Source organism: Aptenodytes patagonicus, chromosome 1, assembly GCF_965638725.1.
Source record: "Aptenodytes patagonicus chromosome 1, bAptPat1.pri.cur, whole genome shotgun sequence".
Classification (NCBI taxonomy): domain Eukaryota; kingdom Metazoa; phylum Chordata; class Aves; order Sphenisciformes; family Spheniscidae; genus Aptenodytes; species Aptenodytes patagonicus.
This window is the reverse complement of record NC_134949.1, coordinates 101,370,265-101,442,353: the sequence shown is the minus strand read 5'-3', so window position 1 is coordinate 101,442,353 and position 72,089 is coordinate 101,370,265.

Below are 72,089 nucleotides of genomic sequence, written 5' to 3'. Positions count from 1 at the left end.
TTTTTAAAGGGGAGAATAAGCTTTGCTCCATCCCTCCATGAGGGCCTCCAGCAGTCATTCAAGGGGCAACTGTCCTCAACATAACTCCCTGAAGAGGTTTTCCTTTCTCCCCAGTAATACGTATATGGGCTTTTTTTCCTTATTCTTTAGGTTCTTACAAACACCCCATTGACTAACAGTAACATAGAGTCTTTCTTGCAGGCAAGGAAGGAAAGGGTATTCATGGCATTGCACTCATCACTGCACTGCTGAAGCTTACTCACTCTCTTGAGGCTCTTATTTAAATACTAAGGAAGTTTAAGGGATCTTCTGTTTGACATTTGAAGGCGCACCACCACCTTGTCACGTGGCCTGATGGCACTGTGCGTGAGCTATTACTTCAAAGACATTTTCAATTTTCTCCCACTCTAGTTCAATCCCATTAATTTGTATTCATGAATTTATTTTGAAGCCACATGTGTATTACTTTCCACTTGTAGTCATACAATTTCATTTGCTCTCTTTGAGACCACTTAAATAGCAGATCCAAATCCGTTTTGAATTTTACCTGCTGTTCAGCAGTGACCTCAATTTTTGATTTTGTGGCATCAGCAAATTCAATTAGTTTATTTCCCACATCTAAGTCATCGACGTTGGCTGGAAACAGAAGAGGTCAGAGCACTGACCTCTGTGGAAATCTTGCTGCCAGCCAAATGTGCCTTCCCCGGTTTCTGTTGTGTAATTAGGTTTTACTCATTTTTATCAACTATCTCTAATGTCTGAACTTCACATGCATTGAACAGGAACCTGCCAACTAAAGCTGTCTCTTTTTTGAGCTGCCAAGAATATAATTTCATGAAAGTCAAAATTATCAATGTTCATATTTGCTAGACTAAGAAAAAAAAAGGAGAAACCGAACAAAGCAAACTAGATGGAGGATTTGTTTATAATTGGTATATCGCAAGGTGTCAGTACCAGTGTTGTGGTTTAACCTCAGTCGGCAACTGAGTACCACACAGCCACTTGCTCACTCCTCCCTGCCCCCCCCCCCCAGTGGGATGGGGGAGAGAATTGGAAGAGTAGAAGTGAGAAAAACTCGTGGGTTGAGATAAAAACAGTTTAATAATTGAAATAAAATAATAACAACAATAATAATAATGTCATAATAATAATAATAATACACAAAGCAAGTGATGCACAGTGCAATTGCTCACCACCCGCTGATCGATGCCCAGCCAGTCCCCAAGCAGCTGCCCCCCCGGCCAGCTTTCCCCAGTTTATGTACTGAGCATGACATCACATGGTATGGAATATCCCTGTGGCCAGTTTGGGTCAGCTGTCCTGGCTGTGCCCCCTCCCAGCTTCTTGTGCACCTCCAGCCTTCTCAGTCGGTAGAGCATGGGAAACTAAAACGTCCTTGACTAGCGTAAGCACTACCTAACAACAACTAAAACATCGGCACGTTACCAACTTTGTCCTGGTCCTAAATCCAACACACAGCACTGTACCAGCTACTAGGAAGGAAATTAACTCTATCCCTGTGGAAACCAGGACAACCAGAAAAGCAGAAAGGTCTATTAAGTAAGAGCTGACTGCTAGAAGAAGTTACATTCAAGAACACCACTTTAATTTTAAAGGACTTTTTCTACCCTCTCTGCTATAGCTTACGAAGTCTTGCCCTGATCCTCAGCTGTTAGGAAGTCACAAATTAACTCAGGTTGGAAGGGTTCTCTGGAAGTCACCTAGCCCAATGTCCCAGCTCAAAGCATGTCTATTTATAACAGGTTGTTCAAGGCTTTGTTCAGTCAGGTTTTGAATATCTCTAAAGATTGACTTCTCAAACTAATTTTGGTACCTGCTCTGGTGTCTGACCTCCCCCATGGTGAAAAATATCTTTTCTTATATTGAGCTGGAATTTCTCATATTCCAATTTGTGTCTTCTGCCACACGTCCTTCCACCACACGCCTCCAAGAAAAGTCTGGTGCCATCTTTGCTAAAAAACACACTCTTGCCAGCTCATCAACCACCTTAAGTCAGATCTACACATTACATTTACAGGCCAGTGGAGAAGTACACAATTGAAAGTCAGACAGAATGAAAAGACAGAGCTGTCTGTAAGAGTTTACCACAGCTATGCTTAAAAGCTATGTGAATGACTCTGCCTCCTACAAGACCCACCCCCACCCCCCTCCAGAGTGAGCACAACATGTGCAAGACTGGGGTTTCTTATGGAGCCAGGGCCCTAAGAGCTGATGGCCTCCTAGACCAACAGTCAAAAGACAAATGTTCTCATCATGACTGGCACATTAGAGATTTTCTTTTGTTACCTTTTGGCATCACACCATTTTTCCATTTTCCTTTTTTTTTTTTCCCCCTTCCATCAACTGAGTTTCTGCAGGTACAAAGCTTGAGAGCAGTCTCATGATTTCCACTTCTGTTGAATACATTACCTTTTATTTAAAATCAGGGCTGAAGGAACACTAAGTTGTAGGTTCATTTGGGCTTGATTCTTAATAGAACCTTTGCTAAAGCATTGAATCCTAAATAATTTTTAAGTTGGTCAATCCAGGGACAAGTCCTTTTCATTCTGAAATTCAAAAGTAAAACAGAGGCATTACACAAACTGTAGGAAAGATGGTCAGAGGTCCCAACATGCCATTAATGAAAGTCTAGCTGAAGATGGATTTGGAAAAACATCTTGTCTTATCCACTAAATTGTCCAACTAAAATTTTTCCTTTATGAAAAAATTAGTAGGCATCATCTCCTACAAGTCTGTGGAGCAAACCCAGACAAACTTGGCAACAAGATGATCAGTGATCAACCACCAGTTGATGACTTATATACTCCAACACTGCAAGTTCACTCTACATCCATTATAACAAAGCATTGCAAGTTGGGGCTTTTTCTACCGTCTGTTTATCAACATAAGGAAAATTTAAAGATGAATAGATCCTTTGCAAAACAGGGACCATTCAGCGTTGGACAGTTTCCAGTAAGCTGACCTTGCAGACTGAGTACCTTTAGTAGGTAAATGTAGCTCTAGGAAACACTAATTTTTAAACAAGCCTAATAATTGGAGATAATATTGGAAATTCTATTTCTGGTTAATCAAATTATAATAAAAAAAAATTGAGGCATAGATAACAATAAGCAATACTTTACGTTGACGTAGCTATGGAAAAGACATTTTTGAAGCTATTATGCAAAAGTCAAAACCCAGTCATCCTAGTTCCAATTGAAAAGTGAAACAAAACCAAACAGACTGACAAACAAAAGTGAAAAAAAAAAAAATAAATCAATAAAACCCAGCTAACACTTAGCTGGAATGAATCACATTCTCATTACTTTCTGGGTATCTCTAGATGACCATAGCAGTTGAAGAAAAGAAAAAGAAAAAAAGATCTGATACTCACTAAGTTTGACTACAAAGCGCTTGATTTTGATTTAAACACCCCACAGAATGCATGACTTTCTAAAACTGCAATTGCCATGAGTCAGGTATTTATTATTTCACCAAACCACAATTTCACCACCTAAAAAAAGGAAATATGGCTATCAGTACTTTGGACCAGTCTTTAAGTCTTCTAACTCCTGCATTTACAATGATCACTTGGGTTCTATCTCAAGATAAATCACCTGAATTTTCCAAGGACATTTTCTGAAACACATTGCTAAGTAGATAGGGCTGCAATTTTAAAAGAGCTTAGAAATTCTTCTAATTCCTTCCATGTGTAATGCAAGAGGCTTTCCGAATTGTGAACTGTAGGCAGGCATTTTGCTGAGTTCAGCTAAACAAAGGAGCAAAACAGGGCATCTGCATGCTAAGACCCTGGTCACTGCTCAAAGAATTTCATTTATTCCTAGCACTAGAGCCAAGGCTGATCACTCCCCAGTGAAAACTGCTACTTTACAAAATCTTTGTAGCAGTACATACTGTTGATACTGTTGTTAAAACTGTGGTCTTGAGATTATTCCCTCTGTTTTCACAAGGCTTTCCATATGCTTATCTTTGCACCTAGCTCATTTGGCAGCATGCTAGATGTTGGCGGTCTGCAATAACACGCGAGAAAAGTGAAGGATTGAGAAAAATAATAAAAATACTTCTAAGCAGAATGTACGGAGGAGGGAAGAGTAATTGTGCAAAGATATCAGAAGGTAGGGATATGGCGAATTGTCAAACTGCCAGTGGAAAACTCTCACCCTGTTAACCACGACTATAGCATCCCCATACTAAAAGCTCCACAGCCAAAAGCAAGTAGCAGCTTAACTCAGGAATTAAAACAGGCCCTGTAGGCTTAGGCAGTGCTCCTCCTTAGACAATGCAGGAAGACTTTAAGTGTAGATAGCAGCATGATACGGTCAGGTACGCCAGCTTGAATGAGCATCCCTAGCAAAGTGCCTAGACAACCAAAGTGCATGCTGTGCAATCAAAGGAGACGTCTTGTGGACTTTATATTTTTCCTAGTCACCTACTATCAGTCACCTACATTCCTAAATCTTCTTTTGAAATCTTTCCAGCTCCTTTATTCATTTATAGATGAAAGAAATGCATCATAGGGTTATGTGATAACAAGCCACAAGCTAGTATAGAAAGTCAATTGAACCTAGTCTTTCTCTTTCCATAGATGAGATGTTTCTGAGTATTATGTGTAGATCAAAGAACACATTCTTTCTTTCACTAATAAAAGTCCTAAATAAGGCAATGAAGGAATTTGGTCCAGTTTAAGTTACCTTAACACAGATGCCTTTTGCTGTTTTAGTCTCCAAACACTTTTTGAATAGGACATCTTATAAATAGTTTTCTATGCAAATCTAAAACCTTTTCAATTTACAATTGCAAAGTTCACTGCATCCCAGAAGGCTTTTTATGTATCAAGAAATTGTTGGGCTATACAAGCCACAGCAGCAGGCACTGGCATTTGAAAGCTATGGCATAAGGACTTTTCCTTCATTGTCATGCAGAACCATTGGGCAGTGATTTAATTAACCCAAGCATTAAGAAATTTTGTTCTATTCTCTCTCAAAAAAATAGATGAATGTTACAGAAAGGTTTTAAAGAAACACTCCAAGATACAGAAAGAAATATAAATATTGCCAGGGATGGATGAACGTGGAGGAAATTAAGGGCATGAAATCTTGTCTAATGCAAATTTAGTTGAAATACAAGAATAAAATTACTGTAATCTTCACCTAGACAGGTAAAGAATGCCAACATTTATCACAAAAGCAGTTATAGAATTGGATCTTCTACCACCTCTCAAAAGCAAAGCTTCATTCCTTATGTAGTTCATGAGATTTTCAAACAGAAACAGCAAAGGAAAGTTCAACTGAATCTAAGCAGGGGCAGCAGAATCTGGCACATATGTGCCAGTTGTATTGAGATGGTAGTAAACTTCCAAGGCAATCTACATTAACGACTGTTAGCAAGTGCTGCTTTTTGTGCTGCAAAAGTGCTGCACCATCTCCCACATGTGTATAGTCATCCAGGGTGCATCTTCTCACATGATTAGACAACAGAGGTACTGAGCAAACCATCTCATAGTAGTAAAACATTTCCCTCTTATTATTACTTAGAGTGAATTATGACTGACTAATGCAGAACAGAAAATAATCCCCATAATGTATTACTCTTACTATCACTGATGATGTGCCATAACTGACATACAGATTTGTGTACTGTCACGCCAAGATGGACTGCATGCTACAGTTTCTCCAGGGACACGGTATGAAATATTCTAAATCCAAAGCTGTGGTCTATGCTGCAGTTTTACCACTCCTATGACAAGTGATAATTCTTTGTGCATTCAGAGCAGATCTCTTGGATTCCACTCTCAGAAGGGAAATTAATCCCTTTTGATGTATTTGAATCTAAGAATTTCTGCTTACCCATGCTTGCTGGAATTAAAAAAACCCAAACTAAAGAAAAACCCAAACAAACCCCACAACAAAAAACCTTTTCAAACTTCAAAAAGGCTTGATACACCTGTCCCAGCTAAATTCTGCACAAGAATGAGAAAGAACCGCACATAAGGGGTTTGGTCTCATACGTCTTCAAGTCATTGGGAATTTTCTGAGTGATTTGAATGGGAGGAAGATCAAGGCCAGGGAGCATAGCAGGGCAACCAGTTGGCCACGAGGTATTGATTGTGAATCCTGTGTCCTTTTTGAAATAGTCTGTTCGACCCTCAGGCTAAATAGGCTGGCACAGATGATCTACACTGAATAGAACGCTACCAACTCAGGTATACATTGAAAGACTCATAAAATTTGGCATTTCTCTTCCTCCTCATGTGCAGACTCATGTAGCTATGTAGGAATCTCAGTTTCAGTATGAAAATGTTTTTAGCCCTGAGTTACAGACAGTTTGGAAAGGCAAAGCCCTAAAGGCTTTAAAATCAGAAGGCATGCCAATAATAAATCTGAGGCTCGCCTTTTTTTGCGGACCAGAGTTGTGATTTTCAAACCTTTAAGACAACCACCGTTAAAAATTCAGTAAGTCTTTTAATCTTTGATTTCATCTACTAAAAATAGGAAAGCATAAAAGTAGAACTATATATTACTCTAAGTGGGTAATAGTTATGCAAGCCCCTTAACTTTTCTAACTTTTTCGTATCTGAGTTATTTTGATTAACAGGAAGTTAAAGTATTCATTACTTTGGAATCTGAGTATTTTGCAAATGTTATAACTACTGCAAATGCCTAAACACACCACTCCAAACATTAGGTTAATTCTGACACGCTGAAGAACTGCTTTGAATACAAGTATAGTAAAGCATATCCACATGAAAACACAGCTCATGGAAGATAGACATTCCTTCTGCAACACTGCAAAACTTTGTGATATAAAGTAAAGTCTAAAACAAAATTACAGCCATTACCTGAATGGGGCCATAATTTTAGTTTACATCAACAGTTTCAGACTGTAGCAAAAGTCTGGTTACTTTGGAAGCTATGAAAAACACATTGCACTAATCAATAGAAACAATGCCACACAAAAATTAGAGTAGAAGAGTTAAAAATAGCTTGGAAAAAACTCACCTTAGGGCAACAACAGCAAATTCAACTTTTCAAAATTTGCTGGGGGGGGGAGGCATTTTCATGAACAAGTTTGTTCATTCTAAAATGCCTTTAAAAATAAGAAAATAGGTAAAATCTTTTTTCTTTTCTTCTCTCTCCAAGGAAAAAAAAAAACAACCTGAGAAAAATATATTTCAGAGAGAGAAAAATTGAAACACTGCTGTGATAGATCATATATGATTTATACATTTTAATTTACTGTGTCATACTCCTTTAGGAAAGATGCAGCTGGTCACTACAAAAAAAGGTCTCCTCCTTACTTGCAAATTGGGTCAGGTAAAGGGATGGGTTAAACTTTCCCAGAGCAGAGATGATACAGGCAGAAAAGAAAGTCAGAGACACCCATTCAGTTGGACCCTACAGCATCAATCTAGACTGGGAGAGTCCTGTGAAGAGCAGGAAGAAAATTCAGTCCCCTTGCATCCTCACATTTGCAGTGCTCGAGAGCCACTACCAGGTAATCAGATTGAGAGAAAAAACTGCCATGGAGGACAAAATGGAGAGCAAAGTGGATTTGTCTGCAGACACCTACTGTTCCTATTCTGTGCAAGTGCTTCTGTCATTAAAAGATCAATAGTCTAGGTTATCTTCCAAAATTTAACGTCCTCTTACTGTTTTGGGGATGCTCACTGAAGAAAACTGTGTAAACAGAAACATCAAAAAGCACCGAGCAATTTGGAGTCCCATCACTCTGTAAAAACAGAGTGATGAAGATGAAAGTGACTGGTGCAGGAAAAAACTGTTCAGCTCACGTGACTTAAGTCAGATCAGGATCAAAGGGGCTTATTGATTTATTAACAACATGTAATTAACTGGGAAGCAGAGAACTACATATTCAGAATCAATACCAACAATACAACAGATTAACACCACTAGACACTTACAAAATGTTAATGAACACCTATAAACGCCTAAACACCCTTCTGTAACCAGTTCCAAATAGCTGTAATCGCCTGGACCCATGCACACCGCCCATGTGGGCTACATACACGCACCTCCCCTCCCCAGGGTGCACAGGTTCCCTCCTGGCACATCCTCCCATGGACAATGTGGGTGCTGCAGCAGCACAGCACCCCCGCTGCTGCCCATCCCTTTGCTGGTTGCAGGCTGGGCACAGCATCCCGCAGGGAGGCCACGCTATCTGGCCTAGGCAGAGTCCAATTACCAAGAGAAGGCCACGTGGACTTCCCCACAAGCGATCAAAAATCAAACCCCTGAACCCTGCAGGCTAGAAAACCAAGTGCCTGCCTTATGCTGTCTTCAGAAGGTCTGTGACTCATAAGATCATTGGGTAATTCAGTTTGTAAGGGACCTCAAGAGGTATCTAGTCCAACCTCTTGCTCAGCACATGTTCAGCCGTAGGATCAGACCAGGTTGCTCAGGGCTTGACCCAGTCAGGTCTAAACCCTCCAAGGCTGGAGACTGCACAAACACTCTGGGTAACTGCTCCACCTCACTGTCCTCAAGGGGGGAAAAAGTTTTTCCTTATATCCAGTTTGAACTGCTCATTTCAAATTCTGCCCGTCTCTCATCCTCCTGCTATGCACTGCTGTGAAGAGCCTGGCTTCATCTGCTTGATAACCTCCCCATCAGTATGGGCAGGCTGCTCTCAGGTCCTCCTGAGGCCATTTCTTCTCCAGGCTGAAGAAGCCCAGATGTCAATCCTGATTTGCCACCACAGACACAGTCCACCTCTGCCTGAGCACTTTAGGCACCAGGATACATTTTCCTTGAGTTTCTTTCACAATTCTCCTGAAAAATAGTTCTTCTAAGACATGGACAGTAACACACAAAGCCAGTGGTGCAGGAAACACACTGTCGGGATGTTCTGCTTTACTGAAGACTGCAGTTCACCGTGGGATAGAGAAGCAGCCACAACGACCCAGGTTAGCTAGAGATAAACGTATTATGCAAGACAAACTGAAAAAGCCTCTCCCAGCAACAAAGAATATAGACTTTCCAGTGGCTTAAATAGAGAGTTAAAATGGCAGCAACAAGATTACAAAATAGAGGACTTCCACTGTCAGCAAACAAAGAACGCCTACTAATAGTACAGTCAAGTCCCACTGAACAATCAAAAATAAAGTTGGTTGACGCCTAACAGAGCATTAGGCCATAAGTTACCGCCAGCTCTGATTTCTAGTTACCCTCTCAACAGATTACTCTTCCAATAGAATTCTACATTTAAAAAACAAAATATATTTAGATACTCTTGAAGACTGACACTCTCCCCAAAGCCCTCTGAGAAGGCCCTCTGGAGTGAGCTACAGAGAGAACAAGTAGCAAGACTGGTCTGCAGGGTGTTACAGAAAGGCAATCTTACTCAAGTCAGTTTTGAAAAGTCTGATCAGACCTTGGGGATAACATGGTTGAGCAAGTCCTCTATGGACAACAAGTACTAGTGGAGCAAAGAAATAGCAGAAGAAAGTAATAGTGACCTCTAGAAGCACAAGATGCTACTTTCTCTTTCAATGAGGACCTAGTGCTGTTCAGAAGTGAAAGACTCCTAGGGTCTCATCAAGCCTAGGTATCATCAGCAAGCCATCGGCAAGCAAACCACTCAGTCCCTTTTATCCCACCCTCAGCACACCATGCTCTTACAGAGGCAGTCGTCTTCCACATCCCCTGCCTTGACAAGACTGTAAATTCCACCTATTTAAAAAGCAGGGATTATGCCATTAATTCTCAGCAACAGAAGACTCAGATATCCCTCTGGCTCTGACCTGCCATAACACAGGCCACATACCAAACACCTGTGGTTCAAAGGCAAGCTCTATAAAGCATGCTTAGCATCCCTGCGAAATCCCAGGGTGGGTGGCAGTACATTCTAAATAGTCTCCTCTCCTCTGAATGATCTGGACAGAAAATGCACTGCCAAGTGAATTTTTAAGGCTTTACAGGGATGCAGTTAACTCGTCTTGCCTGGGAAGGCTTTATAGACAAAAGATCTTAACCTCTGTCTGTAAACATAAGACAAAGCAAGGGTCCAAGAGTCAGAAATCAGTCCAAGCTGTTTTGAAGTTCATACATGCAATGCAAAAGTACGCCTTAAAGCTAACAGGTGATAAAATTTGATGTCTTTTGTAGATTTCAAATAATTTCAGTGATTATGTAAAACAAATCCTATCTCGAGCGAAAAAGCAAGTGTTTGAAACAGGCCTGTTATCTGACTGACTATTCCCTTTGCTAATCGATATACAGAAAGGATGTTCTGCTTCTGGCACTCCTCCGATCTAAGTAGCATGCGTGTCCTTCCATCACACAGCACTACAGGGATCAAACCAGAATGGTGTCAGCATACCATGTCTTTCCCCAGCACAGTTTCCAGCACAGATATTCAGCACTACTAGACAAATGACTGCTACAAGATGACAAATGTATAAGGTTAAGTATTAAAATTAGCAACTACTGGGGAAGAGGGGGGGGGTATTAAATAAAAAAAAAAAAAAAAGACACAACAAAATGTGTCCATCACACTGTAAACGGAGAATGAAAAATAATCTTACCCAAAACTTAGTCCACTGAAAATCTAAAAATGAGATGCCAGTGGGGGTCAGCAGAACCTGTAAAACTCAGAAAAGTTCACAATCTGAAGTGGAAAGAACAAGATGCACTTACCAAATAAAAATCCAACTTTTTAACGTAAGTGTTCATTCTTAGCACTCTTGGAAACATTAGTAATGTTTTCATACAACCAAGATGACAGATACATGCACATTTCCCACCTGCAAATACCACACCCACCACTAATTTTATATGGTTTGAATTTATTTTATTTAGAGAAACTTGGTATCTTTGTACCATTATGTTACCCCTGGACCCTCAAAAAGGGAAGCCATCATTTACAGAGGCACAAATTCATCCTACTAAGGATACAGAACACTTTCCATGTGCACACCTTAGAAAGAATTCATAGGACAAAGAGGAAAAAAAAAAAAAAGCCAGATTCTCAAAGTTATCAGACAAGCTTCAAAAGTAGAGACAGCTGTTGATTTAGTCCTGAGAAAATGAGCATCATATTAAAATCTCTCTGCCCACTCTTGTCTCAGCAGCTGATTCCCATTCCTACAGATGGCCTGCCTGCTCTGAAAGCTTTTCCGCAGCACCCTCTGCCAAAAACTGTGCCTGGAATGTCAGCAAGCGAAAAGAAAAAAAAAAAAAAAAAAAAAAAAACACACCACACACCACAAGTTGTGTTCAGATTTTTGCAGATATAAGTGTCACAGTGTGAAGCCTACCCAAAAGCACCACCCAAATAAATGAGATCTTGGCTGCATCTGCCTGGCTCTGATAAGACAGTATATGCTGGAAAACAAGGAAGCAATAGATTAACATATCTACCTGTTGCAAAATACACGCATTTTGTAACACATTTGGGATGGGAGACCAGAGGGCAATAGCAGAGACAAACCTTGGTGGGGGAATGCTTAACCCAGGCATCTGACACCGTGTAAAAGGCTGCACCTTACAAAGGCGTAGGGGCGACGTTGGCAGCTGGGACCGTGCATGTCAGCTGGGCAAACAGAGCAAGCATCTCATTTCCCAGGCCCCTGGCCTCCCTCTAGACTGGACCGGTGGGCAGGAGCCTACAGTGGTATGAGTGTGTGATGTGTGTCATAAAATAGAAATTGCTATCCACCCACTATACCTGCCTTTATTAGTAAATAAATTTTAGGTTCTATGTCACCGAGTGCCGAGACATTCATTTTGTGGTCAACTCAAGCTGCCCCATGACAGATGAGATAATCACTTCCTCTTTTCTTTAATAGTACTGGCACCCCAGTACTCCAGAAAAGCAAAGGTGTGTTTTGTTTTTTGTCTTGTCTCTGATGTCATCAAGTCAGAGTTAACACAGCTCCTACAGGAGAAGACACAACAAAGGGGATGTGTGAGGTTAGGCACACCACAGAAATGCACACCGAGAAGATCCACTAGACAGCTGAAATCACCTGCAGGGCACTGAAATAAGTTCTGTTCTCACGTGGAAACAGACGTAGCCACAATGCTGAAATGGATTTTGAGAGCAGTTGATCCACCCCATCCCCCCCTTTTGTAACTTTTTTAACAGGAGAATTACTTCTGCAAAATTAAACTGATCTCTCTCCCTCTTTCCTTACAAGACTGATTCCATGAAATCACTTCACAGAGCAGCGTAGCAATCTTTTGCTGGATTGCTACAGAAGTGTTACATATAATCTATCCCTTGGGGTGGGGGTAGGGGGGAAGATGGGGCTAAAGCACAGAAGTTACACATGAAAAATATTTCTAAAATATAATGTCAAAGGCAGCAGATGCTTAACAGATTCGGTTCTCGCAGAAATTTAAGCAGCAGACACAGACATTACACTGCTTTTTCTCCTATTGAACAGGGATTTCTGTGTAAGCTAAATCTGACAAACTAGCACTAGAAGGTACCCATCGATATAGAAAAGGGACAGGTTTAGGTTTTTTGTTCTTGAATCTCTGTAGCATAAGCATGTTTCCGCAATCTATGACAAAATTCTGGCCCTATTTACATTATGAGTCTTGCCACTGACTTTGCGTGGAGGGAGGCAGCCAGCAGGAAAAGGAAATTGTGGATATCAAACTTCACTTCTTTCAAATGCAAGTAATCTACTGGGTGCTTAGATGTATAAACTTCTCTTATCAGTATATCTGGCTCTTACCTGTGGCAGGAAGCTTACAGCTTTTCTAGAAGCCTGCAGAAATAGCCAATACTAAATGACACTGGACTGGAGATAGCATAGCTCCAATGCAGTGTCTTCCACTTCCAAGTCGTGTCTTCACATTGCCTCGGTTGAATTTACCCCACAAAGATAACAGGTTGAATTTTATTCATAGGTATATAGATATATATATTCTGATGCGCACGCGTAGGACCTGATTCTTTGGCTGCTCACTCAAGTTTTAAAAACATGACATTTCATCAGAACCACTTGCTGTTTGCAGTGGTAGAAAGCAGAGACCGAAACAAATCTGAAAGTTTTGGCTTCTTGCCATTACAAATACTAAGATCAGCATGCAAGAACAGCTAAGTAGATAAGACACCGTGTGCCTCTCGCATGGCAATTTTAATATTCAGACATCAAAACAACAGCAAAAATCACTGACAGGCAATCAGCAAAACCCAAAGCAGTGATGAAGCCATTTTCCACTTTTGTGCTATACCGTTTAGTAATTAACATCTGTTTCAAAGTTTTATAGGTTCTGGGAAAGTTAAAGACATTGCTGATCCCTTCCAGTGGTGCCTGTTACATTTCTCTGGCCTGGAAGATGAGGACAGCTATTCCCTTATCCCGAATCTCCCAAAGAACCTTCAAAATGAAAGTGCAAGCCTGGCAAAAAAAGCTCCAATTTTAGTACAGCAAGAGAGTGCAGCGAACTTATGCAAGCCCTCCATTTGCAGAATGAGGATCACAGATACACTGCAGTTATGCTTAGGTGGGCTGATTCATAGGAAAACTAAAACCTAGATACATCTGCCAGAGTAATACCACATCCTATGAAGAGCAGGACCTCTCTCCAGAGGTGCAGAATCCCACCATGCCCTGCAGTAGGATGCAAGTGTAACCATGACACAGCAGTTCACAGTTGTAAAATTTGTTCTGCCTCCAATACCCAAATCTGGCTGTTTTTTTTTTTTTTTTTTTTTTTTTTTTTTAAAGCTATGAAGTTAAATTGCAGACAGCTAGAACATTATCACTTCTAACTCAAGGATATCTAGGAAAATGGGCAGTGGGGCCAGATGTGCTTTTCAGAGTCTGTATTTTAATTCTGGGTTGTGTTTCTTACAACCAGATTGTCCCAAATACTTCTTCACAGAAGCAAGGGCCAGGATGCAGATCCAGCCCCCTCCTTAAGCCTTTGAATTGAAGGTGTTTAGAAAAAGACAGTCCCTTCTTCAGCAATGTCATTCAGCTATGGTTGTTTTCATGACAACGCTATGCACATCATAGCACAACAGTTTGCATCTCAAAGATACTGGAAGATCAATGAGAACTGGGGGCACAGAGAGGAATTTAGCATCCTGTGTGCTTGGGTTTTTACAAATTATCTGGTTGAGCCCAGTCATGTCTGCCACCTGTGAGGGTAAAGGGAGTAATTCTGGTATCATCTGTACTAATGTGAGACAACATCACTGAGGCTTAAGCAAAGCTGTCCTAGCATGAAGTCAGTGAAAGCACAACTCTCTTTGATAGTTACCACTAGCAAAGGTGTGCTGCTGCATCTATCATGCACGTTGTCTTCATGCAAAGATATTTCCTAAGATGTTCTCACAGGAACAAAATTTAGAAGCGGCAGAAATTAACATTCCCGCCAGTCTCAGTGCCGGTCTAGGGAGAGGTTCTCCATCAAGAATCATTTCAACCACTGTGACAATGAAATCTCCCTTCAGAAGAAATATAACTTGGTGGTAAAAACAAGGTATCGGACAGTTCCTTGGTAACCAATGAGCAGGAAGAACTATTCCAAAATAAGCCAGGTAGTAAAAGCAACCAGAAGACTACAATAAAAAACAAGCACACATTTCTACTACAAAAGGAGAGACAGCCTGTAATCTTGTTGATATTAGTGTCTTCTTTGGTCCTGTTATTTATCATTTGTTATGTGGGAGCACTTAAAAACCTCAGGCCTGAATGAGGTTGCCATTAAACAAAGATAATGAAAGTATGCTGCTCCCTCCTGTTGAGCACAACTGTTGATAAATTCTTTAGAAAACATTGCTACGGAGACATTTCTTCCAACGGTCCTTTTAGATACATTCAGGTTGAGAGGCAACAAAAATTCTATTAAAAGTGTCCATAAAAGTTAAATATGTCTTGATATACTGCATTAAACACATCTACCAGATGACCTGGTTTTGGTATTTCCTCTCTCTCCTCCTGTACATGTCTTTTTTTTTTTTTAATTGAATCTATCACTTCATGTTATTGAAGAGCTAAACCAAAAACATATTCTATATCAGTAATCCAAATCAGAATTTCTATATAAATGCAAAGATCTATCCTCCCAAGGATGAAGACAGTGGTCAGCCTTTAAGCCACGTACCTGGGTACATTTGAGCCGAGTGATTATTTCATGGAAAATAATACACAGTTTTCTATAACACAACAGTTTCTTCCTTATTTTATTTTGAACATTGAATACACTTTTGCACGCAGCATTTTTTCCCCTGTGAAGAGCTAAGAGTCATTAGTAACCTTTACTGGCACAAGATCCATTAGATTTTCTAAGTAGTAAATGCTCTCTATTGATTTATCATTAAAATTAAATTAAGTGATACAATTTTAATATTGAGTTCAGTACCACTGTTCTACTATAGCTTGGCTAGTTAAACAGAGGAAAGCTGGATTTCAAAGAGAAGCACACACTTAACTTTTTAAGCACTTCCCATTTTGAAAAAGTTTTATCTACAAGCTCCATGCATAACTGAACCCTAATCTAAAGCATCCCTTATTTAGCTAGCATTCCTCTCCTCATCTCCACTATAGGAAGCGGAATGAGGATTACATGAGACTAACATATTTCTCCTCTGCACTTGATTAATATAATTTTAAGTGAGTCTTGTCAGCAATTAAAAAGAAGAAGTCTTTGAGGAGCAAGGTCCTCAAAGGTGAAAGTCTATCAAACTGTTGTGCCACTGACTGTTGCACTGTATCCTTGCTACCCTTCCGTAACCCTTCATAACTCGCACATGGCAGAGAAGCGATTGTTGCTAGACTGCATGAAGTTCAAATAAGCGAGTACCATTCAAGTGTCAAAGGCACAGAGCAAGGTGCATGAGGTGAAAACAGAAGCACTGGCGGAAAGGCCATAAGCGACGCAGAACATTTGCAGGGACTACAGACCAAGAAAGATGTTCCTTAGTCTTTCAAGCAGACACTTCCCACAAAAGTTTATTCTATTTCACCACCATTGTAATTGCTTGTTGCAATTGTGAAGTGTCCAAACAGTATCAGAAAAAGCAATGTAAATAATAAAGCTTTATCTCCTATTTAACATCCATCAACTAATTCCCGATTTCATCCTTCTAATCAAGGCTGACAGCCAAAATCCGCTTCTATTTTCTATTATTAAAAAGTGATTCATAGGATAACTCAGACGGGAGATCTCTAGTCCAACCTCCTGCTGAGACCAGGGTCAGCCATAGGATCAGACCAGGTGGCTCAGGGCTTGATTAATTTTGATCCTTAAACCCTCCAATGCTGAAGACTGCACAACTGCTCTGAGCAACTGCCCCAACACCTGACTGTCCTTATGGGGAAAAAGTTTCTCCTTATATCCAGTCTGAACCTCTTGTTTCAAGTTGTGTCCATTGCCTCTCATCTTCCCATCATGCACTGCTGTGAAGTCTGGCTCCATTTTCTCTAGAGCCTCCACATAGGTAGGGGAAGGCTGCCACTATATACACCCCAAGGTCATCTCTCCCCCATGCTTAACAAGTCCAACTCCCTCAGCCTCTCCTACAGGAGAATTGCTCCAGCCATTTTGGTGGCTGTCTGCTGAACTCATTCCAGTAGCTGAGTTATACTGAGTTACACTGCTGCACAAAGCTGTGAACAAAGTATTTCAAGTTGAGAGACACACACTTGAGTTTAGATAGACTGGGAGTATTTCAGAGATTTAACGGGGGGGGGGGGGGGGGGGGAATAAATCAAATGACAAGGAAAATTTCAAACCCCTCCACTTGTTCTATGCAAGTGGTTTAAGACATTTAACAATCAGATCTCAAAGACGACATATGGTAAAGTATTTCTCATTGTTAGTCCTATAGCTACTTGATGTGAGGTGAATGGATAGCAGGAGGGAGGGAAGACGCAAAGGGAAGGGAGAGAGCAAGCGCTATCAGTAACATACACTGTGGCTAAGGGACAAATCTGACATTGATTCATGACTGACTATGGTGCAGTATTATTGTATTCAGTGACCATAGCTGTGCTGCCTCCTGTTGCACAGACAGCTGGATTTGTCAAGTCACTGGTCTCAGAACCACACACGGCAGGAAGTAGGTGATAACCTTTTTTCCCAACAATTTTGTTAGAAAAATCCTGAAGATGAGTGTCTTTAACAGAAGATTGATCCATCTGCCATAAACATGGAGAGGTGGGGACAGAGGGAAAAGAGGCCTCTGTTTCAGGCCCCAGGAGTCAAAACAAGCACACTATTTCTATTTTGGCCAATGAAACATCAGTCTTATAGCAAAACCTTGAGTAACGCTGCATTTCTGCAGATAAATAAAAGCCATCTGACAAGAAGTCTGTTCGGGTGCAACCGGGTATAATTAGAATTGAAACTCATTCTAAATCCTAAAAAATTAGGTAGTTGGTACAATACAAGAGTTTTGCCTAACTACACAAGCTCAAACTTTGATCTGAAGAGTGCTGGAAATGGTGAAACAAAAGGAGGGAAGTATAAGGATTCTTAGCCCCTAATCACTTATCAAATACCCTCTTGGAACAGAAGTAAACTTTTGCTCCCATATCCATTCCATAACCTTTTCATCAATGCTGGATGAGTCAGTCACAACAGCTCTCTATAGATAAAGTATGCCCCAAATACTAGCATGAATATAGTAGCCTCACATAAGCATACTAGGCATTAAATGTAAAGTTTAACAAGCAATAAGTAGGAGTTAAAAACTGATCCCTGCGGCAGTTGAAACATCCCATCATGATCTCATTTCCTCCCTAGCACAACAGCAATGGCTACTGGGGGAGAGCGAGGAGGGGAATAAGTAGAAAAAAACTGAAGGAACAACATTTTTAAACTGCTCTTTATAAAGAAAAACGGGGGGGGGGGGTGTGTGGATGTGGGTGTGGAATATCCCTATAGGCAGTAATTACAGATCACAATGGGATGTTCTTTCTTAGTTCTCTCTAGTAGAGCAAGTCTGAATGCAGACAGTTTCCATTCCTGAGTACAGCTTCTGTTCAGGAAGAATTAATCCAAAAGGGAAGATTCTCATCACTTGTTCTAAAAGGCAAACTTAAAGTTAAATATGTAGGACGAAACATATATATACATGCACACAAAACAGCAAGACAGATTTGCTGAAGGGCAACTGAAAATTTCAGAGAGACCATCTCTTAATTTAAGCTTGACTAGAAAGAACAAACAGGGCAGTTTTACAATAAAATTAGGATGTCCATTTTGTAATCCAACTTTAAAGTAGTTAGTTATTAAAAGTGGCTTCTTCATGGAATGACTGTGTGTATATACGCAGCAAAGCTATTACAATAACTAGATTGAGTTCTACTGCACACGCTACAACTCCTGCCCCTACACTTGTCAAAGACAAGCCCACATCTCTGCAGCTACTAGAGCTCTGTCTGCAAAGCAAGGCCAGAGAGATGAGAAAACATTCAGATTTCAAAGATTAATATTCTGAAGTTAGGAAGAGACAGAAAGTGAAAGATACTTTTAAACTCTAGAGCCTGCCCTATCCCTCCTAAACCCCTTTCTAGCTCTCTTTTGTGTCTCCTTGAAGTTCCCATCTATTTCCCCTTTCTCTCCTTCACCTTTCCACCCTAGCTTCTCACTCTTGCTTCCAAGCCAGGTGTTGTTTGGAAATGGTGCATACTCATGCATATGCTGAGCACAGAGCAGCATGCTTGCTACAGGACATCCCCACCTGCACAGTGGGGAGAACCACTTCCAGAATTCAGGCAACTAGGTCATGAGTCTATGCAAACAAAGCATTTTGCCAGATCACACAGCTTTCTATTGCTGAAGAACTGAAAGGAATTTCCTCTTCCACAGAATTCCAGTATCCTGCTTCAGTGCACAAGAGTCTTCACAGACACACAATTGAAACAGTTGTACAAATTCTCTAATAAGATAGGGGGGGAAAATCCTTTTATCTCTCATTCCAAAATGTTTTAACCATTTCAACCCAACCTTTCCAAATACCACCAGCTGTGGCAGACAGCATGACCAATAACAGAAAACTGTTTTGGGGAAAGGGAGAACTGCACTTTCCACAGCTGAAGTCCTTATTTCTGTGCTTCTATGTCACGCTCATAACGTGCATCTCGTGAAACTTGGAAAGCCAGACTATTTTGGAAAACGTTTTCCCCGTTTTCTGGTATGCATGAACTACTGATTGCTATGCTCTGCATGGAACAAACAATAAAGGAAGAGTATGTTGCTCAGTACAGTACTTGTGGTCAATCCTAGAAGAGATGCTAACACGCAGCTGCAGTAACCTTAGATGCTTTTAGTAAGCCCAGTTACCACCTTCGAGAAGTTAAGTGCTTGCTAGATCACAAGTGGAAGTTCCTCTTCCAAGCACCTTGGCAAATTTCACTTGCTTTCACAGGATGCGTAAGATTTTCTGTGGTTCCAAACAGCGATCCACCATTAAGTACAGCTCCAGTGAGCCATAACATCTACCTTTAGCGATGATTTATTACGCGATGTTCCCACTACCGCTCAGTCAGCTTTTTTAGACCATGACTGTGCAGCCAAGATCCCCTAAATTGGAATCTATTTCCTACCACCTTTGTGATGTTTAACCCATCACAGAGGAAGTAAATTACCAAGCAGATATAAGAAGTGTGTGGAGAAGGGAGTGAAGGTATGCACAGTCCAGCTATACTGAAAATTTTTTGTGAAGAGAAATCAGAGATGCTGAAATTCACCCTCAGATGCTGCATGTGAGTCAGGAATAACTGGGCAGTCGTGGTGGGTGGAGTTGGGTAAGCTGCGTAGGAGCACTAACAAAAATGTTAATAAAAGCATCATTGTTCCCCAGCCCGCAAATATTTAAGACATGTCCACAACTAATTTTCAGACTATAGGTTAGAAGAGCAGCTATTTATGATCTTTCTTCTGACAAACAGCAGGAAGGTATTAGAACTATTTGAACTGTGCCTCATCTTCTTTCCTCTTCACCCAAGCACTTGCTACCAGAGGATGGCTCTAAGCATGTTCCTATAACATAAAAGGACTTTAGAAAAGATTCAGAGACTGCAATTCCTTCATTTGGTCTCTGCATGATTGTAAAACAACAGAAAAATTACTGCCAGGTTACTTCCCCCCCCCCTTCCCTCCTTTCTTTAGCACATCAGCGTATTTGCTGACATTACATGGCCTATCTTCTACACTTAAAAGTGAAACCATTTTTTGAATCAGATACTATATCACTGGATCTATAATAAGGAAACATTCTAGCTGCCCAGTATGCAATATATCTGCAACATTTGCAAGAGCGAATAAAGTAAAAAATTATTTGACAATTTGTAGGAGTTGTTCTTTCATACTTGGACGATAGTTTGAACCTCCAAAGATGCGAACCTACCACTTTTTCTTCTTTACTGTAGAAAATTAAGAAATGGGTACCAACACACAATCATAGAATCATTGAGGTTGGAAAAGACCTCTAAGATCATCGAGTCCAACCGTCAACCCAACACCACCATGCCCACTAAGCCATGTCCCTAAGCGCCGCATCTACTCGTCTTTTAAATACCTCCAGGGATGGGGACTCAACCACTTCCCTGGGCAGCCTGTTCCAATGTTTCACCACTCTTTCAGTAAAGACATTTTTCCTCATGTCTAATCTAAACCTCCCCTGGCACAACTTGAGGCCGTTTCCTCTCGTCCTATCGCTTGTTACTTGGGAGAAGAGACCGACACCCACCTCACTACAACCTCCTTTCAGGTAGTTGTAGAGAGCGATGAGGTCTCCCCTCAGCCTCCTTTTCTCCAGGCTAAACAGTCCCAGTTCCCTCAGCCGCTCCTCATAAGACTTGTTCTCCAGACCCCTCACCAGCCTCGTTGCCCTTCTCTGGACATGCTCCAGCACCTCGACGTCCTTCTTGTAGTGAGGGGCCCAAAACTGAACACAGTATTCGAGGTGCGGCCTCACCAGTGCCGAGTACAGGGGCACGATCACTTCCCTACTCCTGCTGGCCACACTATTTCTGATACAGGCCAGGATGCCATTGGCCTTCTTGGCCACCTGGGTACACTGCCGGCTCATGTTCAGCCGGCTGTCAACCAGCACCCCCAGGACAATGAAATAGAATGAAATTATTTGGGAGCTTTCTACATATTAAATTTCTCATTTCTGTCTGATTTTACACAGCTACTACATGAGGAGTACATCACCGCATATGCCACCTCCCACTTGTAACCACAAACAGAAGGGGGGGAAAAAAGGGGGAGGGGGGAGCATGTGACCATTTTTTTTTTTTACATTTATTATCCTTGCACAAAGAAAACTCACTCACTAACATGTGCATCCTAAAATACTGCTCTAAACACCTTACAGACAAACAGAGGAGCGTACCTGCAGACACCAATTCCCTGCTGTGCCTCAGGAAGCTATTAATGCTATCTTACCCAACATCACCTACCCTAAGAAGATTACTGAGGTCTATAAATTACCTCTTTATAGGAATTACTGGTAGTATGCACCTTTTCCCTTTGAAACCCGTAAGAAGCAGAATTTTTACTAAGTTTCCCCATTACTGTTCATTTCCTATTTGGGGTCGTAAGCCTCATAAAGAACTTTGTGACCAATGAAAGCCTAAGATTTGGAAGCACTCTGCTTTTGGTTCAAATCTAGATTTTACACCTACCAAGTTTTCAAGCTTATAATTTAGGTTCTACTCTCTGTAATACTAACTAAAATACAGCTGTTGTATAGTCCTTTTATCACATACATGGTAACTTTGCTGGTATTAACTCTAACACTAAAATTAATTTAGAACATGAATTAACTAAAAGCGGGACAGCATTACCATGATGTATCAATATAGAATCATAGAATCATTAGGGTTGGAAAAGACCTCTAAGATCATCGAGTCCAACTGTCAGCCCAACACCACCATGCCCACTAAACCATGTCCTTAAGCGCCTCACCTACTCATCTTTTAAATACTTCCAGGGATGGGGACTCAACCACTTCCCTGGGCAGCCTGTTCCAATGTTTCACCACTCTTTCAGTAAAGACATTTTTCCTCACGTCCAATCTAAACCTCTCCTGGCGCAACTTGAGGCCATTTCCTCTTGTCCTATCGCTAGTTACTTGGGAGAAGAGACCGACACCCACCAATCTTTGCTTTTATCTCTAAAAAACAATTTTTATGGTTCAGTAACAGATTTACTTAGATACAGAAAATACACAATACCGTCCATATACAAACTACCAGGCTACTCAGAAAAAGGAAACAACTATAAGAGAGTTAGCTTAATTGTACTTCAAGTCAGCAACCTTTAAAATGCTCAAAATTACCTATAACATTCGTTAATTAATATTTAATAATCTCATTCTAATAAAAAATTATGTATCAAAAATAAATCTGTTAGTGAGACAGGTAAATAGGTTTCTTTGATATCTAAATTCTCCCATTTGAATTCCTGTAAGTATATACAGAAAATAAAAAGAACAACCATCACCTTAACACTTAAGCACAGAGCAAAAGATGGCAAGTAATCTACATATGCTATCTAGTATATCAACAGCAGGATTCTAGTTGCCAATTTTGTTATAGAAGTGGATATATGAACAGTACAAACTATTTTCTCATATATTGAGCATTTAGAAAGTAAGTACATACATACAGAAGACTACAATTATGGATTGAAGAATGCATCCAATGTTTAGATGTTCATCAGTTTTCAAACTAGCCTTCCACAGCTTCTGCAGATTTTCTTAAGTTGCACAGGGCTCAATTCCAGACTGGTGGTGTTAGAGGGAGCTTCTTCAGTAATCCTAATGTACTGGTAGCATCTGTAAAGGCCCCTGATAATTAAGCAACGCAGATGTGAGTTTCCTAGTTACACACAGTTCCCAGCAGAGCCAAATCCTTAGAACTCTCAACAGCAGAATCCAGAACATCCCTCAGAGCCTCCAGCTGGCTTTGCTGTCTACAGCTTCTGAGACAGCACAATGTGCTAAAAACATCCTCTACCGCTATACGTTTTCCCCTCTATGTCCCTTCCTGAAAGGAGAGGACTGACTACTCAGCGCGCCAAGTAGCCATTTATTGCTGTCATCAGAGATCTTTCAACAAAGCAAGAGTGAAAGGAAAACGTAAGTGCATTCAACTCCTCTAAAATCTAGTACACAATTCAAATATTTGGGATTTTGCAGGCTTGAGTTTAAATGAAGAGGTTTTTTTAAGGGATATTAGAAAGCAAAAAGGACGACTTAGTAAAAAAGAAAATTAGGAAAATACAGACAATTCAGAGCAATACGAGCTAATGAACTGCATAAACCACAATGACATCATTCTCCAGAGACCACCACAGATGAGCAAAGAGAAAACATCATTCAGGTCACCTAGTAAGAACAGGGCTTTAGCCAGCAAAATTAAAACAAAACACACAACCCACCCTAGAAACATGGGTTTAGGCCAGTCAGAGGCCACATCTGGAGCACCTCTACAACCATTTTCTTTTATTGCAAATGTATTTTGTTCCTCTAAATTCTTCACTTAACCTGCCCATAATCCTACTTCACTTCAACCCTTAAGACTCAGCCACCATACCCTCTCTGCACCAGCACGTAACCAAATACAAATTCCCTCAGGACTGGCATCACGCAGGCACGGAACAGCTTCCCTGTGCTAGATGTAAGCAGCAAAACCTCAGGCAGTGCATAGATTCCCTTAGCAGTCCCAGACAGAACACACATCTGACCCTCTGTCTTTGCTCTCACCTTGGACCTGACACTGCCCTGTCTCTCTCCGGTTCTGGAAGAGAAGTCGCCGCCTGTCCCTCTCTGCTCCCGTAGGGGACCCTCACAGCTCTCTTCCCAGGCATTTCCCTTCCTGATCACAGATCAACAACTTCAGTGAGCCTTTATTTCCATTTCTAGAGAGTGGGGCAGCACCTGCCACTACTCAGCTGTAGTTTAGGCACACCTGGTCCATCACACTATGGTAGGATACTTTACTTTGTGTTGCATAAATCTGAAACCATGCAGAGAAGAGAATTAGTATATGTTTGTAATGTTTCACCTGAATTTAGGGAAAAAAAAACCAAACACAAACAAAACAGCTAATGTCACCTAGAGCAAGACAAATATGCAGTATTTTGTTAAGTCTTGGATGCTATTTTTGTGTTGGCATAAAAAAGAGGAACTGAAGACACTAGAGATCCCTAGATAGCACAAATGAGATCAAAATGTTTTCTTTGTAAGTCCTATACACCTCAGATTAACAAAACAGTTAATTCAAGTCAGCATGAACCAGGGATAGATTTGTCTCTGTCCTTTAAAATACAATTCTACAGTTAGTCTGAAGAAAAGAAAAGGAGTCTGTCTGTCTTGGCTTTCAACTCATTTGCCACTAGGAACAAAAGGTAGTCAGACTCCCTTGGGAACACTCCATAACTCCAATTCCTAACATTGCTAAAGGCTGAAAGGTTCAGGAAGATGCATAAGGGAACATAAACAAAACAAAAAAGCAGAAGTTAAACAGTGAAAGACAGAACATTTTAAAGAAGTATAACTGCTGAAGCCTCTGTAATACTTTGTAAATACCCTACCGCTTTCTCTCTGTCTTTTTGACAACAGAAAAAGCAGAGTGGCAACCTAACAACGGTGTTACATTAGTGTCAGGGTTTAACCCCAGCCAGCAACTAAGCACCACCCAGCCGCTCGCTCACTCCCACCTGGTGGGATGGGGGAGAGAATCAGAAGGGTAAAAGGGAGAAAACTCGTGGGTTGAGATAAAGACAGTTTAACAGGTAAAGCAAAAGTCGTGCACACCAGCAAAGCAAAGCAAGGCATTCATTCACCCCTTCCCATCGGCAGGCAGGTGTTCAGCCATCTCCAGGAAAGCAGGGCTCCATCACACGCAACAGTGACTTGGGAAGACAAACACCATCACTCTGAACATCCCCCCTTCCTTCTTCTTCCCCCAGCTTTATGTGCTGAGCATGACATCACATGGTATGGAACATCCCTTTGGTCAGTTGGGGTCAGCTGTCCCGGCTGTGTCCCCTCCCAACTCCTTGTGTACTTCCAGCCTACTGGCTGGCGGTGTGAGAAGCAGAAAAGGCCTTGACTCTGTGTAAGCACTGCTCAGCAGTAACTAAAACATCCCTGTGTTATCAACACTGTTTTCAGCACAAATCCAAAACACAGCCTCATACTAGCTACTGTGAAGAAAATTAACTCTATCCCAGCCCAAACCAGCACAGTTAGTGTCATTACTGAGAAATCTCTTTGCAACGAAGAAAGCACCTGTCCTTAGATTTTCAGCTGTATAAGCCCTGAGGGGACACAGACTTCATAATGTTTGGCTGAATTTTCATAGGTAACTTTCCCTTTAGTAAAAACATAACTTGCAGACTAATTCAGTAGAGGGAAATAAGAGGAACAAGGGAGAGGTTCGTGCTTTGCTAGGTACAAACAAAACAAGGGGTAGGAGTTCTTCCTTCTGCCTTTTTCACCTGCACCAATTTTTGTTCTCACCTAGGAATGCTCACGCCTGCCCTGTGAGAGGCTGCATGGAAAGCCAGGTCAGCTTCAGAGTGTGAGAAATGTGATGCTGAACACACATAAATCTCAAACCAGGATCTCTTAACAACACTGAAGAGAAGGAAGTTGCCTGTGGATTTCTTAAACGTTTGAAGCAGCTTGCTGAATATGTGTTATATTAGGAGTGATCATGTGGAAAGATGACCATATTTTTATGATGAAAAAGTTGCTTGTCTGGTGCATGCACGATATAAGTGCGCCAGGAGTACACCATGAACTCTTTCTATTCAAACTTCTGTACAGTCATGGCTTGCCACCAAAGTGCCTAAAAACACTGTATTTGTGCAAGAGTCCCCAGTTAGCTCAAACAGGAGTTAACAGATGATCAGTCCAGGTGGAATTAAAGGAGGCTAATGGGAAGGTGGAGACATGAGTAGAGCACCACCCAGCAGCTAGAAAGAAGTCAGCAGCACAGGAATGAAGAGGCTAAGGCAGGAGGACATCTCCTAATATACTGATGTTCGGTAACAACAGTCACACTGACAGGCTGCATTTTTAGGAATTTTACTGAAGTTAAAAGCAACGCGTCTTAGGAAAACTGACAGAAAAGTAGAGTCAACCACATCTTTTAACATCCATTTTCTACTAACTTAAAATAGAGGAAGGGAGAAAAAAAAATTCCTTTGCCTTCACAGAACAGTATCTCTGAACAAAACAGACATGAAGCAGCCAGTTGTCTGCCTGACTGCTGTCATCCTGGGGATTGATTTACTACAGATGGCACCCTATCTGGCTGAGAGCTGCAGAGAACTGGGCCTTCAGCCACTGCCAGACACCTACAAAACACACATTGTTCTTGAAGGTGTTTTAAGTGCACTCCTGTCTTACTTCCCATGCTTGTTAACAAAGTCATGGGTGGCAGATCATCTAACTTGAGGATACTGTGCACCTGTGAGATAGCATATTATGCTTAAAAAGAGACGATCTCCCTCAGAACACAAGGAACCATGAGGTTATGGACCTTTACAGCCTTTAGCTTGAAGACTCCAAGTAAGTTTCAGGCCAGAAGCCAGGTATCGCAGTGTCTCTGAAGGTTGCAGATGCTGGATTTATGCCTACTTTATGTCCCCACAATAGCCCCTAACAGCTGTAAGGTAATGATGAATTTGGTCTTTAAGAGTTACTTAATGTACTTACTTCCTAAATCGTAGTAAAATGTGGGGTAACGGAAATGTTGCAAGTTCCCCCAGCCCCTACCATGCTATCCCCAGTTATTTGGTATATCTGGAAAGAAGTAAGTGTCAAAAAAAATAAAAATCACAGGGCAAATTTCCTTCTCCTTTACTACCATTTACATCTCTTCATAGTAACTATATCCTGGATGGTCATGTGATTTTGCAGTGTCTGTATGTAATTAAAAATCAGATTGCATTTACTACTGGGAATGAGAAAGGCAGAGGAGAAGTGAGCATTCAGATATAGAAGCAGCCATCCATTTTAATAATAAAGGCAATTACACCAGATTTTCTAAGAACAACAATATACAGCACCTTCTGTTCAGGTACTCTATTGACTTACATCCTGCTTAATAGATACCGCAAATACTTTGCTTAGTGGAGTATGCCCCAGCAGCACCTGATATTTCTGCATTCATCTTCTTTGCGTTTCTTTAAGATGATTGCCTAATCTGCCTCTTGTAATAATGGAAGCACATCACACATGACATGGAAGACCAGTCTTTGAAATGAAAACAAGGCTGCGGGCTATTTGTTAGCTTCAACTCACCCTTCCTGCATGTAAAGACAATTTAAAGTTAGTTCAATGTAGGTAAGAACTTCTGAAATATCTGATAATTTGTTGGAACTTCCTAGTTTTCTAGCAATAAATGATAAATTATTTTTAATTGAACACATGCCTACAGCAAATGAAACCTTTTAAATATTCTTAAGTAATACTTTGTTTCAAGGGTAAACATCTTGTAAGGGTAAGTATTTTGTTATTAATGAAGACAAAGAGAAAAACATAGCACTGGACAAAAGCTTTATATTTATTCTCAGTAAAGCAGAGCTTTGAGGATGGTATAATCTTCCACTCAAATTGCCTGTGTTTTTGACAGAAAAACATTAATGATTACATCAACATCAGCACTCTCTAATATCAGGACTGAGCCACCCTCTAGATACAACTCACAGGATTACTCAGATTGCATGCATTTCTTGCACCTGCTTTAAAGTTCTGTCCTGGTTTCAGCTGGGATAGAGTTAATTTTCTTCCTAGTAGCTGGTACAGTGCTGTGTGTTGGATTTAGGATGAGAATAATGTTGATAACACACCCATGTTTTATTTGTTGCTGAGCAGTGCTTACACCAGTCAAGGACTTTTCAGCTTCTCATGCCCTGCCAGCGAGAAGCCGGGAGGGGGCACAGCCAGGACAGCTGACCCAAACTGGCCGCAGGGATATCCCAGACCATGTGACGTCACACTCAGTATAGAAACTGGGAGAAGTTGGCCGGGGGGTGGTGACTGCTGCTTGGGAACTGGCTGGGCATCGGTCGGCGGGTGGTGAGCAATTGCATTGTGCATCACTTGCTTTGTATATTCTTTTATCATATTATTATTATTTTCCCTTCCTTTTCTGTCCTATTAAACTGTCTTTATCTCAACCCATGAATTTTACCTTTTTTTTCCCCTGATTCTCTCCCCCATCCCACTGCAGGGATGGGGAGTGAGTGAACGGCTGTGTGGTGTTTAGCTGCCTGCTGGGTTAAACCACAACAAGCCCACTGAAAGAAATCATCCTTCAAGTGATTTCATTGGGTTTGGGATCAGACTTTAAACCTTTCATCTCAATTAAGACAACACGTGCAGGAAGCAAACCAAACTGCTGTACTTACTTCAATGGCATGCACCACACTCCAACAGACAGTGGGCTGAACTTGCCAACTCAGTTCCACACCATGTCCTGTACAACAAACAGAGAGTAAAGACTAATGATCTTTGCCAGCTTGGGCCTGATTTACATTGATGGCCTAGAGCTGACAGATTCTGCATCCATTAACATATTTCATGGTGCAGAGAAATGGTTACATATGCATGTAAATTACTTTAATCTGATGAAGACACCTTCTTACCCCCTGCTGATGTTGATTCCTTCAACTATGCAGAAGGAATTCTGTCGCCTGCTGATGAAAGATAATATATAAAGCAACAGAAGAAAGAGAAAAAAAAAAAAAATTCCATTGGCATAGGCTCTCAACTCACTGCACGGTGCTTTACGGTCACAAATCCTATTAGTGTTAATCAAAGTAAGATGATGGGCTTTCTAACATGTTTGGTCTGGAAGACAGAACCTGCATAAATCTGAGAATTGGAACTTCACGGAGCGGGGAGGGGGAAGGAGGGTGGGTGAAGACCTCCCCTATCTACCAAAATACTGATCCACACGGCATAATGAGGGAAAGACTGGGGAGCTCATTTCCCATACCGACTTCCCTAAAGCGCTGCGCACTAATAAGCAGCTGTCACCAAGGTGGGCAGAGCAATAAAATCCCAACAGTCAAGCTGAACTGATACAGTCCATTACCTATTGAATCATGCCCATACACGTCTCTCAATTGAATGATTACAGCAGTACCAATGGGCTGTGCACTGCAGTGTTGTATTACAGCTCTGGTTCATAAAATTTTACAATGTGTAGGTAAAAAATTAAATGCTACTGAAGACATAAGCATTTCTCTTTCATACACGCACCAGACATATCCAATGATGGCTGAGGTTTAAAATGTATACACGACGAATTTCTAGGAAACTGGCCAAAACCTAATCCAATATGGCCACATGGATCTCCTAAACAGACATCCAGCAAAAGTCTTGCTTTTGAGTATTTGCATCTGATATTACAATTACGTGGCTATCACTGAACTACCGTTTAGCCTTATTCTTTATTTTGGAAATAGTTCAATGAGCTTATCGGCAGATGAGCCAGAACCAAAATACATGCTTGCTGGCATGTATTTTGAAGCAATCAACTTAAAAAGGAATATTCCAGCCAGAGCTGCATAACTAGAAAACTATACAGTATCTCTAATTCTGAATGTGCACAAAATCAAAATGCCTGCCTTATTGACACAGCATATCTTTTCTGAAAACTACACTTTGTTCAAATAATATCATTGATTTTTGGAGCTGATCAAATAGTATTCTCCAAGTACTTATTCTGGTAAATTTGGGTATGCTTTTGTGTTGTGAAATATTCACAGACCATCCCCATTATTTGCACATCTTCTTGGAAAACGTGAAGAAAATTACAAGCAAACAGTCTTATCTGTTGACTATGCACAAGGTATTGAGCAGTGGTATTCACTACTTGACACGCAAGCCTCAAAATTAGTTATGTGATTAATCTGCCTTCTAAAATAAGTACACCATATCAAAATACCTAGATTTGTTCAATTTATGCTCTTTACTCTTGAGGCTTTTTTTTGAAAGAGCAAGCATGGTCAAATAACATTGCATCTCTACCCCTGTTGTGGTATTTATGCTTTCCTACCCTTGGGCAGCAATGCTAGGCCAGCTTTGTGAAATGAATTCTAGCATATACACCCATATTTGCTCATCATGGCAAATCCCAGACCAGATTTCCCGCTGGTATAAATGGGCTTAACCTAACAACTTTCACTCATTTACATCAGCAGATAATTTGGGCTGTGGCATGCACAAAAAATATGAATGTATACTTAAAACTGATTTCTGGAAGTATTCCTGTTGAGAAGAACATTTATCAAATGTTGAGATCCCACTGAAATTTCTGAAATCAGTGAGATTTAAGCACCTGCTTTAATCAACTGATCCTTTCAACAACAAGGAATTAATTGATAACTTTTGCTGATCGGGATGATGATGATGATAACAACAACAACAACAATAATAATAATAGTGGCCTTATACCAGTAAGAAATAGTGATATTAACTAATTAATTTTCTGTTGTTGTATCTACATAAATGTAAAACAAGAGCTGGGCAATGAGAAATCATACTCCTGAAAATTAAACAAGCATCTACTCTTGTATCAATCCTGTTGATAGGTTGTAATACCCAGATATGCATATAACAATTGAATTATTATGATCAAACATTTTCTAACTGCCACAAAACTTACTGGGAATAGACGGATCAGTTCTCGCTTCACCTAAATACGCTTGCCCCAGTTCATTAAACCAGCTGTACCTGAAAGCGACAGTCTGCAGAGATTTCAGAATATGCAGTAAGCAACCAAGCTGTGTGAACTAACGCTTGCAAAGAGGCAAACTCTGTAGCTACAACTTCAGTCAATTATTCTGTGTGTCTAAGAGACCCAGCTACAGCCTTTTGGCAGTTTTGGCAGGATGCTGACACTCACACTCTTCAAGTCTTTCCATACACTGCTGGAAATAGCATTCCTGTTTGTCCTCAAGTTTTCAAACTATGGGAATCTCTGACCACTTTGGATAAAGTCGCTTTGCACACAAAAGCAAATATTCCCTCCAAAATAAGTTGTGTTCATCACTTGTAGACTACACACATTTATTACTAGAATATTCTGAGTACATAACCCATATGTCCTTACGTAATTTCACTGCCTTTACGGCTTACACCAGTTCAGGGCAGAAGTGCTATTGACATAATTCTGCTTGAAACGGTATCAGTTGTGGAAATTCGGCATTAGCCTATTGTTAATTCCATATGAAAGTCAGGCTGTAATTGTTTAGAAACTGTTTCAGAAACTACTTCACATTAAAAAAATTAAAAGCTGTAGCCACTTACAACTAAGCTGTTTGTTTCTGCTTTTTTAACGTTCTATTTAAACTTAGTAAATGGTACACACGGCAAACAAGGAAGTAAATATAAACTTTGACGAATAAATGTATGACAAGGGATCGTCAAGTAAGGAAAATATCTCATTCAATACAGCAATCACCAATTAAATAGCTTAAATAAAAAGACCCAGACTTCGTATCTCTGGGCGCAAAGAATTCAGGAAATCTTACTAACACTTATTGGGCCTTAAGAGGTTTGGAGGCCTCTATTACATAAACATCCATGTCACTGGACAGGTATACTGCTGCTTGTTTTCAAAATTGTCTGCTCAAATTCCAGCCTTACAAAACACAAAAATCATCAGAAAGCACTGGGAGAAAATTAGGGACAGAGTGACTAGTGACTCGAGGGTACTTGTGGTGGGATATTGAAGCAGTGCAAGTTTTGAGGCTGCAGAAACTGTCTCCCAGTGTGAATTCCCCAAAGAAAATTACACAATTTTTAATCAAAGGTGAGGTTTCTGTACAATATCAACCAGAATATTCAGGTTTTAAATACAGAAAACAGTGAGCAACAGAAACAGAGATAGCTTAAACCCAGATCTCTCTTCACATGCTTGCATCCATGCAGACAGGTCCTTGCTTTTACAACTGCTTTCAGTCACTCAAGTGATTTTCTGAGTTCCAGCAAACTCTAACCAGTCCCCTATGGTTCCAGTGGAGCCAGGGCTAAAGTCATATGAAAAGAAAGCAATGTGACAGGTTCCAGCACACTGTTCTGGCACAAGTAGTCCTGACTAGACTGGAACAAAAATAAACAGAAAAAAAGCACAACTGAAACAGGCTGACAGTTGTCTGATAGGACTAAACTGTCTATGTAAGTGTAGAAACAACACCGAACAGCTGCGTTTCCAGAGAGGTACCTGCAAGGACTGTTCCAATGCTAATTAACTTTATCAGTAGTGACTTTATTTTCTTCTGGATCACTGATAACAAAGCTGGCAAAGGAGAAAGATTGGGAACAGATAGTGAGAAGGTGAAGACAGGATTCATAGTAACTGAGATTGCTTCGTAAACTGGGACACAACCAAAGGGTATGTACAGCAAAACGTCAGGTTAAATATCTGGATACTAAGAGAAAGCCTTTCACGAGGCTACCTTTAGCTTAGGAGACGAGCGCACGCTTTACTTCTACAGCTAGCAGAGGAAGATACTTCCACAGAGGAGGATTCAGAATAACTGCTCAGCCTACCTAAAGCTAAATTGACCTATGCTGCCTCTTACACTTACACATATATGTTAAACTATTACTCATATTTGCATTCTATACTTGATGGTTCTCACACACTACTTCCTATATAATCCTACATATACAAGCTTTCTGAAATAGTTGGGATTAAATGGTAGGTCAATTGGCATCAAGCCTTCAAGAAGGATGATGAAAAATTGGAGGAGGTTCAGAGAGCCACGAAAAGAAACATACATTAAAAAGATGAGGATAGCTTAATTCAATTTATTTTGCTTTTCAAAGAGGAAGTTAGAGGCAGAGACGATTATGGTAAATTTCATGTTACTGTTACCTAATCTAATAGCACAGGCCTCTTCAGTCTGAAAGACAAAAGGATGAACAATGTCGAAGGCTTCGAGTTCAAACCAGATAAATGTAGATGAGAAATAAGGCTCAGATCTCAAGCTGCAAGCACAATCAATCACAACAAATTACTGTTTAAAGCAGCTTCTCTTTAACTGCAAATCTTTGAATTGGTATCAGGTTTTTTTCAGGTTTTGAGGGGGTTCTGTTGTTCTTTGTTGTTTTGGGGTTTGTTTTTAAAGATCAGCTAATTTAGCCACAGTTCCTAGGCTCAAAGCAGGCCACAAGACTTCGATGACTTCAGTTGTGAAGGTACACAGAAAGTCAGACCAGCTAGTTTTGGGAAACATAGCATTTATAAACCTACCAATGTGCTGGCTGTTTATTCTGCTTTTGGTGATAGACCCCCAAGCAAGATCAGAGCCACACCTGGTATTCTGCATAAACTTTGGAGAGAAAGTCCCTGTCTCAAACAACTTGCTATCTCCACAGATAAAACAGGTTTCATGTTGCAGGGAGGAAGATACACAAAGACGAGAGATGACTTTGACCAAGGTGAGTCCCAGCTTTCCCAAAGACACAGTCTGCCCCAAAATATGAATCAATTCACTGTTAACACTGGTGTCATATTAACTCTTATTTTATCAGAACTAATTAGACAACCTTAGGTTGTGGTTGACTGAATCAATGCTGTGCAAGGACAACGGAACCTTCAATGTCCCTTTTGTATCAAAGCCTTACCTATGCAGCAAAGAAGAAAAGAAACCAACGCATGGTACATGCAGCACACACATAGAAAGAATTCCCTTCAACTCAGATTTTTGGTCTATGTGTTAGTAGATGAAATTTTTCCCAAATGCTCATATTGCCACAGCTATCGTTTTCAGACATCGCCTTCCAGAAGCTTTCCCAGAATTCATCTGACAATGCTGAACTATGCTACATGCATCCACTTTACTCTCTGGACAATTAAAAATACAAAACAACTAAAAAACCCACACACCTTTTCACAGAGCTCTACAATTTTGGAGCCTCAGTGCGGAAAACCCATGTCCAATATTTTAAAAAGCAGAATTAATTGAACAGAAAGTATTGTTTTAGAAGCATCTTTTTACCTATAATGCTAAATTGTCAAAAGTCTTATCTCCACCCTTCTGCAGGGACTAGAACAGTCTGCAAATATCATTTGAGATATCCCATTGCATTGGGATGTCAAAGGACAGTGGATCAATTGTCTTTTATGCCAATAGCCTACATATTTCCTACTCTTGAGTCAAGAGTAGAAATTAATGATTTATTTCTCTTCCAAAACATTCATTTTCACAGTCAAGAAAATAAGATTTGTGGTGCCAAAATCCCAATAGCATAGTATAAATATATTTATATGTTCCTGTAATTATATTTATACTATACCTGAGGGATTCCAACTCTGCAAATAAATCTTGTTATTTTCTACACTATGCAAATAAACATTCTATAGTAGAAATAAATCATCACTACAGAATCCTTCTCCTCAAAAGCAGTAAATTATTCTATCAATACCAATGGTCTGCCAGCCAGCAACGGTCAAGTCCCACCGAACTGTGGCAAGTTGTAGCCTCCCGTCAGCTGGCTACCGTAGCTTACTGCAGGGGGAAAGAACAGGAAAAAGAAAAAGCACTCAGTGAGCAGTGGGACTGGTGAGCTCTGTGTACGCTCGTAACAGTAGTCTGGTGGGACGTGCACAGGGAATTGCCGACATTGTGCATTGCGGCTTAAGAACCCTGCAGCTGACTCTGCCCAGGCTGGTTTTACTCCACTGCACGGTGCAAATTCATCCCTGCTCCTGAAGGAACAAGACATACGGCATCATATCTGTAGTTAAATAGAGGAGGGGTAAACAAGGCAGTTTAACTCTACCTGAGTTTGGGGGCAAACAAGTTTGGGAAGTGTTGATTTTCTGCCACACAGTATTAATCTTAATAAATTCAGCAAGGCAACTCTCAATTTAAACATATAACTGTGAGCAGAATTAATCCTGAGTTTAATTTAGTTTACTTTCTTTAGTGGCATCACTTCGATAGCATGCGGGCATCCTGCATTATTTAATTGCATTTATCCTCACAACAGCCTTGTGAAGAGCGAAACACTATTATCGCTGTCTGACAAGTGGGGATCTGAAGCACAGAGAAACTAAATGACCTATTCAAGGTCACAGAGAAGCCTGTTTCAACGTAAGCACTAAATCCCAGATTTGCTGAGTCCTTTGACAGCACAATCCAACAGGACTACCTGCCTGTGTCGTCTGCTCACCGGTACTGGCGATTCTTCCTCAAAGGACAAATAGTATTTGCCTTATAATTGCCATAACCTATTTCTTTGTACTCAAAAAAAATTAGGGAAATGGGACAAATCAAAAATAAACTAGGAAAAATAATTTGACCTGAGATATTCTACATAGGACTATAAATAAAAACAAAAATGAAATCACTTTTCTACTTCATAAAGGCAGTATTTTCTTCTTTCAAAATATAAACTTCCTGATGACAGCAGTGCAGCATAAACAAAGAGATAAAGCACAGCATGCCTCACATACTGAAGAAAAAAGATTTCCTCCCTTTCCTTTTTTCTTTATGCACATTTCATCTTCCCCCTCCTTGCTTCTCCTCTTCCTTTCATTAAGCAAGATAAGTCATAGCAATGAAGTTAGACACCTGTTTCCCAGTTAATTGCTAGTAAAGGCATTTTTACCACCATTTCCCTAAGGATGATGCAGCTCAGACTAAAAATATTTCATGTTCAAATAGGTAAGCCTAGCTCTAGAGCTGCTGGGACATGCTTTGCGTAGAGCTAAGCTGTCTTCAGAAGGATCTCTGTTCACCAAGTAGCGTGGACTCAAGGGAAGATTCTGGGAGACACTTGAATTACACATTTTAGGAAAAATAATGTGAATAGCAAAGAAGGTAATGGAAAAAGTAACCAGATATGTGTCTCAGGGAAGGCAAACACATACAGAGGTAAGTTAACTTACTGAGAGGTCAGAACAGAATCAGACTTGTGCTCTCCTTGTGCTTGCACAAGGAGAGCAGATACCGGGAGAAACATACAATGCCAAGCAAATAATCTGCATGATAACTGCCGTAAAGAATTGGCAACTTGTACAAAAATGGCTGCAAAGGGAGCATGGAGGGCAAAGGGAAGATGTGAGTTAGTGAATGAAGCACCAATTCGAACTGAGGAGCTAGAGACTATATACTAGTTTGCCAATGCCCGTTAAGCTACTCTGAACACATTGTTTCCCTCCCATCCTTCAGTTTTCCTACTTGTAAAATTCAGCACACTTATTATCAATGCAATCACAAAATAATAATGATGGCGTGGCTGTGGAACTCCATGCTGTGGAGTACTTGGATTTCTGCCAGCAAAAAAGCTAAATATTATTACTTATGAAGGAAGATCTCCAGACATTGTAAATTTCACTCTAACGGCAGAGAAAAAAAAAGCCTGTTGAAACATAAGAAAGCCAGTGACTCCCCCTTTAATGCTGCATAATTAGTGTTCCTGCTCTCTAAGACCCTTGAATATCCCAACACCACAAACTCAGCGTGCTTTCGCTGCAGCACCAGACGCTGGTTTTATACAGACCCTCCCTAGGAAGGGAGTTTCTGAGCACTGACCCCATAGCAGAGCAGGTGCAGCTTGAAAACTACCTTGAGATCCCTGCTTCAGCCCAGGTTTCTCATAAACTGGCAAGGCTACAGCCACAACCCCCGTCCATTCAGCCGATTGCCTTCTGACAAACGGCCTCTTCAGGACAACTGGCAGCTGCTACTGCTTAGCATTTTGGGGCTGCTCTAATCAATAAGGCAACTGGTCAAAGAATTGGCCATAGGGTCAGAAAGCTGCAGCCTGTTCCCCAACTTCCCCAGCAGTGGTCAGGATACAATGGAAAATTGTATCTTACTGGGTAGCGCGTATTTTTCTGAAGGCATTTCAGACTGCTGTAACACAGAGGTCATTTACAAAATTGTCTGATTCATTCGAAAGAGAGAACCCTCGGTTTAGCAAGATTAGGGAAAAGGTCTGACAGTTTATATGTTTTTACTACGATATTCTAAATATCAAATGATATTCTATAGTTTAGGAGTACCTTACACAGTGACAGCCCATCTGTGACAGCTCTAGTCGGTCCTCCTTAATCATTTTTCAATGCCTGATCACTTTTAGTGCAATTGTACAAACCTCCCCTACCAGCTCTTCTGATCTCAGTAGCATCCCTCACATAAGTAGGGCCCGCAAATGCTGCACCTTCATATGGACTAGAATGGATTACTTTCTTGACATTACTGTGCACTACGGGCCATCTAAAACCAGCTGAAACAGAGGTACTGCCTATCCCACCTTATGATCTTGGTCAATAATGACCAAGGCTTTTTGATTTTCAGACTTCCAAAAGTTTTCCGGTGGAGGTATGAAGCCAGAATAGTGGATTGAAACTTTCTGTCTACAAAAGAAATCTGCCGGATTTGCTATACCCCTTTTGTGAATGGCTTTGAAATAGCTCCCAGAATTGAGGAATCCATAAATAACAGATTTTAAAATTAAGAAATCCTAAAACACACCCTCACAGTATCTAGATTAGCTTTATGAGAAGAGTGGAGCAAATAATCTTTCCCAAGGTCATTGCTACAAATTAAAATTGCAATTTGTTAGAATGATTAAACTCCCCAAGGGAAGAATGTAAATCTCTCCAGTATACAAGACATCCATGTTAGCTCATTTCACACTGCATATTTTCATTAGCTGGCACGGTGAAATGTGCTCCCTGTCTCCATATGCTCCAATTTTCAAACTGTCTGCAGATTTATGCAACTTTGGCAGGTGAGCAATTCAGACCCAAATTTGGCAAATCTTTCCCCTAACGTGACATCTTGGTGTCAATTCTTCTTCATTGCTTTTGCCAGCAGACTTCTCTGTGGGGCCAGCAGGAGACCACCCTACTGTTGCATAACACTGTGGGATGTGATTTTTACCTTAAATTGTGCAGAAGCCAGTTTATGCATAGGTGAGAATGCTACAGTTATTATTGCATTCATCTTTGTGCTGACCTTTAAGCTTCTCTTGTTGCAGTACGCACACTCTTTATGCTCAGTGAGCTTTCCTTTTGAATCAAGAGGTGAAACCTTATGATAGAGGTTGCCTGTGTATGTCAGCTTTTGTGAAAAGAAAACATAACGTTAACTTTTTGTATTGCAGCAATGCACTTGGGAAACAGCCGTCATGCTCTTTAAATATGAAATTCGTTTTGCCCAAAATTGTTGTTGCTGCTCTCTGACATACACTCACTTTCTTATGGGGTTTCTTTCCAGATCCTGCTGGAAGATTAACGGAACTGTGTTTGAAAAAAACAAAAAAAAAACACCAAAAAAACCCCCCAAACCAAACAAAACAAAAAAACCCAACAAGGAATAGCAAATGCTGCTTAACAAGAAAAACAGCTGATCTGCTAAAATGGTACAGAAGAACTTTTCTTTCTAAGGCTGAAAATAATGCAAAACAATTAAAAAAGCAGGCAATAATAAATGTTTTGTGACCTAATTTTTATGAAACAAAATGATGATGGACAAAGTACATTTGAGGGAAAAAAGAGAGAACAATATAGATGCCAAGTCATGGTATCTTTCACCTTAAAATTGGTAATCCAGACCAAAAACAGGTAGTTACATTTAATTTTAAGCTAATTCTTAGAATAACACTCCGTTTAATAGACAGGAATGGCCAAGCTTGATTAGCCTTTGGGTCAATCAGGGAAGAGGAAGCTCAGCAGTCATTCAACAGAATACACGAGAGGCCCCACCAGCAGGGACCGCGTGGCAAGGCCAGCACTGATGCATGGATTGGTCACCGTCAGGAGTTAGTCACGGTGCCAGGGCTGAAAGCCACTCAACAGGGCCTTGTCAAGAATTGGCCACTGAAACTTCTTTGTTGGAAATTTGACTAGAGCAAAAACATTGCCCATTTCTACTTTACTTTGAAATCACATATTTTGCAAAGGGAGAGTAAAAAAATCTTGCCAGCACTACCTTTCACACCAGAGGTACCTTACTAGCTTGCAACATGAAGTGAATTTGTAAAAATCCATCCATTTGTGAGTTACGAGTGAAACAGTTGGAACTCATTTATGTTTTGTTGTTTTCGTTTGTTGGCTGGGGGCAGATGGGGAGAGGTGTCATATTTTATCCCTTCAGAGACTTGAGCATCTTTGATCCATTCCTGTGCAATACAGTTTTTCAGTAAAGTAGAACTGTATGGCACAGGATGCAGGATTAGTTTCACAAGAAAATCTAGGAACATCTTGGCAGTCTTAGAAAGCAACGCTGCATTACAAGAGTCTGGTACTAAAGAAACAAAAAAGCTTTTCCAAAAAAACCAGTATCACATGGGGTTTAGAAACTTCTGAAGGGAGAGACTGGCACATCTATCTCTCTTTCAGTAGCACTGGTGTTTCCTCAGCCAAGTACCAGGGAAGCAGCTTCCAGGACACTGAGCTTACACCTTGCAAGGTTCTCTCTTCATTTCTGGTACTTCGTCTGCTAAATTCAGGTGAAAGCTGGATCAATCTAACCACCAATTCCGTAAGTAACCGGTGCCCCAGCTGCTCTTCACATATAATGTGGATGCCCTCAATCATCCAGACGCTAAGGGAAGGGGAGGGAACTGGAACTCTCCCAGGGTCTTTCAGCATCCAGCCTCAGCAATTTGCAGCACAGGACACTGGTTGGCAGCGTGTGCTTTCAGTTACTTCACCTAATGTTTTTACTTTGAGGCAGGGATTCTTGTTCCCCCAAGCTCTTCAATGCTAACATTAGTTTGATGTCAATATTCATCCTGTGCTCCATATATAACCTTCTCAATGCAATTCTCCAATTGTTATTTGGACAGGCAAAAGGAGGAGGGGACGGGAGACAGAAAAGAAGGCAGAAAAGCAACTAACAAAACACGAGAATCTGGCTGGCACCTTATTAATGCCTCCTTCGAGTAGCCAAATGCATGTCTCAATAAATCTCGTCCATTCTGGAGTACAGTATTTTTCAACCTTACTATTTCCAATATTTTGCCTGTCATTTCTGAACGGTTTCTCAGAAATAAAAGCTTGTCCTTGAGAAGCAAGAAAAAGTTACTATATTTTCAGTCTGGATCACCTCATTATAAGCACTGAAATGCTAGGAATAATGTAAACTCTACAGTAAAATACAATGATATAGTATACCTAGAAATACCTCAGCTTAATAGGTGTTGTGCCATTAACAGTGAATTTTATGGACGCTAGTAGATGTAAATCTGTCAGGTAGACAAAGATTTACAGTAATATCCCCTGCAGTGGACGATTTTCATCACATTTAGGACCGTCAGGCAACTAGTGTGTTTTCTTCAGTCCCTTTAGGCATGAAGGCCCCTTCATTTTATTTAAAGGCTGGTACTTTCACCTTCAGGCATTCTGCACCGGTGACCGAAGCTCTCCAATGCCCTGTCCCTTTTTATAGCTGTAACCCAGAGCTCAGGTGACTGTGCACATTCATGCCACTCTTTCCCAGAGAAGAGCCTTATCATATGTGTTGGACATTAGACAGGCAAGACCCAAATCCATGGCGTATACATTTACAAGGTTAAAGCAATGTTTGCAGTACTGTGTCTGCATATTCCCAGGAAGCAGAGTGAACAAGCTCTCCTCTTCCCCCAGGCATCTCCTAGGGGGACAGCGGTGGGGTATGGGGGCCAAAAACCTTTCTGGCAGCTAAGAAATTAGTCTGGAAAGTACGTATCCACATGGGATGTGTCACTGGCCCTGAGGATGATACAGGGAACAAGCACTTAAGAGACAGTACACACTTTTGAAATGCAAATAATAAACTATCTGTGCCTTATATCCATTACTGTTTTCCTTTTTTAAAAAAAAAAAAATCACAGAATTTTAAAACAGAGGTTTGAAAAAATATTTCTTACAAATTCAAGGTTTGCATGAAACAAACGTTATGAATTTGAAGTAGACATAACAGTGAAGGTAAACAAGTAAAAGACTGAACTCAACCCAGTAGCGTGACTAAACACACACGGCGCTACAAGCAAAGGCAGGCCTCCTAACACTGAAGGCAGCCTGAGGGGTTGGCCGGTTGTTTTTATTTAGCTACGTATTTTCTTTTCCCTTTCCTACGCGCTCAAAATTTGCTTCAGGCTTCTGTGGGAGCGCTGCTAACGCCAGAGAAGAGGCTTGGGCATTACGGACAGGAAAGGGTTTACAGAAACATGGGGTAAGGGCGCGGGCGCCCCGGCGCTGGCAGGGGGCTGCAGGGCGGCCTCTGCGAGGAGCGGCCGGGGCTGCCCGGTGCAGGACACAGCCGGTTCCAGCCGGCTCCAACCGCCCGCCGCCGCCGGGCACGGCCGAGCCCCTCAGCCGCGGTGGTGGCGCCTCCGTGTGACTGACCGAAAAGCCCCCGCGAGGGGGGAAGGCTCGGAGGGACCGGGCAAGGGCGATGTGCCGGGGCCGCTCCGGGGATAACGCAGGCTCTGACTGGCCACAGCTGTTGAGAAGAAGCTTTTACCTTAACAAAGGGGGCCGGAGGGTGGCCTTTGTTTTAAATGGGCAGCTGTCAACAGCTGAGTGGATCAACTGGGGGTGTAAATGTTTCTCCCTGAGTTCATTAAGAGTGTGAATGTCTCTCCAGTCAGCCAGATCGGCGGGGGGGGGGGGGTGAGAATACCTGGCTCAGCCCAACACAGAGTACAAAAATTAGATAACTAGCAAAAGTATTTTGAAGAGAGCAAGGGGCTTGAGCTGGCCTCAACCCACATGTGCCTCCCCGGAGCCCCACGTCCTGACGGTGAGCATATGACAGGGACCGGTAACGGGAATCACATTGGTGGTGTGCCTGAACTCTATATTGCAATTGCTGTATTTTGCTAAGGGTAACTTAGATTTGTGTGGTGTTACGCAGTACATTTTGTGTCACTCTGCTAAATCAGAAGTCCCGTGTAACATCAACTGTCTTCAAATAAGTAAATTCAATGTTAAATGTTACACCCTCCACGCGTGGAAGAGCTAAAGGGAGCTGGTCAGAGTATTGCACTCTGGCACTCTGGGGAAGCGTACTTAAGAAAAGGCAAAATACTGTCTGGCAGCGAGGGAAAAAAAATCTGTGAGGAACAGCCCTGCAAGCACCAAGGAGAGAGAAGACAGTGGGGAGGAGATGCTTCAGTGCCTGGGCACAGATCCCCCTGTAGCCCCTGGAGAGACCACGCTGGAGCAGGAATCCATGGAGGACCCTACACCAGAGCAGATGGATGTGCCCTGAAGGAGCTGTGGAGATCCCATGCCAGAGCAGGGGGCAGAAAGGGGCTGTTATGGACTGACCACAACCCCCATTCTCCATCCCCTGGGCCGCTTGAGGGGAGGAGGGTCTGGAACGAAGGCATGAAGTTGAGCCTAGAAAGAAGGGGCAGGGGTGGATGTAGTTTATATTTGTTTCTCACTATCCAAATCTATTTCTAATTGGCAACAAAATAAATTAAGGGTTTGGGCCGCATCTGCAATAAAGACAACTCCTTAAAAGTTCCCTGACAATATGCAGGTCTCCAAAGTGAGTATGGAAAAAAAAAAAAAGACACTAAATGGTTGCATTTCTGAGAACAATGATCAGCTTCGTACCTTAACATTCATTCTGTTCCTTTCTTCAGGAGGTGGGCCATGTCTGCCATGCAGCCAGTTTTCATCACAGCCAGAAGCTGAGGTAGCTGGGACCCTACCATTTTAAACTTGATTTTATGGGAGGAGAAATCGATGAAAAAGACAAAAAACACTATTGAAAGGTTTAATTCCTTCTGTGGTGGCATACCTTTTACCCAAGTATCCACATAAACACATCAGAATTTTGGAAGCTTTCTCAAGCACAGTGAGAGATGCTTTCCCTGGGATGAAAGAGAAGTTTCACAGGAATCAAACTACAATAACAAAGCATCCCGTACTTTTAATTATATCTCATTATTTCTGCTCTCTTAACTGTCATCAGTGCTACAAGAGCACAATTATATGATACAATGTAGGCAACCTAACTATTCAGTACTCGCAGTGCATATTCCAAAAGATGAAGACCTCTGGCAATCACTGCTAAACACAGAGTCTAACTGTGCTTATAACTGAGGTAAAATATCTTCGTACCGCAACACTCCAAATGCAGGAAATTTTGAGCCAACAAACTCCTCAAAAGCTGAGCAATTACAGGCTTAGATCTACTTCTGATCAAGAACTCCAAAAACACCTTCCAAAAAGGAAGCCTGCCATGTACTTCCTGCAGAGAACCCCTTATCTTCCTCAATTCTAATTAATCTTTCAAGCTGCTTCATTTCCAGCTGGAAAAAACAACAGCAGCAAAATACCTGCATCTTACAGGCTTATTCACAAAACAGCATTTTCCCAAACCAGTCAGCATCGCTGCCATTCCTACAAGCTCAGAGTTTTGGCACAAAAGCCCATAAATATTCCCTAGCAACACTTCCTAAATAATACTTACCAATTATCAGTGAAACATACAGTACATTCAATTGTATCCTGTGGTACTGAAACTAACAACTATGCAGTTTCCATGTTAAAACCATCTGTAAGATAAATTCGAATACATGGAAGCAGTAGCATTTAAAGTAAATTAAACTACTTCGCAGTTTTACTTTTCACCACACACTCTCTTATGTGCAGTCCATTTAAAGAGTTTTCCTGTATTAAATTTTCACTATTTAAAATTCTGCTGACACCAGTCTGTCAGGTGTCTCCTGTCACTTTCACAGTGTGTTTCAATGGTATTAAGCTAGGACTTAATAGAAGAGTTAGAACCAGAAGAGTTCATTACAACCTTTAGTCTTACTTTCTGCACAAGATGGCTGAATTTAAAGACAACAAATGACGACAACTCTGCCACATCCCTAGATGGGTAATTCCAGTAGTCAATTACATTTACAATTAAAAGTCTGTTCTTTATTTTGATTTTTCTAAGTATTCTAATTGAATTGCTAGAATCCTATAACGCCTGTATCATCCAACAGGCCTCCAGAGAAGGGCAGCTTCTCTTTACAGCCTTACCAACTTTGCTTCCTCTTTCTTCCCTGAAAATAGTTTTATGAAAATGTTGACAATGGGAAATGGAGCCCTCTGACTCCTTCCCTTTTGAAGGTATGGTGGCTCAGGAAGCTTTAGTTCCCTTTCCAGTATTTTGCATGTTTATTTTGTTCCATGTATAGTGAATAACAATTATTCAATTAATACTTTGTCAAATACATTCAAAATTACACACACACACAAAAATTAGATTGATTCCCTGACCCTGACTGCCACCTATCTGTATTTAAAAACCTGTTTGGACAAATAGTTTGCAGTTCTTGTTGCAACTTGGGAGGAATTAGCAAATAAAGATTTCTCCATTTTTCTTGCTTCAGGAACACTATTCCAAATGCAGCACCAGATGTCCTAGAAAATAACTGTATAGCATGTATTTGAGATTTCCTAGAGTAGTGGGATTAGTTACAAAAGGAAGAATTTTTTGACACATGCTTATATGACAGAGACAATTGGGGTGACTTACCCAAATCAATGAAAAAATACATGGCTACTCAAAACCAATCACACAAACATGGATATTCCATAACCATTCTCCACATTCTATGTCCATTCTTCAGCATTTTTCCTGGGATGCTGTTTAAAACCTCCCGAGATGGAATATTTTTGCAGTTTGGGCAATTTTATTGCTGGGAAAAGGACACAAAAATATGAATAAGACTATCCAGTAACTAAAAACTTTTCTTAGAGCCTTTTGAAATAAAAGCAGATCAGGAATAGAGCAAAGACAAGACACTTCAACTGTAAAGGAGACTGTTTCCAAGGGCTTTAGAGAAAACCTCTGAAGATAGAATTACAGTAATATTCTCCAAATAGCACCAGAAATCCACAGTGAGCTTTGCTTTCCATAACAGCACCACTGAAATCAGCAGATCCATCCATAATTAAGGTGCAGATCCAAGATTAAGCCCCAGTGGGATGAACTGGAAGTCAGCATTTTCTGAACTATATGTATATGTATTTTTAATTTTTTTCACATCTTTGAAAATTAATATAGAAATTAGTTTGAAATATGTGCACTACATGTTCTGCTCACTATTCATCGCCACACATCTGCAATATTTTATATGACCTTGCCTGGATTTCCGCATAGTACGTAGGTGTGGAATCCCCTCAACTCTGTATATTTATTTGCAGAATCTGTTCCTGTAGGTATTGATGTCAAGTAACAATTTCCTGAACTGCAGTGTACTTAAATTGCTTCCTTTATTGGTCTGAAAAACTCCTAAGGATGTGGGGGAAAGAAAGCGGGGCAAGGAAACCATAAGAAAAAAACCCAACCCTTTCTACACCTCTGTATTAACCACTCATAGAAATAAAGGCTGTTGCTCTGTTAAGGCTGAACTTTGCAGGGAAACTTCTCTTAAGGAATTTTCTTCTGTGGTTATATCCCCTGGAGCATAAATTACAGAATAAATACAGGGTAGCTGCTGGGATTTAACATCATCCGTCGTGATGACTGGGTGGCTCAGTCCATTGGAAAACTATAGTAACATGTCTCCCTGTATACTGCCCTTCAGGAATTGCAATTTCACAGTTTGATTCCCAGCACTGCCTTGCAGGGCTGCTACCGTAATGAGTTTCTGGATCTTCACACACCATGTGAAAGACTCTTTGCTGTAGTTTCCCAACAGGGAATGCAGAAAACACTAGCGGAAAAGGTAGTTAAGTCAAAGCATATCAACGCCGGGAGGACAGGAGAAAGCTCTCTGAACACTTCACCAGAGGCAAACGTGGACTTGTCTTTTTTTCTGCTGCACTGTCATTGTCTTTCTCTCTTCTGCATTATTATTTCAGAGCACCAGCACAGTTGCTCTTACACAGCTGAAGTGCAGGGATCACTTGGGGAAATGGGGAATGTTGTCTTTTTGCATGGGTCATGAGTAGTAATTGCAAACCGTGACTTTATGCACTGGGAAGAGCAACTAAATTGGAAGAACCAGGGATAAGTGAACCGGGAAACTTCAGCTGAGGAAAAAAAAAACAATTTCACGCACACAAGCTTTACAATAACTTTGTTATAAAACAGTTCATATTTCTTTTCAGAGCACTCCAAACACTATTCCTATAAGTGTCTTTTGGTCAGAGAAAGAAACTTCGTACTTGGTGCAACCTTTTTGATTTACTGCTTGTCTTTTACATTTTACATAACTGAGTTTGTGGACATTAGAGTGACACCTTAATAAAGCAGGGCTGTAAACCTCAGTCACCTTTCCCAATGGCCACTAAAATCTCAAGAGCATTTATCCAGGACAACTACATTTTTAAGTAGACAGCAGCAAGAATATAGCTGTATGTTTGGCTTCAAATCTTACGCTTTCCAGAAAAAAAAAAAAAAGAAAAATAAACCTATGGGTGAACATAAGGAAGATGGTGGGTGGCCATTTCATTTTTATACTTTGAGATTTGCTGTAAGCTGCTGTTTCAAAAGCACTTTCACTATTTTGGAAAAAAAAGAAATCCATTTTAGGGCCTGTCTACAAATGACAGCTGAAGAGCACAAGCAATTCAGTACAGTTAAAATGTAAAGGTGGATCCACAAAAGGGTGAGTGCAGTTACAGCATGCAGAACTGTCTGCAAAAGATTCTTCGCACACAGGAAACACAGAATATTAGTACAAGGCATGTTATAATCCTATCTCCAGTAGGGATTATTATAAAAACAGTTCAATTGTTCTGCTATAAATTGAACAGGTAGGAGAGAAGACAATCACACTCCTCACAGAAATAACGATACCAGTAGAAAACATATACATAGATCCAGATTAAGATCCCAAACCAAAACACTCTTCCCAGGGAACATTTTTTGAAATGGAATTAAAAAAAAAACAAAACCAAAAACCCCAAAAACCCAACGAACTTCAAAAAAGACCAGGGTCAAAGAGTGCCCTGCACAATTACTGCAGTCTTTTAGAGAGTAAAATGATATAAAACAAATATATATTTGAAGGGGGGAGGGGGGGCAGGACGGGAAAATAGGGGTCTAACTCAACCTTAATAATTGGAAAATTACAAAAGCATAGATAAATCAGTGTATGTAGACTATATAGAAGTATCCAAATGAAGAGAGATGCATTTCTAACCCAGTTGCTGGCTCTGTCAAGCAGAAACAAAAGCAAAAGAAGAACTAACAGCCAGGATAGGGAATGAGCATATAACCCTGCTACAGCCAGGATTTTTCCTAATATCCAGTTGAAGTTTCCCATGTTACAACTTGTGCTATTGCCTCTTGTGCTATCACTGTACACCAGGCTGGCTCTGTCTCCTCCACCCCCCCCAGCAGGCAGCTGCAGGCAGCAGTAAGGGCTCCCTCCCTCCAGCCTTCCCTTCTCCAGCCTGATCAAGCCCAGCTCTTGCAGCCTCTCCTCGTACACCCAGTGCTGCAGCCCTGACCAGCGCAGTGGCCCACCACTGGGCTTGGTCCAGTACCTCAGCCTCTCTCATGCTGAGGAGCCCCAAACTGGGCACAGTGCTCCAGATGCGGTCTCACCAGTGCCAAATAGAAGGGAAGATCATAGCCTTCTGGCTCTACTCCTCGTGACGGCCCAGGATGTGACTGGCTTTTGCAGAAAGTCACGCTTGCCCTTGCTGAGCTCCAGGAGGTTCCTGCCAGCCCATTTCAGCTTGTTCAGACCCTTCCAAAAGGCTACCCTGCCATCCTGCATATTAAACAATCCCCTAGTTTAGTATGGTATATGTATTTGCTGAGTGAACCATATCTCGTCATCCAGGTTGCAAATAAAGAGATTAACAGTATTGACATTGGTATTGATCCTTTAGGGAGACCACTCATACCCAGCAACTATTTCAACTTCAGGTGACCGATCACCACCCTTTGAGCCTGATGATACAGCCACATTTCACCCACTTCACTTATCCAGCCCACATCTTGCCAATTTAGCTACAATGGTACTATGGGAGACCATTTCAGTTCATTGCAAGAGGTACTCGGGGCAGACATGATTTGCCTTGGTAAATCTGCAGTGGCTGTTTCTGGTTACCTTCTCATTCTTCATGTGCCTGGAAATGGCTTCCAAGAGGATTTGCTCCATAATCTTCCCAGTGCTTGAAGAGAGGGTGACCAGCCTGTAGCTCCCCAGATCCTTCCTTCTTGCCCTTCCTGACGACAGGTGTGAAGCTTGCTTTCCTCCAGCAAACTCCCAGTCACCGTGACCGTCCCAAGATAATAAACAGCACCCTCGCAGTGACATTGGCCAGCTCCCTCAGCAACCCTGAATACATCCCTTCTGTGCCCAGGGACTTGTGTATGTCCAATATTCTCCCCACAGGTATCACTATTAGGGCAGCAGATAGCACCTCCAGAGGAAGAGGGCTCTGCAGTGTGAGCTCATCTTCCACCACTGGCCATTCTGGAAAACAACCGAGCTGTCCTGGAAGTGAAGTATCACCGTCTTTCTTTAAATTACTCTTCAATTTGTTCAAATTGATAGAGCAGGGCAGGTAAATGGAGGCAATGCAGAGCGGATTAAATTCTTCACTTAGTCAGAAAAGCAATCACATTTATTTCTCCCTGAATTTGTTGTGAAGAAGATCCAGAGGACTTGAAGCTAACGCTGCCACTTCAGAAACATTGGTGTGCCAAAATAAAGGCATGAAGAGCTCCCTAAGGAATATATTAGGGTCTCGTTCAAAACCGGGATTTCCGTTGCTCTGCTTCTTCGAAGGATCATCTCTTTCCCACTCCAACCTCCAACAAGAGCAACAGATTTGGGATTGAAAACAGTGGGAACAGCACTGGGGCAGGGGCAAAGATGGGGAAGAAAATAGTGAAAATAGAGTTGTTCTCCCACTACACACAGGTAACACTCTGCCAGCTTCTCCAACTATAATGTCATATAAACAGCATTCTGAATTAACTTCAGACCTTTTTAATTTCTGATTTCAAATTAAACCTCCTCTAAATGCCCACCCACTTAAAGACTAATTAATTCCCTGAAGATACATTTGAAGAGACATGACAGCCACCCCCTTAAGGATAAGTGTGCTGTCCAAAAGAGGAGACTAGGGGAAAAGAACCACTACGGATGTTAAAGCCTATTTTGTGGCTACTTTGTGTCATCTGAGGTGAACAACGCAGCTAAGAATGAAACTGTCCCATCAGCTTTAATGGCTGTTAAGGGATCACCATATTTCATTTTCTTTAATTTCACTCCTGACTGTCTCAGTGTCTCTGAAATTCACAATTCTATTCATGGTAATGCTATTTTTATCAATGTTGCCAACTTCACAGGGAAGACTCCTGATTTTCTTTAGCCCAAAACCCAGAATTAGATAGAAGTTTTGGTAAAGATGGTATTACAAGAGGCCAAATGAGGAACTCTTCAGGCATCTGGACACCTTCAGCATATCCCTTGCATTTGAAGGACATGTCATTTGCCAAGCCAGTCCGGACATCAATCTTCAGCATAAGAAACCCTACCTGCCTAATTCTCGGCATCACATAACTCACACTCTGCGTTCACTGTTATTTAATTTTTCACGTCTGATCTGGATTTTGCTACTCCAGAACCATTAAAGCACCTCATTAATATGCAAAGGATCACTAAGCCATCAGTCTACAGTAGGAGCCAAAACTGCATTTACTTTCTTTTCTTTAATCTCCCAGACCTTAATTGCCATATTGACAAGAAAGAAACAGTTGTTTACCTTCTAAAGTCTCGGGAGTGCCTGCTGAATTAATCCTTTTAAGCAGTGTTTCTTCAGCTCCAGAAACAACTAAGTAGCATGCAAAGTAGCGAGATACTCCCTTAAGAGGCAGTAAACACACAAACTGCTTCAAAATTAACCTTGACTATTATAACTTGTCAAAGATTTGTTCTTTCATATTGTCCAGAGGTTCCAAAAGGTGGCTGGTTTCTTAAAGCAGTCAGGAGACTTTGAAACTCTTATTCAAATAAGAGTTTTGTTACCTAGATGCGTGCAGTGGCCAAAACACACACGGGGCGGGGACGGGGGGGGCACGGAGCAGGTGGAGCAGTGTTATCTAAAGAATGAGCTCACAGAAACTTAAAGCACAAAGAGAGCAAAATTATTTGGAATTAGACTCCTGGCAAACATGAAAACGGCCTGCACATTGCAAAGCCAAGCAATGCTCTGAAGGCTATGAAATAGTGCATAATACTAATAAAGTCTGTGACACTATGTCCTAAAGTCAGTACTGTGCATTTTAGAGCATAATTATTTTTCCTCCCCAAGACTGACTTGTCATCCACTCTGTTGATAAATTTGAAAGAGTTGGAATTTTGTATATAAACTGACTCTTGTCTTATAACTGAAACATTAAAAAAAAGAATTGTTTCCTCTTAGATGATGCTTACACTTCAGTTGCAAAGGAAATTAAATCTGCTGCAAAAACTGGGACAAGTGATTCACGTTTCAGTACCGAACCGAGAGCAGGTTGATGGGCTTTAGTTACAATCAGCAATATGACTGAAGTACCCTGAATGATTTGCAGCTGTTCGCCTCACATTGCCCTCTACCTGCTCTGAGGTAAGCCCAGGTGCCCTTGAGACAGGCTTTCCCATTGTGTCTGCAGCAGGAAATACACCCAGAATAGTTCTGCCAGAACTGAAGCAGCTGGTTAATAGAAGGAAGTTTAAATCAAGAAGCAGCTGCATGTTTAGATGCAATTCAGCATACGGGATGTAATACAGCCACTTTCTTTGTATCTCAAGGCTCACTTCTTTTTAAGGATCTCAGCAGAGCCTCAACAGTCCCCTACTGCCACCTCTAAATTTCACCGACTCCCAGTTGTTCTCCCCAGCGTTATTTCAGTCTAGGAAATTTAAGAGCTTGTTTGCAATAAGGAGGCTGTAACCGAGGCAAAAGGAAAACAAATTTGAGAGGAAATATGTGAGAAAGGAGGCTCGTGGTGCCACCTAAGTTCTGAGCAAGATCAATGGGAATAAAAGGATGCCAGACTGATACTTTTTTCCCAAGTGCCACAAGATCTTACATGGTTGCAGCCAACACAACAGAATTTCTGCTCGGTTCCAGCATTCCAGTATTCCAATGTTGCTGGATAGGTAATAGTAAAAATACTTACTATTACCAGTATCAGGGTTATTACATAGCCATAGCGTTGTTTTAGGCCTAGCAAGTGCACTTGTAGCAGAAGTGAAATCAGGAGTGCAAAAGGACACATTTTGTCAGTGCCTTAGTTTGTTTAGACACATATACTCAGGCACAGATTATGCTATTGAACGGCTGGAAGGCAGCCTTCCCATAATTCTCAATGCAGTATTTGAAAGCTTCTTAAAATATCCAAGAAGATGCAACACTGAATTTACAAAAAGAGTCTCTCATTCTTCTCGTGATGAAAATGTAAGCAATGTCTTACCTATATATCTCTTCAGGCAAGTAATAGTACAGAAGGTTGCTACAACCTCACTGTTTAGGACAGAGTGCCAAAGGAACAGGATTCTTTTCATTTTGTCAATTCATTATGTCACTCCTCAAGATTATTAGAAGAAAAATAAGCTGTTCTGGATAAACAATTTAGGATAGCATTTCACTTCAGATCTGCTCTCCGGCCATTAATTGGTCATTCCATTATGAAAAAGTGTAACATTTTTACCCCACTACTCAAGATTGATCTTTACTTGAGGGACACTCTGTCTGTTGGCAAACAGTAGCACCGGTCCCATTAGTTCTACTTTGGATGGACCAGTGTTTACAAGGAGGTTGTCTAACTGTATTAATATAAAAATAGCAGCAGTAGCCAAAAGGCCATGTGCTTCAAATATTGTTAACAGCAAACAGGTTGAACATGGGGCAGTAATGAGGGGAAAAATTTCTAAAGCTCTTCAGTGAGGACAGGCACGAGAAGGATGGCACAATTTCCCCCCTGGAATGTTACTGTTTTCTGTCTTTATGGACTTCTGCAGCTTCAGAGCGCGCATGGCTATTTGCATTCTAACCCAGCAAGCAATAGGCTAAAAATAGTGTTGAAAATCCACTCTGTGGATACTGAACAGTGCTCTAGGAACTTTACATTTAAGCCTATTTTCTTCCTAGCAATTATAGGCAGTGTCGCAGACAAAAAAAAGCTAAGGCTTATCACTCTTTGCAGAGGAGGTGTTTCTGTTTGCAAGTGAAACCATGTGTCTTTCATACATATTAATGCACCAGCATGCCTGTACATGTTCAATTCAGATTCTTGGTAGCCTTCCTGCCTTGATGTCTATCCCTTCACCAGGGCTGGAAACAAAAGAATATACAGAAAATGGAACTGCATTTGCCATCCAGACACCGTCAGCGAAGATTGTTCTTCAGCGTTTCTAAAGTCCCAGGCATCACAACTTTTAGATTTGATTCCTTGTACAACAACCCCTGCTCTGCATAGTCCACTATGCTAACTATGCATTGAGAAGTCTGTTTTAGATAAGCACTGAGAAATCTACAGACCTGAGTGCAAGGTATAAACCAACAGAAGATAAGATCAGATCAGCAGAAGACTGCTAATACTGGAAAGTCTAGCAGAAAGCAAGATGGGCATGGAAGCTAGTGACACCAGTCAGAACTGAGGACTGCTCTGAGAGTGGGCTCTTCAGGTGACTGATGCTTGTTAGAAATACTTATATTTTAATGTACAGGGCAAATGGTAGCTAGAGCACACTGTGGCATAGGAGTTATGGCTAAGCTCCCTGACAGAAACCAGAAATATTTCCTCATTCATTCATTCATTTTTTCTTTTCAATGCATCCCACTGACCTCTGAAAATAAGGCTGGTCTCTCCACCAGTTGTCAAAACAGGAGCACTTTGAGGAGATCAAGATCCATGTCACAGGATGGAGGGGATGAAGGCCGTTTGCACCTCCCATCACACATAGAGAGGAACACAACACTGAAGACACCATCAACACGGCTCTGTGGTAAAGGAGCTGCTGTTGAAAGTGTGGATCCTACAGAGAGTCAGTTTCTTTCACCAACAGTTTTTGTTTCTAATTATTGAGAGGGAGAAAAATACACGTTAGAGAAAAGCTTTTAAGGAAAGGTTTCCACTCAGCTTTTCAAAAAGAAGCCTTCTGGTTGGAGGCTTTGAGCGATGCAGACGAGTGACAGCCCTGACGAGTCGCCAGGCTGTGGGAGGGTGGCCCACTACCCAGAGATTTCGTGGGATTTGTCTGCCAAACCTGGGCTACACAAGTGTTAGCTTGATAAAATATATGACTCCCACCAAAGAACATGTTTAGACCCTAGCTCCCACGCATCCCCAGCTACTACTGCCTTTCTTACAGAAAAACAAAAGCGGGAAACCCTCAACTCGGGAGTCAGCAGCAGCAAAGTGCGGCTTTTGTTTGTTTCCCTGGATCCTGCTTCGAGGGAACCTGAGGAGGAGAACCTCCCACCATTACTGTGGCAGAGGCTGACAAGGCAAGTGGCTCCCAGGTTCTCCGAGTTTCAGAGCAGAACATAGGAAGTACCTTATCTCACAGAAAGAAGAGAGGATTTTATATCACTTACTGAACCCTTTCAAAAGGTCAGTTAGAAGCAGAATCAACAAACAAAAACAGAAAACCCACCCATCATTATGGTACCAGCCAGACAATGGCTTGGGCTAGTTTGCATTACACTGAACTGAAGGAGCAACAGCCACATCACACCAGCTAGAAGATCCTACGATGGTCTCTGTAAAAAGTGATGAAGAGTGTAAACACCCTGATGGCAGAACCAGTTTGAGTAGTACAACTGGTCAAAATTGTGTTTTGTGCAATTTTCTGTACAGGAGAGGTTTTTTTGACTGCCTGGATGCTACACTACAGGCATTTAACTAGCTGCCCTGTAAATGCTTTGGGGTGCATGCCTCAGGAACCAAAGGCACTTGACCAATCCAATTAATATTCCATCCATAGTCTATTATTCTGCCCCACCACACTGCCATATCACCATATTCCTACCTTTGGCTGTGCTTCCAAAAAACAACTCCCTTGCAAGACTCGTTCTGTACCCAGTTACATCAAAGAAGCTATCCGCTTTACCCAGGATATTGCATTTCCAGCTCAACAGTTAAGTTCACTTTCAGCAACCTGGCATCCTTTTTCTCTGCCTTCTCATCATAAAGTGTTAGAAAAAACAACAAAAAAATCCAAACAACCAAAAACCAAACAAAAAAAACCAACCCCAAACAATCTCCACACCCACAAGCCCTCAAAATGCCTTTTCCCATTTCCTGATCCGTTGAGTGTGCTGCTCTTACCCTCTCCTTTTCAAAAGGAAAGCAACCATTTATGGGCACATTGTTAGATCTATTGTCTCCAAAACAATCAAGCCTCTCATAGCAGACAGTTCTCCTTTGGGAAAGTTTACTGCTAAATGTCATTCGAACAGCAGTGCAACATTTGGTTCAAAAATACTGCCTTTTTCTGAGATTTGACACCTATTCTGATTTCAGTGACCCTCTAAGTCAAGCCATCATTCCAGCACTGAAATGTTTTTAATTTCTGTGTCTCTTGGCTATAAACATTGTTGTAGTTACTTTTATTTAAATACGTTATTAAACCTGATTGGAAACTGACTGAGAAGATAAAAAAAAGAATTCTTAAGAAAAAACCTGTATTAGCTAATCAGTGAACATTATCCTGGGGGTCTTCTCTCCTGGGAAGGTTGGTTCAGGTATGTCAAAGTGGAGACTGACATACTTCAATGTCCAGATGGAGATTGGTGACGAGTGGTGTCCCGCAGGGGTCCATATTGGGACTGATACTGTTTAATATCTTAATCAGTGACATAAACAGTGGGATCGAGTGCACCCTCAGCAAGTTTGCAGATGACACCAAGCTGAGTGGTGTGGTTGACACGCCAGAGGGACGGGATGCCATCCAGAGGGACCTGGACAAGCTGGAGAAGTGGGCCCGTGTGAACCTCATGAGGTTCAACAAGGCCAAGTGCAGGGTCCTGCACCTGGATTGGGGCAACCCCCGGTATCGATACAGGCTGGGGGATGAAGGGGTTGAGAGCGGCCCTGCCGAGAAGGACTTGGGGGTACTGGTGGATGAAAAGCTGGACATGAGCCAGCAATGTGCGCTCGCAGCCCAGAAGGCCAATTGTATCCTGGGCTTGCATCCAAAGAAGCGTGGCCAGCAGGTCGAGGGAGGTGATTCTGCCCTTGTACTCTGCTCTGGTGAGACCCCACCTGGAGCACTGTGTCCAGCTCTGGAGCCCTCAGCATAAGAAAGACACGGACCTGTTGGAGCGGGTCCAGAAGAGGGCCACAAAAATGATCAGGGGGATGGAACGCTTCTCCTGTGAAGAATGGCTGAGAGAGTTGGGGTTGTTCAGCCTGGACAAGAGAAGGCTTTGGGGAGACCTTATTGCAGCCTATCAGTACTTAAAGGGGGCTTACAAAAAAAGATGGTGGCAAACTTTTTAGCAGGGCCTGTTGCAACAGGACAAGGGGGAATGGCTTTAAACTAAAGGGGGGGTAGATTTACACTAGATATAAGGAAGAAATTTTTTATGCTGAGGGTGGTGGAACACTGGCACAGGTTTCCCAGAGAGGTGGTGGATGCCCCGTCCCTGGAAACATTCAAGGTCAGGTTGGACGGGGCTCTGAGCAACCTGATGAAGATGTCCCTGCCCATGGCAGGGGGGTTGGACTAGATGACCTTTAAAGGTCCCTTCCAACCCAAACTATTCTATGATTCTATGATACCGCTGTACCCTTTCCAACCTGACCAAGTTACCATGTTAGCATCTCTTCTGAGTGGTACTAGCTTTCCGCTAAGCAGCTGGTACTGGTAAAATCCTCAGGACTAGTTGGACTGCTAGTTCCAATGATCATCAGTTTTTCTTGCTGTGCTGTTTCCCTCTGTAGCAGCTGAATCCACATATCTCAACTGAACATTTAAAGTTATGGGCAGCAAACCCACCAAGTATGTCAAGTTGCCAGTGCTAGCACAAAGTACTAACATAGTGTCACAAGAATCATTCTTACAGTGAAAAAGAGAACTGTGGTAAAAGGCAGCTTGTTTGGGCCTTTTCTTCCATGCTGGTTATTTTTTAACCTACCTGCTACTGACGCTAAATAGAAATGTCTTAGCTCTTTCTGAGAAGAACAACTATGTCTGTACCAGTGTCCTGAGTTGTGCCATAAAGAACACAATAGGAGACGTCTACAATACATGGGAGATGTCAGCAATACATGAAATACCATGCCTTTGTTTTCTGCATGCTCCGAAGATACACCTCTAGGATTTTTGTCACCAACAGTGACAGGCAGCCACTTCATTTCCTTTCATCTCCACTTGGATTTGTACTATACTATTTTCTCCAAAGTCTTGCCTACCTTTGGTAACAGCAGGGCAAAAGCATGCAAAGAGCATAAACAAGTTGTCTCTCCTTGAATCTCTTGAAAAAGATTTATGCCTCAGCTGGGATGAAGGTATGCAAGACCCAAAGAGTAAGATAAGGAGGGAGTCAAGCCCAACAGATACAATCTTATGAAGACTGACTTCAGATTTTGCCTGTGTGCTATAAGCCATTTCCAGAATCAGGAAGGAGGGCACGTGGCCATGAAGGCAAACTAGAAATTTCCCCACAAATGAAACATTAATATGAGAGAGGAGGTGTTATGCAAATTCACAGCTGCATAACTGATTTCCTAACATGAGTCCCATCAGAATGTGCAAACTTGCAGTTTTGTAACTGTTTGTACTGAAATCAGCAGGCTAAGAGACCACACACACGAGCACTTTTTAGAGTAGCATATCTTAGTTCACTGATATTGACTGAAACAATTAAAATCTTCATTAAGCTATAGGCACGCAGCTAACCCTGCAAATTTGAGACAACTAATTTAGAAGACTTGCAGATATTTGGCAGGTCATACTGTTTGATTAGCTCATCTGTCATAACCTGATTATCTTTAGAAAGGCAGATGTGCACCATGCAATGATTTTGCTTTGAATCTGTCTCACTAGAAACTGTTGCCATACAAGCTATTTAATGTAAAATAAAATGTAGTTTATTGTGGCCTTTTATTCCTCTGTTCACACAGTTCACAAGTCACTTTCAAAGTGGTCCCCTATCAGAAACTTACTCTGCCTACGTTTTGATCAGAAGAGATTTAAAAAAAATAAAAAAAGGGGACTAAGAAATTCCTTTTCTTTTTAAAAGCAGGATGGCAGTTGTATAAGCATTCCCAACAGGAACAGTTTTTCTGCAAAACAAAATAAAAAAGAGCAAAGCTATAAACACTCAAACAGCATGTATAGCATTAACGTTTTCCTCTGTTCTTTTAAAGATTTATTGTCTTTGAAGATATTGCCTCTCAACAGTTCTCCACAGTAATGCTGTATAATGCTGACAACCCAGCCAAGGCTCACAGGAGAAATAAATAATGAGAGTAAGTTCTTGAAACAAAGTTGACATGAACTGAGTTTCCCTTGACTTTACAGTTCCTCCACCTGAGTCCTTATTTCTCCGGCTGTAAGTAGTGAGAAGTTGGAACACGTTGTGGGACCTGTTAACTCACTGACCTGTAGCCAGTGCAATGGATATAATATATCTCCTTGTTCCATTTATTATGCAATTAATGAGCTGGCTGGTCCAAACATTCCCACCTATTAAACATTCCACTGGATAATTAAGAGCAAAGTACTGTTGCATTGCACCTCTTTCTAAAAGGGTAATCTTAATTTTGATAGATCTTTATATTTCAAGTTATTAAAATTGTTGGAATTCAGATGGCTTGTAATATCAATATGAGATCACTTTCTGCTGAAAACACATTGTGAAGGTGGCAACACCTTCTGGAACAGGTAAGAGGACCAACTGTCAGTAGGGCATTGCTTCTTCTACTTATACGATTAAGGAAGTGGTATTTGTATTCCCTGTTCCAAAACATTCCAAAATCCAAACCAGATCTCTAGGGGGATTGAAGTGTGTTATCGGTGCTTCAATATCCAGCTAATTTTGTCCTAAAATATTCAAAGCATCTGGGTAAGAATTGGAAAATGAAGCAAAGAAGCATGCATGCCTGAAAGACAGAAATACTAACCCAGCCTGCATCCCACATGGGACTTCCAGGCAAGGTTTTTGCTTCCCCAGGTTTTTTTCCTGCATGTGTTCCTGAAAAGTTAGACAGAAAAATCAGAATGCAAGAACACCCTCCTAATAGAATAAAAATATTAGCTACTTCCCAATACCTTCCCCCTGCTTCATTGCTGCACGTAGAATACCAGAATAGGATTGATTTTGTGGCTAAAGGTATCTCTTCAGTCTTTTCTCGGGTCTGCCACAGACTTTCTCTTTGACCTAGAAGAAGATATACTTAGTAGGACAGATCACCTGTGTTATGCTCCAGTTCCTCGAGAAAAGGCAAAAACGGGGCGGGGGGGGGGGGGGGCAGGGGGGAGAGAAACTTATTATACACCTATGTGTAAGGATATACAGGATATAAGGAAATATGAAGGAAATTTGAAGCTGAATCAAGCAATATTTGTTTATAAGGCACTCTGGAAATCTCTGGAATGAAAATTCTTAATACAAGAAAAACTCCAGATTGAACCGTTGTTTAGGCAGATGTTAAAAATCAATAGGATCTGCACAGTACCCATTGGAAAAAAGTATACTACACAGATACAGGGAAAAGCAGTAGTATAATGTCTTGTGAGGGAGCTATGGGGAGTGAGAAATAAATATTGAAGTAGCTAGCACAATTGGCTCAAGATCTTCCTTTCCTCTTTTGTCCCCAGAGGTCTCAGGGGGTTCACCAATGCTTTTCCCAGATGTGTCTTCTTCCGGCGAGTAAACAGTATGGTAACGGGCCCTCTTACACCCTCTTCAGCCTATAGTACGTAAGTGCAATGATATATTACAAACAACGTAAAGAAAGATTTTGGTCAGCATGTGCTAGTTCATAAGCAAGGGCAGGTGGGGCACCTGGTCTGCGGAGGACAAGCCTTCTTGAACAGCAAGAGGGAAAGGGCAGAACAACACTCTGAAAATGAGTTGAATGTCTTACTAATTCAAGAAAGGAAAACTTCAGCTGAACCTGCCTTGGCTTTGTGATGTTTATCAAAGGCTTAATTGGCCTGCTGCAACTTCATTTAGGAAAGAGTAAGTGATGCATGCTCTGCCTTTTTGCTAACAGGGAGGGAAACAAACAAACAAGCAAGCAAGCAAGCAAAGAATCACCAGTAAAGTGGAATGATTAAGGGGAGCAGCAACGAGAAAAAAAAATTCCTTGGATACAACCTTGCTTACAACTGCCTGCACATATTTTTGAAAAGACTATCCCCAGTTTATCTTACCTTCACTTGAGAATAAGATGTTTCACATTTATTACAGGAAAAAGCTTACATGCAAAAAGTTAACATACAATAGCTACTGCCATTCTAGCTTACCCCAGTAGCAATCAGTTCATGTAGCCGTGTCCTTAAATACATTTCATTATTATTATCACCATCCAAGGCAGCACAGCATTGCCAAATTTCTTTGACTGTAATTAAACAGATCATTTCCTTTTATTTAATACTGAAAAGCAAGAAGATGTTATTAGCAGGTGGAAGTTTTAATGCCAGTTTATTAGTAGCGCTGACTTGGTGCCTGCTGATAGTTACTGTGAAGGCCAAAAGGTTAACAAGAGTTGGCTGGGATCAGGCAGCTTGCCAGGTGTTTTCCTTGTGGAGTAAAGCCAACTGAAATTATCAGTTTAAAAACTAGCCACTAGCAACTCTTCATTTCAACGTGGAAACATCATTTTCAGGAAAAAAAAAATAATTAAAAAAATCATTTTTCCTGTCTGTTGCTGCAACAACTGTCACATAATTTGTAATAATTAGAGCCAGTAGCAGCCAGCTTTCTCTTTGACTTCAACAGCTTCCTCACAAAATAGAAGTGCAAAGAAAGTGTAGCACTTTAAAATAATAATGATCTGTTCAATAAAATAAAGTTTCACAGCTTTCTGAATTTTGTAAACAATATTTAAGGCACAGAACAGGTGTTAAAAATTTTCCAGAGGACTTTTAATTACCTAATTCATATCTGTAAAGAGTTGTAATAAAATAACAACAATATGGTTAAACATGAGGCAGGCAGCATGCCTAATAAAAGAAATGCACGCTGTTGTTTTGGACTGAACACACGGGTATTTGGTCCAAAATAAAGCAGATGGCAAACCAAACACGTAAGCATCCACTTTATCTTGCAGATCCTGCGGTTCTCTGATTACTTTTATTTATTTTGGGTATTTCAGCATATCTGTAAAATTAGGCAGATGAAAGACAGAGGTGACAGATTCATGTTCCATCGTCAGAGGAAAAAAAAAAACCCAAATTATCATATGCACAGCAGTGCCCTTAAAAACACATCCATCAAAAACAAGTAAATGGTATTACCTGAGTATCCAGGTTATTCCCTTGTACTTCCTCCTATTTAGGACTGTACCCTAACCAGAGGGTTCACCAGTGCATGACTCCAGTCCTTTAGGGCTGTCCTTCTGAACATGTATGTGTATATACATATATATGTGCATGTGGGCATGCACGCAGCTATGTACACATAGCATATACACACAGATACACACTTTCACCAGTCTTTAGCCACAAAGGCCTTTTGCCATGAAGACATTAACAGGAAAAAGACATAATTATGATATGTTTTGATTGGTTATAACTTCAGCTCATTTTTTTAAGTATTTCAAAGGGTCTCAAAAGCCAGAATGAAGTTCTCAGTATACTGATACCAGAAGCAGCTTTGACGAAGTCCGGATTTTACACCCAGATAGCTAACTCCAAATAGAAAGAATAACCATTGTGGGCAGGGAGAACAGGGGATTTCTGTGCAATAGAGACATTTGAAAACTATTTTCCAGATGAATTCTGCTCCCCAAGGAGGGGCTTGTATCTTTAGGGGCTTGCCTTGCCAAGCAATGGTAAGGCAAAAAAATGGAGGCAAAAATAAAGTATCAAGTACCTCATATTTTTCCCCTGTCCTTCACCACTAGGTCTTCTGCCCCACTGAGCAGTAGGTTCGTGTTTTCTTTGCTGCACCTTCCTTTTGCTGCCACTGCAGTTACTCCACCCTGTCCTGTTGCCCTTCATATCCCTCACTAGTTTCAGCTGCAGCTAAGCTTGGGCTTCCCTAGCTCTGTCCCTGTACTCTCAGGTAGCATCTCCATATTCCTCCTGGGCAGCTCATCTCCACTTCTACCTTGTATATGCTGCCTTTGCGCATTTGAGCTCAGTGAGGAGTTCCCTGTTCATTCACGATGACCCTCTGTCACGCCTGCTGGAATTCCTGCCCATTGCAGAGGACTGTTCTGCTTCAAGGACATCGTCCTTGACGATTCTTTTTGCAAACCAAGACACCATGTCTTCTAGTCTGCTTAAGTGACTTCGGAGGTTATATTTGCATTCTCAGGTGCCATTTAGGCACCATGAAGCCTAATTTCCATTGATTACAAATTTCCATTGAGGAGACTGAAATCTCCCCAATACCAAAAATCTTTTTCAGATTTTCCTCTTGTTATTTAGGCCTGGTAATACTTTTAAATACCCTCCATACCTAAATCTCACTTTAAGTCAAGAAGTAATGGCCTCCTAAATGCTTAACTCACCCCTGAAATCAGTAAAGCTTTTGTAATGTTTCTCTCTGTTTAGCAAATATAAGCAAGGCCCAGTCCATTGCCCTCATAATTACTATCATATATCCATCTTCTGGAGGAACCCCTCTTGTTCCTCAGTAAGCAACTTTTTATTATTAAATTGTTTGAAATTCAGCAATAGCACTATACAGTGCATTTTTATTAGCACACTAGCCAAGAAACGATTCAAGAACAACAGCTTTTCTGAACTGGATTTAAATTACCATCAATCATTCAATAAACTACAAAAAAATTTTCCCTTCCTGCGCATTTCGTTGAACATCGCTGCATGTTTTCCTGACTAAGGCTTATGGTGGCCAAAAGGCATCTCCGAGAAGACTACACTGTCGAACTTGGACATGCAGGACACCGTATGTACTTTAAAAGACAAGATGGCGTTTGGAGTTTATCCCCTTCTCCCATTATTTCATTTTTCTTCAACACTGCAGTCTTCACAAGAATGGCATATCATCATTTTTCAAAATGGGTTTTGACATACTGTTCAAGTAATCACAGCAACCAGTTTTAGCAATTTACTGGCATATATATTTATTTTTCTCACTATTCCTTTGTGTTCCTCTGTTCAGTTTTATCCATGGCTTTTTGCTTTTCCCTTTAATGTAATCCAGCCCCATAATAGCCTTGTTTCCATCTATATATAATTTTTGTTTGAATTGCCCAAGAATCTGATTGGCTGGGCGGCAATCCTACAGTTACTTGAGAGAGACACACCACTCTTCCCTAGCTAATCCAGAAAGCATTCTGACTCCATAAAATGATCAATATCCAAAGCACAGTTAAATGTGGTTTGCAACAGTCTCACTGCAGGTAGATGCTAAAGTGGCCAAGCCTGTACCTATTCTGCAGCTAAGTAGAGGGCAGTGCAGTCCAAGACAGCTAGTTTGAGGCCTTTGACAAGCATTATCTTGATTTAAAGTAATTCTAGCTAATCTTAATATAATGTCAAGTCAGGACAAATGCAGTAATCCTGCACTAACCCCAATTATTATGTCATTTCAGGGCAAGGTACAGTCTTGTTTCATCCTCTTCACATGAAAAAATGAAAAACAAATCATTTATCACTTGGAATTATTCATGATCATATTATCACAACTTGAGATTTTAAGTATATGTACTTCACTCAGTTTCCCTGGGCACTTAAATTTAGCACACGGACCTGTTTCTATTTGACAATAATCAAGTAATGCTTCCAGCTTAGTATAGGCTCACAAAGTAACAGAAATGATGCTAAATAATATGGTACAAGTCATCCAGGCTAGAAGAATGCTTTCCAAAAAGTACCATTTGTGTAGTTATATCCTTTGACTAGATGATGTCTAACTACTTCATGGGTAAGCAGCTACATGAAGGAAGAGTCCTGGTCATACCAGTGAAGGAAGTCTTCTCTGTTCCTGGGTCAGTAGGAGGCTGTATTTTGTTTTCGTGCATTTTTGGGTTTGCCTGTGCCATCCAGGCATGTTGTGCACAATTTTTAGTCTAGTCAGCCTTCCTTGAAAAGAGCTAATTACATAGAGGCATTGGTTTGACTGTGGACATTTTAATTTCCAGCTCTGATGTGGTTCTCCTCAGTGTCAGGACACTGCACGTTCTCATTGCATGTTCCAAGACAGCCAGGACTGCACATGAACAACTTGAAGGCAATGCGATAGGCAGGTCAAACACTGCCCGAGTAAGGAGCAGAGCACATGCTGGTAGAGCTCATTCAGCTCCATGAGCCTGGAGAGGACCCAAGATTCCCAAGTCAGAGATACTGCAGCAAGCAATATCATGGGACCATATTACCAAACATTGTGTCGTAATATACACAGGATACAGGGAAACAAATTAAGTTTCTATACAGGACCTTGATCTAGGGATTTCCAGGGGTGTGGCCTTAGAGCCCCAGTGTTCTCTTAACATGTTTGTTAGTATCTCCATGCACATGGGCATATATGCACAAAGTTTATCTATGTGATAAAAAATACTTTTATTTTAAATATCTTATTAAGACATCTTCCTTTTTTTTAAAAAAAAAAAAAACAAACGTATTTGCAACACTGTACAACTAATCTGGGATTTTCAAAAGCAGTCAACAGAATACTCTACTCCTCTTGAAATAAGAGGTCTAAGTTTGCTTTTATTAAAATTCGTGGCACTGGTCTCCCAGAGAAAATAGTTAGACCAATTAGATGAGTGATTTAAAACTCCTCCCCTGCAGGACACAGGGAACCATGAACAGTAGCAAGGATGAGTCAGTTGAAAATAAATAAATAAATAAATATTTCCAGACAGACCCAATTACAATTTTGAAAACATTACAAAGTGAGGAATGGGAGGGAATGTAGGAGATTCAATGCAGTTGGATCTACGTAAAGAATTTGACAGACTGCTTCACAAACGTCTTGCATAGAAGAACTCATTCAAGTAAGCTTGAATATGGATGTTGAGGTACAGAAAGCCAACCAAAAGGGTATGGTCCAAAGGTAATAATAAAGTGTCATGGGGAATTTCCTGGACAGCTTCATTTTTTCAATATTTTGTAAACTTTGCCAGCAAAAACTGAGGTTTAAGAGTTTGTTTGACAGCACAGGTAAAGAAGATGAAAGTGGAAGGGGCTGAGCAAGATCCAGAATCAACATGGCAGATCAACCATGCAAGAAAATTAAGCAGCACACAGGGTCTGTAAAGCTCTATAAAGATGCAACTGTCCCTTATATCATTCTGCTCCTTGTCTTTTTTGTTTGTCTCCTTCAGCTAGTACAGCTTGTCTTTTAGACAATCTTGTCTTCGGAACAAGACTTGTCATTTTGCTATGTGCTTTATTCAGTTCCTGACAAAACAGGTCCCCGAATGGCTGAGATTGCTCATGGTATTACTTCAACATAAATGTTAAACAACAATATTATCGTTATGCTATATAGCTCATCCACATCAAGGGATTTGGAGCTGATTCATTCATCATTGTCAGGCAGTCAGTTTAAATTCCATTTGAGCCCATATGCAACAACCCAAGAATAATGTGATCACTTTTTAAGGGTATGAAGGGAAAAGGAGTCTTGGGAACAATTTGAAATGAAGGAAGTTCACTTAATAACTGAAGTAAAACTGGAGCTCAACATCTTAATCCTTATTACTGTACCTTATTGGTTGCATCTGTGGGTTAGTCTGCGGCTCCATGACACTTGTCTGCAGGACCCTCCTCAAGCTGGTGTAGGGCACGTGTCTGGCATTCCCAGGAGTGAAACACTGGGGACAGAACACCCTCTGCTCTCCTGGACCTACTGCCACGTGCCTAAGTCGTGATGCCATGGACTGGTTCTAGGCAGACGAGATGAGCGTCATTCCCAAAGGGACACAGTGTCTCTTGCCACAGCAGTCAGTGAGATTTTGTAGGCAGCTGGCACTTGGAGACATTAGGTGTTGGATTTTGGATTCTTCACAGGCTGCTCATGAGACCTTCCTGCCTTGCAACTCAACAACGGCCAGCAGGCCCAACACAGCAACAGAAGTATTGCCTTGCCAGAGAGGACATCAGGAGTTAACATCTAATTCAAGTGTATTCATTTGGGAAACAAAATATTGAGCTCTGTAGTGGACTGCCTGATTCCTCAACCATCCAGCAGATTAAGACTGAAAGATTTCATAGAGCGTTTCCTAGAGACCAAAGACTTTCTTTGGTATATGGATGTCCTTTCTACACTCACAGTAAAGCTCCTGTGCTTTTCTGATCTCAGCACTCCATTTCCTCTCCCACAAGAAGGTGTGTAACTGAACTTTTCTTTTGCTTCTTTGTATCGTTTCCAAGTGAAGTCTTTCAGGAAGTCCTTCTGCTTTACCCAGTCATCATACTTCTATCTGAAGTGGCATACCTACCATCAAAATCAAATGCACCTAACGGCATTAGGCTCCAACACAACCACCAGACCTAAAACTGAGTTACAGATTACAGGTAATCTGAAGCAAGGACACAGAGCTTGATCTGGCTCCAATTTCACTCAAGGCCTCTTACCTATATATTCATCATGGCATGCAAGCAACACAATGCAAACCTCAGAATATATTACCCAATGACAAGTACCACAATGAAACTTAGCTCCTCTCCGTGACAGTGTACTTCAAAAAGGGTACCAGAGAAAACCAAATTAGGAATATAACTTTTTTTTGGATACAGATTAGTGGAGTACCTTAGTGTGGCAGTCAGGGACCGAAGACAATTTAATTTGATAAGATACAAAACCAAGGTCTTGACCATCTGTTTTCAGCAAAAATTTTTGCAAGTTTGAGGATTTAGCCTGTGTTTTCTCTAAATGCAAAATTAGATGGAATTCTGAGCATCTGATTGCACCATACTTCTCATTTGGAAAACTGTGTTGACTATATTCCAGGCAAAAAAATAACTATGCAAAAGCTGGTGGGTTGTTTATGAAATTTCTCACAAGGAAAGGCATGACAAATACAGCTTGAGATACCACTAAGAATCAGGATGTCATTTTCAAAACTCATTTTTTAATGATAGTTTAGTATAAAAGATAAAGTTAGAAAAGGTACATTTAAAAGCATGAGTTCAAAATGTGGTGTTTTCTCTGTATGGTACAACAAATTTTATGTAGGAAAGCATTTTTGCCTCTTTAAAAAAAACAAACAAGAATTCTCCTCTCTCTACAGAGACAGTTTCATCATCTTTTTCCATTTTAACTAACAGCTGTGGGGTCAACAAACATTCCCCACAGAAAAATATTTTCTTTTATTTCTAATTGCTGTACTTGCTTGCTAGTTGCCTTCACTTAGGAAAGTGCAGCAGCTAAGCACTCAGCAGTCCGTGAACTCCCGCATCTTTCACATCGTGTGCCGGGGTACCCAAGGGCAAGAAAGCAACCCTCTCGAATGCCTAACAAATGCACTCAACTTGAAAGAGACACGGGTGTTGTCATTGGCCTCTGGAATCAGCTTGCCAGCAATGGTGGCGGGAGAAGAGAGAAAAGCACAAGGAAAGGGAGAGAGGGAGGCAGAACATGCTGTACCATAACTCAGTGTCGCAAGAAATGAAACCGCTGTGTTTGTTTACTAACAAAGATGCCAAATGCTTGTTTGATGCTTGGGAATTTTCATATTCACTTCAGGGACCTGACTGCGTTTTGTCTTATGAGAGAGGAGCTTGCTGAGGGCTTAGGGGCGCGGGTTTTGCTTTTTTTTTTTTCTTTTTTTTGTGTTTATCTTTCATTTTGCTGACTTACACTTAAAACCAGCAGTACACCCACAAAATTATTGTTAATAAAGGCACAATATCTTTCAAAGTGGCCCGAGAGGCTTCTCCTGACAGCTACGCACAACCTCTGCATGTTTCAGATGGCAATACAGAAACCGAGCCCCCCCACAAGACAGGCAGTGGGGCTGGGGTATCGCCCTCTTTCCCCATTGCAAGAAGTGCACTGGAAGTGAAGTGGTTCAATCTTTCTGCTTTTCCAAAAACACACAAGGTTTTAAAGCTGTTGGGTGATGAGGGGCGGTGGAGAACAACAATATTAAGATAATCAATTCCCAGCAGTTAGCCTAGCCTTTGAAAATCTCAGTCCAAATCTTTCTTCAGATTCATTTGTCCTTCCTTATCTTTTTTCAACCAGGTACCACTTGCCACAGAGAAACTCTGAATGGGAAAAAGGAGTGCTACCTTGCAGTCAGTGCTGCAAATATCCTGACAACTATTTTCTATACTCCTCTCATTGACCTTAGTATTTGCATCATAGTAAAATGCAAGAGCCCACGGAGGTTTCTACAGCCCCTGCACTTACTTTCTACATCCCCACGAATGTTTGGTCTGTAACTCAAATACTGCATATGTTTATGCAGCATTGCTACATGGGCTGCTGGTCTTTAGCTGCTACCATTAGAATTAATATGAAATATACTTCCACATTTTCCATTCAACTGGGAGTCCTCCTTCATGCAAATTATGCTAAAAAAAAAAAAAAAGGGTGAGAGCTATGATACCAACAAGCTTTTGCTGTTTTATTGGTAATTATAGATAGTAGAAATAAATGCAGGTTGCAGGAACTAACACCACTGAAGCTATAATAAATAAAGTATAAATTTCATAGTAACTTCTGAGGCTGATTTTCATTAAACACTATTTGACTGACTGATAACATGCTAGACCACTGTGATCCTATAGTACACTTAGATGTTTTCACCAGCCATCTCCGTATCACCGGGGAGGCAAAAAGCATTATTTACTAGAAGACTATTTCCCAAAAAAAGTCCCCCACCTCACATTGCAAAGGAAGTACAACACATTATTTCTCTTCTATATCCTGGAAAAATAAAAAGGCTTTCCTGACTCTTGGGTGTTTACTGATCCTTTGAAGAGAAACCCAAAACAACGCAAAGCAACACAACCAGAAAAACAACAGTTTTCTTGCAACCAGGCCCTTTTAAAGGCTGACTTTTTTGCCAGACATGCTTTTTGCTCCTGCTTCAGACCCTTTTTTTCTTTTTCTTCTTTTTTTTCAGTATTTTTTTCAGCTTGTGGCTGAAACACCACCACTGTTCCTCACTGTGATCATGGTAAATTGCAGATCAAAACAGCAGCTAGGGAGGATAAACCCTGACCACCACAGCCCTGAACAGGAGCCTTAATTCCTCTCCATTCACAGGAGTTCCTCGGATAATATTGTAATGTTCATTTGACCGATGTGTGCCATCGTGTGGCCAAACGCAGTGACACCCAAACATCACAAACCTTAGTTCCATTCTGCAATCTTAAACACGAGATGTAAGTGAGAGACGGAGAGAGCTGACTGCAGAAATGTATTCATTCGGGCCTGTCTCTCCAGCAGGAGCTCAGGGTTCCTCAAGTGACTGATTCCTGCCCCTCCTATTCCTGCATGGCTGTTAGCAAGCCGAATAAGGGTTAAAATCTTTGTACCCCTGGTACGAATATTGCTGCCACAAAAATAAAACCCTAATGCATCTTCAGAAAGTTCTGCAGTTCTGGTAGATGCCATTATATCCTTGCAAATCAGAGAAGAGCTCAATCCTGCTTTACTGCTGCAGAGAAGGTGCTGACTGACCACCCCGCCAAATGAATCAAGCTGATTAGCTGTCTGGAGCAAACTGCCAAGGGCCCAATACAGAGCGGTCACCTTTACACATAACAGCACAAGAAAATTACAATTTCAAAAACATTTAGACACTTACACTAAAATAGCAAATCCAGTCATTTTCATGAGTGTTGCTTAACACAATTTCATGGCCTCACAGCCTTGCTGAGTGGTGTTTTCTGCTCCTTTCTCTGGGCAAGGCTAAGGTGAGTGATTAAAGCTGGCAGAGCTGACTCCCCCCAAACACAGGGGGTTGGGCTGCATGGTACTTAAAGGCACAGCATTGGGTGTTATCAAAAACTGATGGGCATAGTCGGTCCTTGAGCAAGCGGTTACAGGTCAGGCTGGCCCGATCACAAATACAAACCACACTGTGGTTCGGGGATGAGCAACTGCAGAGTCACCTCTCCTCAATTCCTGTATATAAATATTGGAGGCTGTAAAGTAAGGCTTGTACGAGAGAATAAAATGAAATACAAACAGCCTATCATACCCTACAGATGAAGGAGCTGAGCTTAACTTAAACATTAATTCATAGAGCTTAAAGGCAGACAAGACCATTACAATCATTTTGAATGACCTCTTGTGTACCACACGCCACTAAATTTTACCCAGTTACCAATTAAAAAAGCCCAGTAACTTTTGTACAGCTAAAGGATGTCTTTCAGAGAGACACTGAGTCTTGATTTCAAAAAACAGCAACTCGGAGCCCAAACACTTCGCCTGTGAGTTTGTACCAGCGACGTTACAACACACAGTTAAAACTGTGTCTCATGACTACATGTGAGTTTGTCTGGCATCAGCTTCCAGCCACTGATCTGCTGTGTCTTTCTATGTTAGTTTGAAGAGCCCATTACTACTCAGTATTTTCTCTCCTCGAAGGCACTTACATTTTGCAATCAAGTGATCTCAAAGTCATCTTCTTGATACCTACCCAGACCAAACTGGTTTTGCATTTCTCATTGCTAAAAGTTTTCTCCAGTCTCTGCATGGCTTTGGAGCCTGTTTTCTACACTGGCTGTAATTTTTAACATCAGATTGTAAAATACAGTTTTTCTAGAACTAAGGAAAGTGCTTCAACAGAGTTTTTGCCAACACACTACACAGAGATAAAATCCTTTTTTTCCTCCTTCTCCTTAATTCCTTATCAACAGCCCCAGCTCTCAGCAGGCCTTTTTGACACAACCTTGCATTGAAAGCTTAAGATTCTTGTCTAATGCCAACACCTAAGCCCCTTCCTACTTGTGAGGATATAATTCCCTGTTTCAAAGCTACCACCTCCATCTACAGTTTCTAAATCTGTGGTACTTTACGCTTGACTGAATCAAAATCCATATTATTTGAATGTGACTTTTGTGTGAGTGGAGCTCAGCTTGTCAGTGATCTAGATCTGCAAGGCTGCCATTTGACCTCGACATTATTTAACATTTTGATGCCCTTTGTATCAGCTACAAGTTTTACGAGCCTTAAGGTGCATTTACTTCCAAATGATGGGTGGGGATATCGAATACCATAGACCTGGTATGGGCCATTAAGATGCACGAATAGTGCCACTCTGGTTTTGGGTAGTGGCTTCTCATTGAGAACTACTTCCACATCTGGCAAGTTCCCAATAAATTAAAGGCACATTGACAAACCCAAAGGGTGCTATGTCTTTAAGCCACCACGATATTACATCAAACTCTATATCAATGTCTAAGTCTATTATATCTTCATGGATATCAATGAAGTCCTTAACCAAAAAGCCATAAATCTGACTGACATTCTTCGAAAACTCACTTCTAGCATTTACTTTTATTTAAATCTATCAATTCTCTATTAAATCAAGTCTGCATCCTTTGCCCAATAATGAATTGGAGATAGACATCATGCTAACATGAATTTTACTTGTCCGTTATCACTAAATTCATCTTGAAATAGGAATTCTGCAATTTCCCCAGTAATCCAAAACATATAGAGAATAGAAAATATGATTTTATGTAATTCTCTTGCAACCTTGATAAAAGGCACATTAAATCAGCAAGCCTGGGTGTTAATGTCTCAGAGAGACTCTTCAACAACCTCCTCAAAATTACCACCGTGGCTGAGGGGCTCGTCTGTTCCCTGCGGCAGGTCAGTTGGATCCGGCTGGAACCATCTGTGTGCACGGGGCAGCCCCGGCTGCTCCTCACAGAGGCCGTCCTGCCATGCTCCCCCCCCCCCAACAGCACCTGGGCACCCAGTACAACAGGTCTCTACCGTTTCCCTAATTTTATCTCTAACAGCCTTTGAAATTTCTGTAGACATCAACCTGTAAAACAATGTTGTCATGGCATGGATTTCTCCTGGGAAGCACTTTCCCATCTTCTCTACTTCCTAACGTCTTCAGTGGCTTTGACCACCATGTCTCCTTCTTCCATCTGTTGTACGTTAGTACTTCCTCTTGTTCCGGAATGGGCCTTTGCCTGAAATTATTATGTTTATTATAGAATTGAGAGATCTTAACTGTTTAAGAAAGTCTTTTTAACAGCAAGTGTTGATTCACAGTTTTCTACTACATTTTCCTTTCAGATTTCCATCTATTTCTCTTCAGCTTTGGGAAATCAGCCCCCTAGGAAGGCCAGGGCAGATGCTACCATTCAAACAGCTCCTCTTTCCTTTCTGAGTTTCCATAGGCAATAATTACTAATGCCTATGTATTCGCCATCTAACAGGCTAAAGATTAATATTTCTTAATGTATCATCCTGAAGTATAAAAATGCAGTTACTGGGTCCCGAGTGCAACACATATGATATAGGAAAATTTAAAATTCTAGTATTTCAGAAATTCTAACAAAATTTCACTACTAGCTGCATGACACTGTCAGTATGTGTCTCTCAAATTGAAGCTGCCCATAAACTGTCTGTATTGCAGAAAGATGCTTAGACAGTCATGCATGGTATTCTGTAAGACGACTTAGTAACCTGAAGGAGAAAATACCCTCTTCCTCACTTCAAATTTTGCTAGTGAGAACACTGGTGAATATGCGTTCAAGATGACTACACTTCCAGCTTACCAGCCACACTACAAAAATTATATCAACTCCATACTATTTCTGAACAGGCCATAGTCAGTCATTTTAACATGCATTACCCCCCGGATAGATCAGATTCCAATTCCCACTCATTACACATCATCAGGGCTTCAACAACTGGGCACAGCAAATATAAAATACACCTAACTACAGCAGTCCAGGACTTTGGATTTAGCTCAGCTGCAGTCAGTCCCAAGAGTCAGACAAGGTGTGGTTTATGCACTCTCTCCAACATTCAGGCCTTTGAAGCTGCTATAAGTTATGGCTGTAGCTTGGCTCTCCTGACTGCCCATGCTCCAAGCATCCCTGAG